The sequence below is a fragment of the Diadema setosum genome, chromosome 16, assembly GCF_964275005.1.
Source record: "Diadema setosum chromosome 16, eeDiaSeto1, whole genome shotgun sequence".
Taxonomy (NCBI): domain Eukaryota; kingdom Metazoa; phylum Echinodermata; class Echinoidea; order Diadematoida; family Diadematidae; genus Diadema; species Diadema setosum.
In genome coordinates this window covers 12,282,044-12,354,132 of record NC_092700.1, presented here as the reverse complement: position 1 = coordinate 12,354,132, position 72,089 = coordinate 12,282,044, and the positions used below count along the sequence as shown (strand labels likewise).

Sequence of the window (72,089 nt, the reverse complement as noted above, 5' to 3'; positions counted from 1 at the left end):
GTAAGGTCAAAGGTCAAAAGGTCAACGGTCGGGTGAAAATGTTACAATTTCACTTTTCTTGCAAATGGTTCAATGTATCTTCATGGAACTTGGTACATACTCATGTACTGACGGGCAGGGATTATCTTGGGAATTTAGGGGTCATGGGTCAATAGTTAGGGGTCAAATGTCAAGGTCAACTTTTCCCTCACATACAAGTATATGAATGCAATGCTTGCAGGATTATTTTTAAGACGTAATATATACATGTATTACCTAATGGAGATTCTCTGGGAAATTCCTGCCCAAAGGTCAAAGGTTAAGGGTCAAAGACCAGGATTAAATGCAAAAAAAAAATTATATTTTACACTGTAATTACACTCTTACTTCATACCGTGAAAATTACTCAATGCATAGACTTATAAAAGGGTCGGTCAAAAGTCAAGTGAAAATCCTCAATTCCCCAAATACATGTACCTGCACTCTTAGACTATTATAGCAAACCTAGTTCAAGGAAAGTGAACATTCAAGACATTTCTGACAAACCTGTCATTTCATTATTTTGCCAGTTATGTGAAACTGTCATCACACATTGTGAAGACATTGTACTATACACCTATTGGGAGAATCATGCATTATGGCGGAGGCATCAGTTGCCATAGCGACATTTCTAGTTATTTTTATTTTTTCTTCTTAAAGCTGAACAGAGAGTAATCATGCTGATAGGAAACAGTACTGCATGTTGGACAAAAGATACAGCTGTATCTCTAGATTTGGTTAAAACGAAGAAATTGAGAACAATCAAATGACATCTCTTCTGCATGGGATGGGGAAAAACCTCCACAAATTTGCACCTTTCTATTCAAGATTCTTGAAAATGCTTGTCATGTATACAGGTGTTTCCATGACACACCACACTGTATAGTTTATTTCTATGTATATTGTTGACCTAGTAATTATTTATTGTTTATATGTATTGTCATTAACTAGATGTGTAAATATAAGATAGTGCATATGATAAAGTGTTTCTGAAGTTATGAAAGAAAAGGATGAAGAGAGAGGGACATTGATAGTTCTTTTTGTGAGATGTCTTAAGATGAAATGGGGTTAAAATATTCATTCTAGGTCAAGAAATATCTTGTGTCCATATAGATGTGTCCTCAATGAGCTATTAAATATTTTCTTTTCCCGTTTTCCATCCCATTGATTTTCGTGTAGTCAAGGATTTCAAGAGGCTTTCATTTTTTTGTATGAACCAACATCATTATGAACTTCTGAAAATAAGATGGCAAAAGCACCAACATATCAGATCATGCTTGGTAGGCAACAGTGTTGGTATAAAGTATTAAATTTTCTGTTTTACATTTTGTGAAAAGTAGCGTAGATGGAATGTGAACCTTATAGAGTGTGATTTGTATAGAAAAAGAATTGTTTAGCTTAATATGATGTGAAAGCCAGTTCTAGAGTATTTCTGTCTTAAAGCAAATGAAATTATGTCAATTTATGGAAGTATTCATTTTGTTCTCTAGTATCAATCTCCAGTTGGATAGAGTAATGATATTATAAGAGAAGATGCATTGTAAATATGTTGATATGTAATATTAAAATACTGTGTGAGTCAGAGATTGAAAATAAATATATTCCATGTTTTCATGTCTTCTTTGTTTTGTTCACAACAAATCTAACCACATGTGTTAATTTTACAAGTGATAATTATGATGCCAATTGGAATAGAAATGTCAATGATGGAAAAAACACTAAAACACTAAAAATTCGACCATGATCAAGGGAGAGGTAAGCAAGGACTTTGTGAAGCTTACAGTGTGTTCATCACGTTTGAAAATTAAAGAATTTTAAAGTTTCATATACATGTATTTTCACAGAACAGTGAAATTAGTAACAACCTGACGTGCACATTACCTGAGGTAATGATGACCAAACACCCATTGAGGTACAGGCATTTTTTACTAAATTTCCTTTTGAACTGAAATGATAAAAACAAAAGATAAAAGAATGAAATACAGTACTGGGAACAAAAAAATCTTGTATCCTTCGCAGCAGCCGGTACTTACGTGTCACCACTATAACTTATTATTAATTAAAGGGTTGCAGTTGCAAAGTCATTGAGCAACAACATGAATTTTATATTTTTGTGCGCAAACTGGCGTTGTGTGAGTTGATACATCATTACCTCAGCTTATTTGCATATGGGTGGTTGCAACCAGCAATAGGGAGCTTAAAATTTGCAACGTGGACGTTGCGTTGACCGTTCTCTTTTCCCTGCGTCGTGTTGCAAAGTAGCTTTACATTTCGCAAAGACGCAGCCTATACAAAGTAAAGCAGTCTTTGGGTGCGTTTATCAACTCTCCTTTCTCGGCAGAAACAGGTTATCCAAACAGCTTTCAAGGAATTTTCACGAGTTGATAAACGCAAAGCTGTTTTGAAAGCCCTTTAGGAAAGCCTTTTCGAAAGCCCGAAATTTGTGACGATCCAAACAGGTTTCCTAAACAGGTTATCAGAAACCTGTTTGTAAAAGCCTTTCGAAGTTGATAAACGCAAAGCTGTTTTGAAAGCCCTTTAGATCGCCCTACTGCGGTTACGCAACCATGCGTTTCCAGTTTCTGAAAAGACGCGCGCGAGCACACGAGCACACGAGCACGTGTACACAGGTGTATACATACAGCTGTGTGTAATGCACGCATATTCTTGGAACAAGGAGGTGTTTCTTACCACCAACAAGGTTTGAGAAATAGAGTAACAACAGTCTCATTCCCTTTGATCCCATGTCTCATGCCGCCACTCAGAAATATTTGAAGTATGTGCTAAACTGGAGCTGCCTCACAGATAGGAAGACAATTGATTCATGCGCCATTGTATCATGACTCGTCACTCTCAAAGGAAGCTATGTCTTTATGATGGTAATTGCTCTTCGCCGTCCCTTCTGAGAAAACAAGCGGCACATTAATAGTACAGGCAGTCAGGGCTTTGGAAAGGGCTATGGAAAGGGCTTTGGAAAGGGCTATGGAAAGGGCTATGGAAAGGGCTATCGAAAGGGCTATCAAAAGTTGATAAACGCAGCCGACGAAAACAAGCAGCATATCATTAGTACAGGGAGTGGACAGGGCTTTCGAAAGGGCTATGGAAAGGGCTTTCGAAAGGGCTATGGAAATGGCTATCGAAAGGGCTATCGAAAGGGCTTTCGAAAGTCGTTTAAACTGGGGAAAGTTGATAAACGCAGCCTTTATGTCATAATGGCATCAAGTAGCTCTCTGCGTCGTAAATTTGATCAGACGCTAAAATGGTCCAGAACCGTCGTAAGAACTCAGACGCCGCGAGATCGATTTTGATAAGTGGTCTTGCCCATGCGCAGAATATGATTTGTTGTTTTTCCTCCAGATATAAAGCTATGTAGTGACAGCATGTGAAACATTTAAAATGATGCACTCTCGTACTGGTAATCCAATTGATGGAACTTCTACCGATTTATCCATTTGTCAGAACTGATTTAAACATTGTGTTTAATTACACACAATTATCGATATAAATGTCATTATCACGCGGCGTTAAGAAATACAACAATCACACACACACACACACACACACACACACAAAGTAATACAAAGTATTAAAAAAAAAAAACACGGTTTTCCCTGATGCGCTTCCCTGAGCCGCCGGGTGGAAAAAAAAATCATAATAACTATGGCCTTTGGGTCTTTCTAACCAGCTTTAACTATAACTACGTATTATAACTCTTTCTACGTCGCACACAGAGAGACACGGGCGTGGATACACAGACATAGACACACAAACACGTACACACAAACACACAAACCAAGGAGGTATGAAACGAGCACATAAACAGACATACAGGCGCACGTCACGAGTTCGACACCCACGAGTCATACAGTCCATAAGTTCGACACTAAGCAAATAAGGCCCATGAGTCTGACACTAAGCAGACAAGGCCCACGAGAAATATCAAACTCGTGGGCTGTATGACTCGTGGTCTGTATGACTCGTAGGCTGTATGATTCACGGGTGTTGACCTCGTGACGTGCAGCTGTATATTTGTGTATGTGCTTGTCTCATGCCTCCTTGGTGTGTATGCTTGTGTTTGTGCGTCTTTCTCTTTGTGTGCCCACGCCCATGTGATGACCCCAAACATACACCCCAAGGCAACGGAAACTTTCATTGCAATTTTTTAACTTGTCGCAAATAAAATGAACTCTGTGAATAATTCTTAAGCTGTAATGTATAGGGAAAAACAAATTCTCTTTGAACTGCCATTCCACTGAGGACAAATTTGAAAGGTTTGTCTGTTTGTTTGTTGTTTTTTTGCCTCTGTCATTATCTTCTGACTTCAGAAGACTTTATTGATAGGCATATGAATCTTCTCTTATGGCAAGAGCAATGCCAAGAAAACTTGATACAATGTACGAAGTTGAAAATGATCCAGAAGGTATGCAAAGTTTTTACAATGACGTTCACAGGGCGGAACTTACATACCGTTGACACGCACACAAAATTAGACGTTTGTAAAAAAACAAAACAAAACAAAACAAAAAACAAAAACAAAAACAAAAAAGCACCCAACAACATATGTATGCATATACATAATGGCAGGGCCATCTGGTAGAGCAGTTGCAACACTGAAGAGGCTACCCTGGGTATTATTATTATTATTATTATTATTATTATTATTATTATTATTATTATTATTATTATTATTATTATTATTTTTATCATCATCATTATTATTACACGTTTAAACAATGTTTTGATGACATTTTGGCCGTTTAGAGAGTGTTTTTATTTCATTCATATTAGTGTCAAAACTTTCTGAATGCGTTGTACGAACGAGTACTATTTTTCAAGGCATTAATTATGTTCATTAATTCAATATATTATTGAGGTGTAATTGAGTTAATATTAACTATTATCTCGGTAACAAGACAACAACACTGTACATTATTGAGGTGTCACTGAGTTAATATGAACTAATATCTCGGTAACAAAACAACAACACAGTACATGTATATCATTTGATATCAACATAACCATTCCTTGAAAATCACTTCCGTCAAAATTTAAACAAATGCTAGAACATTTGAATGAACAAGCAATGGAACATAATCTCAAGTATGAAAGGTGTTGCCTGTTCAATCGCTAACATCTGGTGTATATTAACACACTGTGTTACCATCAAAATACAAGTACAATTTCCAACAATCAACAAATGAACACCAATGTATGAAGAAATACGAATCAACTTTACGTAATATCCTTAGTGCGAGATACACGGGGAAGCTTGGAATAAGGGCAAACACAAAACAGGCTCAAAACTCGATTGAACACTCTAAAAACACAAATGTTGAATTAGCATTTAAAAGGGCCGAGGAGTGACAACATTTTCAAAGTGTTGGTTTTCCTGCTAGATTCAACATTTAAAATGTTATTTTAAAAGTTGGATGCAACACTTCAAAAAATGCTGTCACTCCTCGGCCCTTTTAAATGTTGATTCAACATTTGCGTTTTTAGAGTGAAAGAACAGTTTATTGAGAGTAAAATTGATTGTATGATCATAATTATGATCATACAGTGGTGACCAAAATCAATGCAACACCTAGAAATTTGTGATATTTTCGATGCAAGTCTAAAAAATGAATTTTGTTTTGTTTTTGTTTTTGTTTTTGTTTTTTTGCCAGTGCATTCATTTGAATGCTAATCAAAACATTGGGAAAATTGTATTTCTTTCTGCAGTTCTGAAGAAAAATAGATATTTGATGATTCATTAATAGAGTCCTTTAATATACAGTGACCCTTAACAGACATCATGGACGAATGCACACTTTTGAGTTCATTTATATTCTGTTCGAGTTGGCGTTAAGCCTGTTTGGTCTCGCCACTGCTGCGGTCATTTCCATTTTGTTCTGAAGCTTCAGGCTCTTGGGCCCATGACTGGACTTGGGCTGTCCCAAAGATGCTGAAGACGATGAGACCAAACATTGACACACCTGCTGTTGTCCAGAAGACTAACCGCCATCCGTGCACGTTTCCCTGGCAACGGAAAAGAGAAAGAATTAATCTGTGTGTGCAAAGCTGCTGGAGTTGCCGTAATAATGACTTTCACAAAGTAAATCGCGGAGATGAGTACATTTGACTGATCTTTTTTTCTCAACTTATCTTATACACGAACCGACAGACAAACAGACAAAACGACAGACAGACAGACAGACAGACAGACATAAGGAACCATAAACATAACCTCCGCCGACCTTAGGTTACACCCAGTGGCGGAGGTATTGAAGACTTTCGAATTTGTAGCAATATTCCAAAGAGCATTTTGACATTACTGTCGTTGGTAAGTTCAACATTACTGAAGCATTACAATACAATGTAACTGATACATCCCCACGCCAAGGTTACCAACCTCCTTGGTTGTCAATGCGCCTATGAGGAGCGGAACGAGGAAGCCTGTCGTGCCAGCGAAACAGTTGATAATGGCGCTGAGGAAGCCCGCGTATTTAGGAGCAATGTCAAAGCCACAGATAGACGTACCGCACAGACAGAAAGCACTGGTTCCAAGACCAAGAGTAAGCAACGCCACACCCAATGTGACGTCACAGCCGACGTAGCCAGCGGACACCAGGCAGATAGTGGATGGGACGAAACCTTGGCGGAAGACAATGTGTACAAAGAAAATGGTTGGCAGCATTTTACCGGTAGGCGGCATGTGGCGTGCTATCTTGTGTTTCGCCAGTACATTCTCACTATTAAACCTCCCACCGCCTCGTCAGATGATAATCACTATGAAAGCTTCCTTTGCAGAAATATTTGGGTGAAGCATTTCAGTATCCTAAAATTGATGCCATCATTTTTATTCATCATCACTACAGTAATGTATGTATATCTTACCCAAGACAGTGAGAAGTTTTCTCGCTCCGGTTCTGTTTAAGATTGAACGGCTGATGATAAAGTCGGCTATATATCCTCCGAGGATCATTATCAACCAGTAGAGGAGGAAAGGTAGGGCGGAGATGAACCCAGTCTGCAATCAAGAGAAGATAAAGAAGACGTTCTTCTTGAATATTTCGTCCACAGTGGTCGTCTTGAAGGGATCATCCCACGCGACTGAAACCAACGAGTCATACATCTCATACACGAGTTCGACGTTGAAAAATAAAAGGTCCACGAGTCATACAGCCCACGAGTCATATGGCTCACTAGGCAAAGGCTCATGAGTTCGGTACTATGGGTAAAATCAGCCCACGAGTTCAACATTCCAACACGGGGCTTAGGGTGGGATTTCACGGAGCACGCGAACGATTTGAGAAGGACGCGAATGACAAAATCCAACATTCGGAAAAGTTTTTCTCCGAATGTGTTCCGACAACGAAGCCGAAAACTATTCTTGCGCAATTTGTGCGAAGTTTCCACGACGTACGTGCGAATGTCGTGTATATCCAGGGAGGTGGCACCTCCCTGTTATATCATTGCTAAAGTACAGCATGTATTGTTACGTACACGAAGAACACGCGACGGAAATGCGAACAACGAAAAATTTTCAGTGATCATGGGAGAAAATGTACCCAAGGAGAGGTGGAAGCTGTCTTGAGTTGATTTTTTTTTTCTTTCCTTTATTTCTCCTTTCTTTTTCTCTCATTTCTCTATCATGTGCTTACCTACATTTTTTTTCCTAGGACCTATCTCCACTAGTAAAGCATTTTATTTTTATTTTTTTTTGCAGTTCCTCCAACACATAATCTCTATAGTTCAGATGAAATTTTACATACTTTAGATTAATTTTATGTGTATTCTGCGATTTTTTTTTTGTATATCAAACATTTCTTTCTCTTTGCTAGTCTTTAATTTCTTTTCCTTAGTTATTAATAATTGTTTGATGTTTAGATGTACGCTACGATTTTTATTTGTAGAAAACGTAAAGGTCATACATCCCCCAAAGTGCGCTAAACGTTCGCGAGAATGTCTCCGGAGGTACGCGACCAGTTTGCGATTACGTCGTAAAATGATCGGAAAAACTTCGCAGATTTCGCGTAACATACGCGAGACATTCTCCAAAGTTTCGGAGTCTGTTTGGGGTTTCACGAACATTTTGCGAACATCGCGCGTGTCTTGCGAAGGTCTCACGCATATGACGAGGCTTTAAAGACACTTTCGAGAACAATAAAAAACTATTCACGAGCAAATAGACCAAGTGTGCGGAAAAGGTTCGCAAAAAATTTCAAACTTTTTTGAAATTCTCGCCGAAGTAAAAACGACATTCGCGAACAATTGACGACGCTTCCGAACCCTCACGTTCGTTTGGCGATCTTTTGCAGACTAAAATACGAATGCTGGATTTTGCTATTCGCGTCCTTCGCAAAACGTTCGCGTGCTCCGTGAAATCCCACCCTAACGTATTAGATATTTCTTTCAAGAATATCATATCAACGGAGTTTCAAAGCTAAGAGATCGTAGCATCTTTCGTGTATAGTCTATACCTTTCTCTTTACCACTGCTACATACGCCCAGATATCTCTGAAGCAACATTGATCTATGTTTTTCAAGACATATAATAGTACATTGATTCACAATGAACATGATCTATATGTTCGGTTATATTGTATCTTCATAACGTTACGTTGGTTTGCAGTAATTTATGGCACATAATTATGTCAAGATGCCGTCGTTGACTACTGACATTGTGGAAGACGAAAGTTTTTTGTTTTTTATTCTAATATTATAGCTGAGGAGAAAATACAAAATTAATCGAGTGATTTGTGTATGCAGCGTATGTCGAAATTGCACATATGACAAGCCGTTCTATTCTGCCCAAAGTGTACAATCTATATAAATAAAACATTTCCATGTTTATTTGGCAACGGCTTAAGATACCTTAACATCTCACACACAACATTCCATCGGTTTATATCTCCTTAACCTACCTGATATATGTCAAACTGGAGCACGTCATTCAAGTAAATAGGAAGGTTTGTAGCAAACAGGTAAAGAATCCACAACACTGCGAAGTCTCCTATGCACACCGCGAGCAGCGGGACTGACGTCATGATAGACCGCCATGGCGTCACACTGGGTTGCTATGCAACAGAGAAAAGACAATCTGAATTTCTTTGTAGCGCTTTTGAACATAATACGGGAGTATATCTTACGTGGTAAAGACAAAATCATCGAAGAACACAATTAAGTCATCTAAATGATAGTGCTGAAAATTAAGAAAAAGAAAAGCAATTCCAAAACTGCAGATCAAACAAAGGCAATGACATGTCAATTTTAGAGAGAAAAGAAAGACAAAGGATGAAGTGATTAAGTTGCTAATAGTAATAATTATATAGTAAGCCAGAGAAATCAAAAGAAATGTTGCGAAAGCCAGAAAACAAGGGATACAGCAAAGAAGAGAGCTGTAGACATGATAATCGGATGGGTTGAGAGTACTGTGTCTGTAATGTTTTGAGCTGATTGCATGGAACGAGGCAAAGAAGGGGATGGAGGAGCAGGCGGTATGGGAAAGAGTCGGGGAGGAATCACGAAGGGAAAGGCTCTTACGGGGGTTCGAATATGCCTTACTGTTTGCTCAAGTCCGACAGATTTGGTGATATAATCACGTTCGGTGTCCGATATTCTTGGATGCGAGGAGGGCGAGTCGTACACTAGGCTTAGCCAACCTATACACCACATGATGCAGAGTGTACCTGCATGCAAGAGTGAAACATTGCAATTAACTCGTTGTAAATGTGCATGTTGGTTCAAGGACCTACGGATTCGTTTTCGAGAAACATGGGTATATCTCGAAGTTGCCACCAGCATTTTATGATAATGCTGCAAACGGAAGGAACAAAAGTGTTGTTGCGTGAAGTAATGTAGGGCCAAAGTAAATTGTTATGGCCACAGTAGTTATTCGTGCTTTGCCATGTATCACATTTATTTAATCAATTCCTATTACAGAATGATTGCAGATAAAGAAAAGGCGCATCACGACAACAATGCACATAACACAAAGACATGATAAAAAGCCACATACACGATTACAAACATACATAATTTTCTCGGATTAAGTCGCACATTGAATCTAGAAAAGATAAATCCGAACAAAATTAAGTGAGTATTCTTTATTCATTTTTCTTTTTTTAAAGCCAGGCCGTATTTTTATAACAGAAGAATGATGCAATGCTCTCTCGATTCAGGCTAAAGGAAGCAATCAGGGTGTTGGGTTGTTATAGTGAAGATTAGAAAACAGATTCGTTACAAATCAACGACTGCAAATAATCAGTTGAATTAAGTTTGTAAACTAAGCTACATTTCAGACAGAGTGCGACCGTTCAAATTACCATTTTGTAATGGACTGGTGGTACTCTTTGCATCCCCATGGCAATCTCATGGGGTCATCCCACTAGACTGACACCCACGAGTCAGACAGCCCACGAGTTCGACACTGAAAACAGGTCCATGAGTCCTAAAGCCCATGAGTTTGACAATAGGCAAATAAAGCACACGAGTTCGACACTATAGATAGGCAAAAACAGCCCACGAGTTCGATAGATACAACACGGGGCTTATTGTGTCGGTCTCATGGGCCGAACTAATGGGCTGTATGACTCGTGAGCTGTATAACTCATGGGCTGTATGACTCGTGAGCTGCATGACTCGTGAGCTGCATGACTCGTGAGCTGCATGACTCATGGGTGTCGGTCTCGTGACGTGCACCTCAATCTCACGACACCACGCGACGTGTCGTGAGATTGTTAATCTTTTACACAGCCTAACGGTTAGCAGGATAATAATGTTATGTTTGTACATAGGTCACTTTGTTTTATGTCTTGTGTCGATACAGCATATTTGTCTGTATGACCATTTATATTGTGTGGGAGAGTATGTCGTGTTTGGTTGATTCATCATCTTTCTAAGTGTGTGACGAAAATCCTTTGCATCGTATACCTGCATGGTGATTGTCTCTTGAAATATAATTCATCACATGTATAGTAAATTGTGGTGAGAAACACATACTTCGGTAATAATGAGAGAGAGAGAGAGAGAGAGAGAGGGAGGGAGATAGAGAGAAAAGCCAATATTCTTTGTAACTGCACTGGGTAAGTTAATGAAGTTTATCAAACAAAAGAAGATTTCGTCCTGAACCTGTGAAGTAAAAAGCGGAAGGCCAGCCGCCTGCTTCCTCTGAGCTTGCCCACAGCCCAGCGATAGGTAGGCCGATTATCTGCCCAAATGGGATTCCTGCAAAAAACAACAACCAAAAAAAAAAAAAAAAAATGAAGATCATCTATTCATTTTTTTTTTAATTCGTTTCCGTTAAGTTCAACATACTACTTCACGAACTCAACTGATTATAGATTCGGATATATTTACCACTGTCTACTATTTTTTTCGCAAGAAGACAAACTCAGAAATTTATGAAGTCAAATTTTAAACACACAATGTTCAAAATATGATGATTATGAAAGTGACTGTATAGAACCTAGCTCGTTATTTGACGGATCACACAGCATCAGAATGCTTGAGTAACAGACCTGAGAGTCCGATGGATATCAGACGACTTCTTTCTTCAGGAGGAGCCCATCTGGCCATGATGGCGTAATAGACCGGGTACCTGCAGCCCTTTGGAAGGAGGAATATAATAATCATACACTATAATATGGTGATATCCAGGATAAGATGGTATCTCCGTAGCCATGGATCGAGTCACAGCAAGACTATTGTGATTTACTACGTTTCAGTCAGTGAAGGCAAGTCTTACATTAATATCACAGATGAATAAATAAATTAAATGAAATTCATACTTTTTCATAACATTGTGTTTGCACCCTCTGACAAAGGACCAAGGCGCGAAACAGTTTAACGCAATTAGAGCGACATCCATTGATATTTTATTCATAACTCTACACTAAGATTCGACACTAACCTCTTTCTCTAGTGGTCCGTTCCCAGCCACTGAAATATTTATTTTGACATTTTTATGGTCCGAAATGAAAGGAAACTTAAATATCCATTGTGAATCTTAAATGCCCGATTGGGTCAACAAAATTATAACCTTTTTGGAAGTTTGATGAATAAATGGCAGTTCTGGTGGATAAACATCATTTTTTAGTGGCCCCTATATAGACACCGGACCATCGCTTACGTCGAGCCCTATACATAATATACATGCACACATACGTACACACACGCATACATACATACATACATACATACATACACACACAATATGTATGTACATACACACGTACACACACACACACACACACACATACAATACATGCACATGTATATATACGTACATACCTATAAACTGTAAAAATGAACCCAAAACTATATGAGGAAAATAGAATACCTCTACCAGACCAGAAATGACCTGGTCTATACATAGCCATGTCACGCCTGCATGGGCCGCTACTGGTACCAACACGTTACACACACCAGTCACGCCAAGACTTAGACCGAAGAACCAAACACTAGCTCTGCTGTATTTATTAGCAAGGTAGCCGACAGGGACTTGAAGTATCAGGAAGCCGTAGAAGAAGGAGGCCAGGATAAGTTCTTGTGTTTCTATCGTCCAAGAAAATGGACCATCCTGCTGGGAATGGACAAACAGGCAATCAAGCAAACAAACACAAAAATGGAAAATTGATAACATAGAAACAATGAACTTGTGTACTCAAGGTCTTTAAAGACAGAGCTGGGACAAGAAAATAGTGTTTTTCATAGGCCCGTGTTACAATCAAGTAAGGTAGCAACACAGAATGCCACAAACCTAACAGTTGGACCTTTGTATTACACTTGTATTTGATATTAATGCTAGATATAATAATAGATATTATCTATCCTCAATGTGATTAACTTTTAACCCTCGATGTAATATCGACCTTAAATACAATATTGGGTGATGTCCGTTATTCCGAACAGTCAATATTGGAAATGAAATAAGGCTCATTATTTGGAAACACGCAAATTCCAAGTTACAATGGATTGTAACAGGGGCCTATGAATAACACACTTTTCCTCGTTCCAGCATGTTCGTTAATCTGGAAATGAAAAAGGGGTTTGTTAACCTAAACATTAATTTTGTGGCATTATTTCGAAGGTTCGATTGTCTGAAAATGAAATAAAGTCAGTTATTTCAAAATTTTCTTGATCCATAAGTGAAATAAGGTTCGTTAATCCGAAAATGAAAGTTAATCCGAAAATGAAAAATTGCGTACAAAACATCCTTCGGAATTACAAACATTATTTTATCTATTTTCATTAATTTTTGTTGTTTTCGGATTATTGAACCTATAATGAATAGTGAATCTCATTTCACTTTCGAATTGACGAACGTTCGGGATAAACCTTCGGAAGAATGAACTGTAAACGTAATATCAGCCTTGATTGTAATAAAATCACTAAATGTCATTTCTTTTAACCTTAAATGCACTATCGATCCTAGATGTAATACCTTTTAACACGAAATGTTTATCAACTTTGATTGTAATAAGTGTAACCCTGAATGTAATATTGATCTACATGGCTTTTAACCCTAAATGTAATGTAATGTCGACCTTGAACGTCATAACTTTTAAACCTAAACATAACTAGAACTATCACTCAATGTGATTAATACCCCCACAAACTACTGAGGGAGTTACAATGTCGTTCAACCAGCAATTACTTTGTATGCTTTTTATTAAAAAATAGTTACCATGGCAATGTATTGTTCATCATCACCATCATTGTTCAACATTGAATGTTTATTTTGCTCACTGATAGTCACATGTGCCATAATATATCAAGTCAAGGGCTCAAAACCTGATGGAGCAAGATAAGAAAATCGGAAATTTCTATGATTTTCATTAAAAAATGTTGTTACCGTGGCAACACAATGTTTGACATGAAAAAAAATAAAGTTTGCAGAACTATATATCATAGCCTTCATATGTACCAAATTTCAAGTTAAAATACTGAAAAGCTGAGGGAGTTAGCTAAATTTGAATTATCGCATGATTTTCATTCAAAATATACTGTTACCATAGGAACACATTTTTCAACAATGACAAAAGATGAATTCTGCACATAGTGGTCACATTTGCCAAATTTGAAGCCAAATGCTCAAAAAACTGAGAGAGTTGCTGTAGATGAACCAAAACGTTTATAACATTTTCAGTCAAAATATACTGTTACCATGGCAACACATTGTGGTAACACACCATGGCAACACATTGTTCAATGACGAAAGATAAAGTTTGCACATCTTCGCTAAATTGCAAGCCAACTGTTCAAAGACTGAGGGAGTTAACTGAATCCACAGTATTTTTATGAGTCTTCATTCAAATTATGTTGTTACCATGACAATGCATTGTTCAACAATGATGGAATATTAAATTTGCACATCTTTGTAATCCACAATATTTTTGTATTCTTTTTGGTGAAAAAATGTTGTTTCCATGGCAACGCATTGTTCAACATCGACAGAAGATGTGTTCTGCACATCTATATACTGTAGTGGTCACATATGCTAAAATTCAAGTCAAATACAGTGCACTCCCGTTATAACGAACACGGTTATAACGAAATTCCGGTTACAACGAAATAAAATTTAGGGCCGCAACATTATCAACTCTATGTATTTTTATTGTTTATTCATTCGGTTATAACGAAATTTCGTTATAACGAAAGAAAACTGCCGGTCCCGACGACTTCGTTATAACGGGAGTCCACTGTACTCAAAAACTCAAGGAGTTAGGTCAATCCACATATTTTTGTATGATTGGTGTAAAAAACTGCTGTTGCCATGGCAACAGATTTCCATTCACAATTATAATACCAGGAATGAAGAATCTTCATGAATCTTCAGCCTATTGAAGGAGGCAGACTTAATCAGAAGAAGAAGGAGAAGAGTGCCCAAAATATTCACACACCATTAAACCGGATTTCAAAAACTCAATCCTCCATATTTTACCATGGCCCTATTCTTTGGAATACTCTTCCTCAAACAGTCAAGAGTTGTAAGACTTTCCGTCAATTTAAACATGTTAAAAGGCTTTGTAAAAAAATATATATTTTTGATGGAATGTATCTGAAACTATAAGTATAAGTATGCATTGTTTCCACCTCTGCAACTTTTCTTCTCTTTTCATTGTATCTGCCACCTTTGTTTTATTAATTGAATTTGTCTGATAATTGTTCAGTTGAAATGTATTAATAATTGTTTGTAGGGGATCATTTCCAACAAGCCTCTTGTGTGCTTTCTATGATCCCTCAATTCAAAATGTATAAATGTGTTTTGATATTTGTAAATGTTATGTTTTGATATAGAAATAACTCACAAACCAAAAAAGGCGTCCTGGTGTGCATAACTACACATTACATGGATTGTATATCCCAAATTTCAACTGAATTGCTATAACACCGAGAGAGTAGTTCGATCCACAACATTTTGTATGTGTTTTTTTAATTTGCCGTTGCCATGGCAACATATTATGCAATGCTAGCAAAAAGGTATCTTGCACATCTGCCTTTGAACTTTGCCGTTGCCATGGCAACACATTTTTTTTAATCCATGTTCCATATTCCACATTTCATACAAGTTTTATATTCCATTTGATTTTGAAAAAGAATTTTTTTTTTTAACACAATGGTCAGTTTGAAACAAAATTGCACAAATGTATAAGGACGTATAATTGACGTGTAATATGAGGAACCCACTAAAAAGCAAAGCTTGTAGGATGTGGGTTCCAAAAATATAACATAGGCTTTTAGTATACAAATAATGACTGCTATGAGGGGCACAGTTAAAATTATGGGCCCAAGGTGATGTGAAAACCATAACTATGCCCGAAGCGAAGCTTCGGGCATAAACCAATCAGATGTGAGGAATCTATATATGAGGTATACAATACAGTATATCAATGTCAAAAGTGACGTAACATTCAAAAATACAAGATGTCTAGAATATATCATAAGGTTTACGGAATGTAGAAAGTATTGTATGATGTTTATGATTAAACTTACGGTATCAATGCTAGGAAAAGTAGCAAGTTGGTCAAACTAATGAAGTCATCCGAGCGAGGCATCATTTGAGTATGCAGAAATTTTTCAAGCGATCACGGCAAAATAATTAAACGTAGGATTTTAGAAAATTGGCTTTAAGATTTTGCTTAAAGGAACTTAAATAACTTGATTTCAACCGAACCGAATCTAATTCATTCCAGAATGAAGGAGAGAAGAATACGCAATGATAATGAAAAAGGTGTCTTGCACATCATCATTTGATGACACTCACACATGCCAAATTTAGGTTAATTGCTCAAAAAATGAGAGAGTACTTCGATCCACATTTTTAAATGAAAATATGCCGTTGCCATGGCAATGCATTATGCGATACAAACGAAAAAGGTGTCTTGCACATCTACCTTTAATAGCGGTTTCACATGCCAAATTTGGGGTCAGTTGCTTAAAAAATGAGAGAGTAGTTCGATCCATAATATTTTGCAACGGACCGACCGACCGACCAACAAATCGATTTCTTTCAGCTTTTTATAGGCTTTTTCCTCAACTAATGACATAATTTCACGAATTGATAGGATCACCTAATATTTTATCTTGGCAAATTTCTGAATCTAGTTTTATTTAGGGTTGATATTACATTAAGGGTTAAAAGCTATTACATTTAGGGTTAAAAAGTTGTTAAAATTACGGGCGACATTACATTTAGAGTTAAACCTATTTGGGGTTGGCTCCATTATTGTATCAAGAATATTGCACATCTAGAGTTATATAAAGTTATTACACTCAAGGCCGATGTTGCACATAGCGTTGTTATAACATTTAGGCGTTATAAAAACTTTCTGTGTGTTAAAAAAAAAAGGCTAGTATAGGCTTTGAAACGGCTGGAGACGCAGGAGAGATTCTCACCTGTTTCACAGGAGATGAGCTGGAGTTGTACGCCGAGCAGAGTTGGGAAGATGCATTGGAATCCCAGTGGTGTAACTCTACATTAAGAGCACTGTCGTTAACCATTGCAGTCATGGCAATGCTCATGGTGACCCTTGACATGTAGCCGCAGGCAAACACACAGAAGGCCAGGTAGGCAATGATGTAACGTGTTGAGAACATCACTTTCAAGGCCACTGTAAAGGAATATAAGAACGCAGGGTCTGAAATCCGGTTAAAAATCCTCTTATACATGTATTACTATAATTGTACTATATTGTGTGTTATGATTATATTTAAACAAGTTAAAATTTCACGTATTGGCTCCACGTATTGGCGGTGAGTTGGCTCAGTCGGTAGCGCGTCTGCCTCACAATCCTAAGGACCCGGGTTCGAACCCGAGTCTGCACTGAGCAATGTTGTGTGTAATCATACCGTCCCCTCTAGAAAGAGGCAAAACACTCTGTCCCTCGGATAGAACATAAAATGAAGGTCCCGTGTGTGAGTGAGTCACAACCCATGCACGTAAAAGATCCCGCTTCATTCATTAATCGCAAGAGCAGGGTGTTTAACCTAGTGAAGTGGTCCCACCTCACATCCAACTGGACCCCATGGAAGACCAACTTAGCATAGCTGAATATGGGCTATCCAGCCATCTTCCCAGATGGAAATGAACAAACAAACAAACAAACGAATAAACCCATGCTTTATTGGCCAAAAATGCATTACCAATGTCTTTCTTTATACATATACACGAAAATCTGCAAAAAGGTCGAAAGCTTAGCAGCAATTAAAGGCAATAATTGAATTACTGCAATGTCCGCTACCAGCCTTCTTCCTTCGTCACGACTATTCATATTATTATATACAACAAGTATAATATATATATATATATATATATATATATATATATATATATATATATATATATATATATGTGTGTGTGTGTGTGTGTGTGTGTTATATACATATACATATATATATATATATATATATATATATATATATATATATATATATATATATATATATACATGTGTGTTGGATGTGTTGTGAGATGCTAGGGAAAGTGCCTGTAATCATGAACCTGGTCCAGTTGGGCGCCACTATATGCAATATAACAATGCTTTGCACCCAACTCATTACCATCCGTCGTCCATCCCGATACACCCGATCCGCTCCTCAAAGCGTATCACACTGAATCATCCAACTTTCAAGATGCTGGCCACACTTGGTGATAGAGCATTTTCATCTGCTGCTCCCAAACTGTGGAATCAACTATGCCAAACTCTCCACAACCAGCAATCTCTCATCATCTTTAAAAAAAAAACACACACAAAAAAAAAAAAAAACCCAAACAAACAAACATCTTAAAACTCACTTGTTTCATTAATGTAAAGGCTGTGTCACACCTTTCCGGGCAAGCTACGGGGGCTTGTTGAGAGTAGGGATTTTTCAGCACGCAGGAGAATTTTCTGCGGGCGGACAAGGATGTTGGCGAGTTCTGTACTTTCGTCTTACCTGTTAGAGGCGTGCTGTTTACCTGCTATTTGCGTGTATTTCGTGTGACCTGCGTGAGAGTTTTGAAACCGATCCGTTTTCTGTTACGAGTGACTTACGGGTACTGCGAAGTACCTGCGTTGGAGTTGCCTGCGAGGTGCTGCCGTTAAGGGTCTCCTTCTGGTGTTTTGCGTGTACCTCTGCGGGCAAACCCCCGCGAGTCACTTGGAACAAGTTTTGAGCATGCTCAACGCCTTGTCATACCGTATCTGGGGAAGTTTTGCGGGTTGACTTCCGGGGAAACAAATTTGTGCGCACGCAAGTCCGATTTACCCGCAGCCAAGTTTTGAGCATGACCAAAACTTTTTCCGGGTGAGTCGCGGGGATTGCCCGCAGAGGTCCACGCAGAACGCCAGTAGGAGGTGCTCAGCAGCAGCAGCACCTCACAGGCAACTCCCACGCAGGTAATTCGCAGTCCCCGTATGCGGCCAAGATAATGGCATTCTGTGGGACTGCTGCCATTCCATTAGAGGAATTCCTTCACTACGTCAGTTGTCAGCCCCCACGCGCCTGGCACGCAGGTCACACAGAGCACCCGCAAGTAGAACATAAGTAGGACGCGTCCAGCAAGTGAGACACATGCAAAACTCACCCAATCCTTGTCCGCCCTCAGAATCCGGTATGCTGGAAAATCCCCATACGCAACAAGCCCGCATGGCTTGCCCGGAAAAGTGTGATAGGGCCTAAACATGGTTGCGGGTTAAAAGGATTTGCGTGCGCACCTCCGGGCGACTATGGGTGAGATACGTGCTAGGTACTGTCATGTGCGGGTCATCTGCGGGGACCTCTGGGTATTTAAAATCGTTCTTCGCAAGTCGCGCGCAAGGCTTGCCCGGAAAGGTGTGACACGGCCTTTAATAATCCAATGGTAAAGCGCATTTAAACATGTACGTTACGGTAAAATGCGCCTCACAAAATGTTTAATGTATTATAATTGTCATTATTGTCATTATTGTCATTATTATTATTATTATTATCATTATTATTATTATCATTATTATTATTATTATTATTAGTAATATTATTGTTATTATTATCATTATTATTATCATCATTATTATAATTAAGTAACTTCATAAGATTATACACGAACTTACGTAACTTGCCGAATTTCCCCTTCCGACTCGGCGTCTCATCGCGATAGTTTGGGACTTCGATATCCACGGTACGTTTGATGTCTTCCATGCTGCTGCCCTGATGTCGAGGGGTGTCACTTGACCGCAGTGGTTTCTCTTTGTCGTTGTTGTTGTTTGTTGTCGTCATCTGCTTGACAAAAAGGGTAGCTCGATGTCATAGGCAAGTGAACACTGTATAAATTTACTCTCTTGATCACGTGACATCAATAACAAAAATACAGAATTTGCAGATAAGTATATGATATATATATATATATATATATATATATATATATATATATATATATATATATACATACATATATATATGGGTAATGGAGTAAAAGAAAGGTATGAGATTATTTGTGACAGTGCACCTCAAAACGAACATAAAGTCGCACACACTGATTTTGCGTGAGGACTGAAAATAAGTGAAATGGGTCAACCTAGCCGAACTTGACTTTTCCATATTTTCAGATAGAGCGCGTCTTCTTTTACATTATGCTAAAATTTGGTTTCATAAAACGGGCAGGAAAGTGTGTTTTTTTTAGCAGTTTATCTCGAACATTTTTGGTAGAATAATGTGATTAGGTGTGTCTTTAGATTCCCTTTTTCATTTCTGAAAAACCTTGTCCACACTCTTCACTTTCAACTCTAATAACTTTAGTGCTACTGCTTTGAAAGTTGGCATTAATATCATGGACAGAATGTGTTAACGAGGCATGCTTAATTTTAGTTTAATTTGATAATCCCTTCATTGTTGTTACTCTGGTGGTTTACTTCCTGTTTTTTGTCCCATTCATCGCACAGCCAGCACGGTTTAGTAAAGATTAAGCGCTTGAATAGACACTGTACTTCAGAGCCTCTTTTCTCAGTTCACACTTTTCCTGAGTTTGTGCTTTCTTTCCAATATTTAGATAGGTTAGGAGAGTCCATTTGATTTGAGTTATACATCATTTTAAAGCTTAAAGTCTGCTCTTTCAGAATATGGTCTTAACTAAAAAAAATCATGTCTGGCGACTTTTTGTTTGTTTTGAGGTGCAGGGTCACATTTGATAAAGATAGGAGGGGAAAGTAGGGAGAGAGAAGAGAGAGAGAGAGAGAGAGAGGGAGGGAGAGAAAGGTTAAAGAGAACGATTTATATCCAAAAAGGTAAAGAGATGAAAAAATGGAATGAGATAAAGTTGTATTATTATGATAGAAAGGTATGTTTTGAAATCAAATATTGCATATTTGAATTTGTTTGTGTATAAATGTATTTTTTTGACAATCTGTTTGTGACTATGAAACTGTACCTATTGAATGTGTTTCTTATTATGTAAGATGTATTTACATGTTTTTCTGTATTGTCCTTTGCCTTACCTTGTGCCTCCTGTTTAATCCAGGAGACAACCTAGGCTTTCATGTTACATTGTTTATTGATATAATAAAGAATGTTGAACACAGTACCGAGCAAACAGGAATTATTATAGGTTACCCTTTAAGGTCGACATTCTTGTTGTATTTCTAGAAAATGCTAAGTGTAACGTTCCAGTGGAATTTGTTGTTGTTGTTGTTGTGAAAGTTGTGAACCGAACATCCTAACCTGATATGAGCACTCCGAAGCCGAAAATGCAGTGCTTAAAGGGGATGCTAGTAACTGACCAGTAGGAATCACTGGGAATGCTGGGGGATAATTGTTCCAATTCTTGTGGGATTCATTTAAAAGTACGTTATATATCTATTGTTGTGTGAAAATTATTTGCTTCAGAATGGTCTCATATTCAAGTAATGTGCATTTTAATGTTTCCAGGCGAGCATGCCTGTACAGTGACGGGACATTTAACTACACATTACTTGAATATGAGACCGTTCTGAATAATTTTTACACATAATGGTACTCGTGAATCCTACAAGGATTGAAAGAAGCAGTCCCCAGCATTCCCAGTGATCAGTTACTAGCCATCCCCTTTAAGCGAAATTCAGGAATCTTGTCTTTGTAGTTTGCAGATAAGAAATTTGCTGCCGAATCACCCATTAATTGGCAATTTCAGAGACACATTTCTAGTGAACCTAAATGAAACTGAACTAAAAATATCCGTTGGGCAGCACGCAACGGAAGTGTATCCCTGGTCATTGGAAGTTAAGTCATAAGATGGACCTGCATACCGAAATGAAAAAGAAACAGTTAAAGAGTGACGCCAGTAGTCCATAGATTGTATACGAGTTAGCAATCTTAATATGACCTGGACTCTATACAAGACATCAAACTCCGAGAGCGGCATCATCGAAGTATAATAGGTAAGTCCATATATTGACAATGCATCATTCACCAGAATACAAATTTTTGAGCGATATTCGTCACGAAATGCCACCTGCATGCGTAACGCTTGTCAGACACCCACCAATATACAACCCCTTGACCTTACGGCAGGCGCAAAATGGGACCAGCATTACTGTAAACTATAGGGATTTGAATTTCACCATGATATATATAGGTGTAAAAGGCATGAAGTTTCAAAAGTGAATGAAAAGAAACAAAATTCGAAATACAACCCTCTAATGGGAGAAACATGCATGGGGACAGGAAAAAAAAAAACATAGTTCAGAAAAAGATGTAATATATGGTTCGGAAAATGAAAAGGAGCTCGTTAATCTAAACTATTTTGTGGCATATTATTCCCAAGGTTCGCTTTTCCGAAGGTTCAAATCCGAAAATAAAGAAGGTGCGAAGTAATGAACCTTTAGAATTATCATACGTATTTCGTGTTTGTTTGTTTTGGTTTTTTTTTTTGGAAATATGAAAATTCGGAATAATGAATTGCAACCGTAATATCAGCCCAAACTACATTCAGTTATCGCGGCCCAGTTATGAGTAAAAACAAAAAGATGATGATAATAATGTAAATCGGCCGGTGAAGTCTTACGAATTGTGACACACATATCGCAGGTTGTAATGAGCGTGCCACGAATATACCATCTCGCAGATAAGTAGAAGAGCGTCAACAATGTTGTGAGACATTATACCTTTTTCAATTCAATTCAATTCAATTCATTTATTTTCATACTTCTCATTTATGGACATTACAACAGAAACCAAACAAGTTCTTTTACCTTGTAAACAATGTGCAGAAAACAAACAATATACATGATGATAACACAATAGTTACATGTAGTGATAACTGGTCAAAATCGAAATTGAAATGGGGTTGATCAAAGAGAAGTATGACGGGACCTACATGAAAGCTAGCTTGTTTGGCTGTAAGCCCGGAGTAATCAGTGTTTGTGAAAAAGAAACGGAAAACGGATTGAAGATAAGACCAGATGATGTAATGGTGCCAAATAAGAAAAGCGGGGTATGCCTATGTGATAAAAAAGAAGAAAAAAATATACTAAAATGTGAACCATTACTATGACCGAGTTTTCATTGGTTTCCGGAGTACAACATGATTTGCGTAAAGCCTACTTTGGTATATACACTATAAACTGTTCTTGCATTAAAACTTTCGCCAGGATATGATCAGTAAGACACAAAAAGTAACATGTACAGCTATTAAGCCATTTGGTGCCTGCCGTCAAGGTCTGGATAGAAAGTTAGAGAGAGGCAGAGGGAAAGAGGAAGAGAGGGAAACAAAGTAGAATGTGGAATTGCTAATGATGAATTCGGAGAGCCTGACGGCAAGACCCAAAATGGCATCTGCAGCGTGTTGACAAGAATGTTTGATCGGACAATAACATACCACAATATTACATAAGACATTGCAATTATTCAGTTTCTGCAAGATATGCACTCAATAAAGACTCTTTTAATTTGCGTTTAAAGGAATATAAAGACAAGCAGCTTGTTATTTCAGGGGAGAGGTCATTCCAGTATCTAGGGCCCGTGTACGTTATCGTTTTTTGTTTTTTTTAAGCGAAAACTGTTCGAGTACGTGGAAGGTGAAATGCGTCACTTTGGCGGGTAGGGTAATTATGAATCAAATAGTTTTTCCTGAACATGCGAGTAAAAACATCCGGTAACTCCTTGACAGCAAATTTATACATAAATATGCCGACGTTGGAACTGAATAAATCTGATGTTTTCAGTATCTTATTTTTGAAAAATAAATCATTCGTGTGGGACAAATATCCAACATGGTTGATATTTCTGATGGCGCGTTTTTGAATACGGAACAGTATATCAAGAAGATTTCTAGGTGCATTCCCCCACACAAGAATACCATAATTAAGGTACGGAGTAATCAAAGTAGAATAAAGATTAAGCAAAATTTGACTTGGAAAAACACTCTTCAGTTTATTAAGAACACCCTTGTTTTTAGAAAGAATATTACTTATAACACTGACGTGGGATTTCCAGGTTAATCACTATCAATAAAAAGCCCTAGAAATGTTATGCTACTAACTTGATTTAATTCAATTTCATTAAACTTAATGTTAAAAGAAAGGGTTTTAAGACTGTTGCTAAAAAGCATACAATGAGTTTTGTCACTATTAAGTGACAATTTGTTGGCGTTTATCCAAGAAACCAGCTGAAGCGAAATATGAATTCAAAGAAGTTAGGATGACATTCATAAATAAATGAATTTTTAATTGAGTAACACGCGCTTAATGATATAATCACTTTTATATGTTTTTATTGAACTTTTTTGTTTCCTCCGTGTATTTATGCATGATGCACTTTTTTTTTTTTTAGGGCAGTTGTGGAAGCCCGGGCTTGCCGATAGGATGGGATCGGGAAGTTTTGTAGCGTGGTGCTTCTGTTTGTAGGCTGGTACTAGTATATTGGGGGGGGGGGGGGGTCTGGGAAGGCGGCTTTAATTTTATTCCTCTGATTTGTGGAGGGTTGGTGGTATTTTCTTGAAGATTGCTGATGAGTTTGCTGCTCATCATAATATGTATGTATACTTTTCTACTGTATATTATTATATCAACATGTATTTTGTTCTGTATATATCATATATGCATACGTAATGAATACAGTGCCTTTAAATAGATTATTGTCATACATGTGTAAGTCATATTATTACTAACAATATCGCTGGCAATGGCACACTATGTCATTTTGTGTCTTTGTTTACATCATGATGAAGGCCTATAGGGCCGAAAGCTTGAGAACTGATTAGAGGAAAGAGAAAGCAGAAGCTACGTCTGGAACATTACTATCTTACCCTTATATTATATGGGATGAAGTTGGTGCTTGCCCATGCCTTTTGGGAATTTGTGAGTAGTAATAGCTGAAAGAAGGTGATGAAGTGGCAGCCATTCTATTAGAATTTGTGCAGATTAGTGCGTTTTCCAGTTCGTACTCTAAAATGCAGATAGCCTCCACCATTTTCTAAGATCTGAATGGCATGACTAGACTATTATCACTGTTTTTTTCTAAGCCCTTAGCTACTGCGCTCCTCTTGTTACCGTTTTAACCGGTGTCAAACGAGTTTGCACCGACAATAACGAGGGAGGTGAGTGCAACAGCGCAAGGCTAATTTCCACTGTCCAATGAATTGACCAGGGTCTCGCATGATGAACTGCTCGCTTGCAATTGCATTGTCATACAGCTGCAGCAAAGAGACTGTCTCTAAAGCTATAGACCACTGGCGTGCATTGTATTTCGTTTCACGAGTATAGACTCAACCGAAGAATAAAAGAAGAGCACACAAGGATATCAAACTCTCTGCTCATTTCTCCGACCGTGTGGTGAACATACAGTACGTCGGTACTAACTTTTCACATTGCAAAATTAACATTTTGTTGGACATACAAACTTTTGATGGTATGGTGTCAAATGGCCGTTTTAGGAATAAAACAAAAACAAAACAAAACAAAACAAAGCAAAAATCCAACATGCGAAAAAGCGCTACTCTGTGTTCTTTTTTTTCTTTATTCCCTAAATGAGTAAAATAAAACTTTGTCTTTTCAGTGTTTGTCTTTTTGTCTGTCTGTTTGTCCCTGAAAGGGATTTTACTTTTACACGTGTTGTACTATCATTTCAGTTTCATAGCAGCGCACGAATATGCGCTGCTGTGTGACGTGAATGAGTTCATGCCAACCCTCCCTGTTGCCGATGGGAAGCAACCGAGCAACTAACACTGAAATAATTCCAGTCAAAATTGCCATTGGTCTCCCCTCGTCTCCTTAAGAGTCTTTTCTACATTATGTCTTCTCATGATGTGTCCAAAAAAATCGGAGCCTTTGGGTGACTATATCATAGGTCTATATAGGCCTACTCCCTTTACGTATGACTAGCCGGCCCTGGTGCCATTTTCTTTTGTACCAAATCATTTGTCTTGTGTGTTTTTCATGAGCTTTAGCATTATGCGGTAACACCACATTTCAAATGAATCCAACTTTTTGCAATCAGCCTGTTTCAATGCACTAAAAGTCTCACATCCATTATGTTGCAATGGGAAAAGTTGTGGCCAGTAAGATTCGTACCTAAGTGTTTGTGTGTGTGTGTGTGTGTGTGTGTGTGTGTGTGTGTGTGTGTGTTTATGCTTTGTCCTTCTCCAAATGGTTTACATTTTCTGCACTGTACTCCTTGCCATAGCTACTCTCCTCCTGATTTCAGTGCTGCTGAAGATCTCATTGTTTATCTGTGAACCTATAAAGAGATGAAGTCCCACACTTCAATATCGAAATCTTCTTCATCCACTGTATAGCTGTCATGCATTTATACCATAATCTCTGTTTCTCTAATGTTTGAGAGTATACTGTACTTCTTACTAATTTTCCCTGATTTTGTGCACAAACTTTGGTAATTCTGCTTTACTCCTACATGTGGGGGTTGTCATCAGTAAACCTGAAATTTAAACCATTCTCCATTTACAATAGTGTTATCGGAAACGTTCTCCAGTAGGCCTGTACCTCTCTCATTATGTGCTCAGAGTAAAATATTGTATAGGTCGGTGACATCACACAACTTGTCGCACTCCACGACCAATCTTGAACCAATCAGAATCTCCGTCTGAAGTTCTTACAGATGATTCTTCATCTTCATAGAGGCATCTGATCAGGTGAATGATGTGAACAGGTGCAGGAAATGTGGTTCCCTTAATTGTTACATCATTCACCTGATATACATATTATATGTATGAAATATACAAAGTTGGTAAAAAAACATGCAGTGATCGAAATGATGCGTTTTAGAACGTCCTCGTGTTTCATGTTCATGCCAAACTTAAGGCAGAACATGTTCACTTACCCTCACTTGTCACTCAATGGACGGCAGAGTACGTGTAAATCTGTTGCACAGGCAGTCGATTCTCCGTCTGTGAGAAGCTGTACGCGTTAACGTAGACCGCACTTTCTCATGTAATTGTCATCTGGTCAGACGGGAAAAATAATGGTTCAAACCAAATTCCACCTGTAGGTGATCCCAACTTGAAAATCTGGAAAATTTACAGCTGCTATATAATGGAAAGCTAAGTGCGCTTTTAGCAGATAATTCGACAACACCGACTGGCACACACGAAGAAAGTGTACGTGTAATCACGTGTAGAGGGAGTAGATCAACATGTTCGGACATCAGGCTTTGTTCTCCGAGGCAATCCACATTATAGGCCTATACACCACAATGGCCTACCTGGTAGAAGAATGCGAGTGTCTCCTCGTGAAGGCCAGCCGTCTACTACTTATCACTGGTTAGACAATGAGGTCGATGGCTCCTGTTTTTCTTCTTTTTTTTTCTGCTTACTTTCCTGATATGACGGTCTTGAAAGTGATGGCCTACAGCGACGGAAGCAGCTTTCCGGCTATCTCAATATTTAAAGCAATTTAAGACAAATTGAGAGCTATTTAGCCCAGCGATTATATTCGAAGTCGGGCCCAGGAAGCGCTTCGACTTTTGCCCTTCTGATTCTGTCCATGCAGAGAATCAGATAATATTTGATTTGAGGTAATTCATTCCAAAACTTAAGGAATTAAGAGTGATGTTCGTTACTTCGAGGGTTTGTTAATCCGAAAAATGAAATAAGATTAGTTTTTCGAAGGTTTGTTTTTCCGAAACACACGAATTCGATATACCTGAAAAAAAAAAAGGGTTCTTTAACAATGTTTAATCCGGAATGAAAAAGGGTTCGTTATTCTGAACATTATTTGTGGCAATATTCCGAAGGTTTAATGAAATAAACCTCGTTATTCCGAAGGTGCGTCAATCCGAAAATGAAAAGAAGGTGCATATAACGAACCGTCGGAATTACAAACATTAGGCCCTACAGTTTATCATCTCCGCCAGTAAGTGAAACCTAAGGCAGGCGGAGGTATTGTTTTCAGTTTCCGTATGTTTGTTTGCTATCTGTCTCTCTGTTTGTTTGTCTGTCTGTCTGTTTGTGCACAAGATAACTTGAGAACTTCGGCTGAATGAAGTTTCACCAAACTTGCAGGGTGTGTTCATAATGAGATAAGAAAGAAACGATGTGAATGTTGGGACGATGAGGTCAAAGGTCAAAGGGGGTCATAAAGGACATAAAGTAAGCTTAATTTCCGATAACTCAGCAATGAATGACCAGATTTTCACCAAGTATGTGTTTGCATTGAAGAAACTGCCCTACGAAATGTCGACATTTTGATCTTGATTTTGGTCTCTTGGAGAAGTTGGAATGCTCTTGTTTTCGGACTAACAAACCTTCGGAATGACGAACCATGCTTTAAATAAGCTAGCTGTGAAACGCGTTTTGTCAGCGTGCTTTTCAATGCGCGAGAAACTCAGGGTGCGTTTACGCTCAGTTTGCGAAGGCAGAATCAGCGTCTTGAAACGTAGATTTAGAACGATGATTCCAAACGGCGTTCACGGAAGTACCGTCCTCGCGTTCATCGAGCTTGTGGAAAGAGAGTTTGCGATTGCTGCGTTGACCTAAGCAGAGGGAAAATAATTGGGGCGTGCATTGTTCACGTTTCGACTGGATACGTGCTTAGTATGTCTAATACAGTATAATTATCATTTCGCGTATTTATAAGTACACATGTGGCCTGTAGACAGTAAAAAGAAATACGAGAATTTATTTCATCGACAAATAATTGTTGACAAAATCGTATTGTATTGTGACCTCTTCATGCATTAACGTGTCTGTGTTTACGCTCAGTATACAAAATACCAGCGACACCTGCAAATTGTACATTGCGCAGTAATCGCGACAGGGCGGCTGGCCTGGGGGTGTTTCATAAAGCTGTTCGTAAAGTTACGAACGACTTTTTTTCTTGTTCCAGCTTCCAAGAGGGCGGGAATTATATTAAGGTTTAGTTTCAAATTGTTTTTGAAAAAAAAATGAGGCAGATATGCATTCCGTGTTTGTATCTTATTTTGTCGTTGGCTAATCGGTACAGAATAATGCCACACAAAAAGAGGAAAAATGGAGATTAGAGGTTTCATCATCCCCACGATAAGTTCTTATAGTAAATCAAGTTAAATAGAAATCAAATCAGGTAGATATGAAATAAATTCAGATACATATCGTGTACCTTCTGAAAAACATGAATTTACAAATTTACAATTTATACAAAGTCATAATCATACGATTTGAATATTACAATTCCAACAGTTGCATTGGTCATAATTATGAATTGAAAAAAAAAAATAAACTATTGAATTGAGTTTTCCTGAAGCGTTGAACGAGTTGGGAGAGGATATACACTTCTTCCATGACGATGAGAGTGATTAAACGGCACCCACGAGTCAGCCCACGAGTTATACAACCCACTAGTCATACAGCCCATTAGTTTGACACTAAGCAACCAAGACCTAGGATCGAGACCGACACATTAAAGGGAAGACAAACCCAAAGAGCAATGTGGATTGAATAAAAGCAGTAACATTAGTAGAAGACATCAGTGAAAGTTTGAAGAAAATCGGACAATCGATGCAAAAGTTATGAATTTTTAAAGTTTTGGTGTTGGAACCGCTGGATGAGGAGACTACTAGAGGTTATGACGTATGAGAGGACCACAATATAAGGGAAATATAAAAGGAATTCCACAAAAATTCACTTTTCTAGCAAAATGAAAGACTTCTTGACTAACCGCTTTCAGAAAGCAGGGGAAATAAGTGCTACCCCTAACATATGTCAGTATCAAGTTGATGGAATATGTAATTTTCATGAAAATTGAATTTTCATTGAATTCCCTTTTTATTTTCTTTATATTGTAGTCCACTCATACGTCATAACCTCTAGTAGTCTCCTTGCCCAGCAGTTGGAACACCAAAACTTTAAAAATTCATAACTTTTGCATCGATTGCCCGATTTTCCTCAAATTTTCACTGATGTGCTCTATTAATATTACTGCTTTCACTCAATCCACTTTGCTCTTTGGGTTTACTTTCCCTTTAAAGGGTGTGTACAGTTCTGGTCGAGGTGAGGATTTAGCTTTTAACGTTTTGCGAGATATTACGAAACCACTCTATGAGATGTCAAAGAGCATGCAGTTCTAAGGGGTATCAAAAGTTTATTAGATGAAAATCGGTTTTGAAATGGCTGAGATATCAAAAAACAAGGTGAAACAAAGAGATCCTAAAAAAGTTGTGGCATGTCGCCTTTTATTATTAGCACTTTTTTGGATATCTCAGCCATTTGAAAACCAATTTTCATCAAATAAACGTTGCATCCGTCTTAAAATTACATGCTCTTTCATATTTCATAAAAGGCTTTTCAATGTTCAAAACATGAATCCCCACTTAAACCAGTACTGTACAGTCCCTTTAAGACCCGTGTTGCAATGTCGAACTCGTATACGGGCTGTTTTTACCTAGTGTCGAACTCATGGGCTGTATGACTTGCGGGCTGTGTGACTTGTGAACCTTTTCTCAATGTCGAACTTCTGGGCTGTATGACTCGTGGGTGTCTGTCTCATGGGATGACCCCGATTAAACATTATTATTCCAGTTCTAAAGATATTTTTTTTTTCTCATAGGTCACTCTTCGGAAGCGAAGTATTTTGCTTCCGGCCACTCACAGAAGTGTATCGGATCGCATTCTGATAAATGCGATTTGTGTTGGTGGACTATCAGTCAGTGTCAGATATGTAGAGTGTGATCAAATGAGGCAAGATCAAGCTAAGAGGTTAGTTCGCCATCGAACGCCATTTCCAGTTTAAGTCCAGTCAGTGTCGGATAAATGTCGAGTCAATCCGAAAGTTTTGTTGTTTTTTTGACATTTTTGGATTTGGGGGATCAGATGATCCTCCGATGGTTAGTGGAATGGAGACTTAAAACAATCACTGAGTGGATGGGTCTCACTGTATCTGTTATTAATTTCTTCAGTTTTGATAAAATACGTTTATCATACAGTGATTGTATCAGTGAGAGCTGTTAAAGTGGTCCAGTCGATCTGCAACTTAAAGGTTGAATATTTACGCCAAAATGGCTTGGGCATGGTTGTGATATTTCTGGTCTTAGTATTTGTATTTCGGGAAAGATGATCGGATTGTGAAAACAACTGACAAAGCCATCATCCTGGAATACATAGTCTTAAATACTCGTCTTGATATTTGAACAGCCAGCCCGATATTACGGTGTCATCAGCGTATTTTGTAAATACTGCATGATGGTTTTGTGACTGTTGGTAGGCCTATACAATGAAAACAAGATGGGTGATAAAACATAATCCTGCATGTTCCACCTATGTTGGTTACTATCGGTTTAGAATGATGATTTCCAGCTTCGACTGATTGAATCTTAGAGAACTAAGAAAACTTTGAATACAATGGAAAAGTCTAAGATTTACGGTCATGTCTATCAATACACGAACAAGGCGATGTCGTGCAATCGTATTGAATGCCCTCGAGAAGTCTACTAAAAGCAAGGAGGTTTAAGAAATGGAGTAACAACAGTCTCATTCCCATTGATCCCATGTTTCATGCCGCCACTAAGAAATATTTGAAGTATGTGCTAAACTGGAGCTGCCTCACAGATAGGAAGACAACTGATTCATGTGTCATTGCACCATGACTAGTCACTCTCAAAGGAAGATATGTCTTTATGACGGTAATTACTTTTCGCCGTCCCTTCTTACAAAACAAGGGGTAGTACATACAGACACGGGGATGTGCGAATGAAAATTGTTCAAAATTGATGAAATAAAAATAAAAATTACTCGACTTTACATGACCTTACACTAATCTAACATAGATATAAATCAAGAACTATATTTGAAAATTATACCATTTCAGTTTCATATGTCAGAAGTGATCGGAAAGATGATAAAATTGGCTTTGTAGTGAGGATACAGTTTCAAATATTTTCACGACATACAGCTCAGGTTTACACTTCTGCACATAATGCTGGACAGGATTCATTTTTGTTTTAAATTCTTTATCATTAAGTGAACATTCATTCTATTTAACAAATAAGCAAGCAGAATATAGCCGATATTATGTTGGAGTTTAAAATGAATCTTCAGAGTGCTAAAAAAGACGGCGGCATGGAACCCTGATCATCAAAGTGTACCTGTGGAGTTCTTTTGTGCATCAATAGAAAAATGACAGCTGTTTGAATAATTATAGCCAGTTGGAACTCCATCTCTTAAACGTCCTTGGTCTTACATCGGTCACTTTTAGCAAGGAGGTTTAAGAGATGGAGTTCCAACTGGCTGTAATTATTCAAACAGTTGTCACTTTTCTATTGATGTACAAAAGAATTCCACAGGTGCATCTGTGCCTTTGGTGGCGGGGTTTGATGCCGCCGTCTTGCTGAGAAATCTGAAGATTCATTTTGAACGTTAACTTAATGTTGGCTATATTTTGCTTGTTTATCTATTAAATGAAACGAAATCTCACTTAATTATAAAGCTCATTAAACAAAGGTCAATCCCTTCAAGAAATATGTGCAAAAGTGTAAATCAGAGCTGTCATGTGAAAGTGTTTAAAACTGTACCCTCCTGGAAAGCCGGTTTTATCGCTTTTCCACTTGATTCCTCCAAATGAAACTGATATGGAATAATCTTCGAGTATAATTATATATTAATAGATATATCAGATTAGTGGCCGGGCACGGCCAGTCGAGTAATTTTCATTTTCATTTCATCATTTTTTGCGCAATTTCTATTCGCGCATCCCCGTGTCTTTACCAGTATATACCAACTATCTTTTATAAGTAGGGATGGCGAAAAGTAATTACCATCACAAAGACATTATTTTCGTTAGAAAGTGGCTGATGATTATGCAATGAGACATGAGTCAATTGTCTTCCTATCTGCGCGGCAGATCCAGTTTGCCACATGCTTCAAATACTTTCGAGTGGCGGCATCAAACGTGACTTCAAAGGAAATACGACAGTTGTGATTCCATTCTCTTGAACCTCCTTGGTTTTGCTTTGCTTCATTTCCATCTGAGAAGATGGCTGGATAGCCCATCGTTATTCAGCTGCAATAGCTGGTATTCCATGGGGTCCAGTTGGATGTAAGGCGGGACCTGTTCACCCTTCTATTTTACGATGAATAAGTGAAGAGAGATCTTTTTACGTGCATGAGGTGTGAATCTCTCACACACGGGATCGACCTCCATTTTATGTCCTTTCCGAGGGACAGCGTATTTTGCCACTTACTATAGAAAGGACGGTATCATTACACACAACATTCCTCATTGGGACCCGGAAATCGAACCGGGGCCCTTTGGATCGTGAGGCAGACGCGCTGCCGACTGAGCTAACTCACCGTCCTTAAACCTTAATATCCTCCGTCATGACGTTTCAGATCATTCACCAGTTTCTGCTATCATTGATACAGTGTGTGTCGAGTATTGATATTCAGTTAAAATGTTGGACCTACATGAGGGGGAACCCTAGAAAACATTACTTGATTCAAGATCTATTAGAAAATATTGTACAATGTTTTCAATCACGAGGTTTCTATTAAAGCTTCTTTATTACTCCGATAAGTTTATGCAATTTGTACTCAACTCTAATTGTATCGGGGAAGATATAAAAAACAGTTCTCAGAATATTAACAGGTACAAAAAATACATAAAAAACTAACCACTTTCATCTGATTTCTCTTATGCATTGTTTTGTCCAACAAATGACATTCTATCAAAATGACAGGGGTGCCTGAATCAGCTCTAGTGGAAGATTTGGCGTAATCTACAGTGCACTCCCGTTATAACGAACACAGTTATAACAAAATACCGGTTACAACGAAGTTAAAATTCAAGCCGGAACATTATCCACTCTATGTATTTTTATTGTTTATTTGTTCGGTTATAACGAAATTTCGATGTAACGAAAGAAAACTGCCGGTCCCGAAGACTTCGTTATTTCGGGAGTCTACTGTATTTCTAATTGATGTATGGCTTCCCAATTTTATCCTTATGTAGGTCATCTCTTTCTCTCGTGCGTTTTTATTATGAGTGTATCGGGGGGGGGGATTTGATTTTCTCATTAAAGCTAGCAACTTTCACTGATGAATCTATCAATTTAAAGGATCAATGAATTAGTATAAATTAGTATATGGAAAGCAATTTAAGAACTGAATAAAAAATGCAAAATAAGGAAAATCGAAAGTTATAATGTTACTGATACAAATCCTGCAAAAGTTGTTTATCGGTATCTCAGAAGCTCATAATAACTCTGAAAACAGTGTCATTGACTTACCGTATATCATACGGTTCCTCTGTGAACTGCATATAGAAAATATACACACACCCACACACACACGCACATGCACACACATAGGAAAGACACAGACATAATTATGCACCATACACAAACACTCACATGTATTATCATACACAAAAATTAAGCCACATTCATATACGCAAGCACATACCCGAGCACACACCCGACAGAACACACTTGTTTCCGTACGCTAACACATAGGACCTACCATCTAAAATGCGCTTTGAGTACTTCTGCACTATCTTTTTCATTTCATTTCCTTACTCTCACTTATTTACGAAAAGCCCACATATTTTTTTTTCCCCCGATCAGGCCGCCATCGCATTCAATGAGGTGCTTATGATGGCGGTCTCCTGTCTTGTCTCGTTATTCTAGGTATCATATCCATGAGATTAAATGGACGACTTCACAGAAATAGTATATTTGTTATTTGTAAGACATTTAATTATGATACTGGTTTATTATTTCGTTCAAGTACACTATAGTATACATTGCACCCTTTATTCAGATGAGTAGTTTTGTAAGTATGATGTGATATACAGTTTTTGCGTGTTTGAAAAATGCTTGAAATAATTGTTGATTATCTAAACAGTAATGGTAATACGGTAAGGTCGTATTAATATTTCAATCCGAGAAATTACAGAGAATGATGTAGATAGGTGTGTTGTATTGTCCAACTGTTGCATTGAACGTAATAATGCAATTGAGTCTGGAATGAACAATTGCCTGAAGCGTGCACGAGTTGGGAGAGGACAGAACCTTATTTCAGTTATCGAAAGGAAACAATCACCGAGTGCATGCATGGGTAATGTCTGTTTTGAATACAAATAAAAACATGTCATATTATTATAGGGATGGCAACCGATTCATAAATCCCCCCCCCCCCCCCGCATCGACATACAGTGTAGATATGCACTGAATTGATCTGTGTATTTTATAGCCATAACAAAAGAAATCATAGGCATACACACGGGCAGGATTCGAACCTACGACCATCTTATCCACTAGACCACCTGACAGGCGTCTTATCCACAAGACCACCAAACTTCTAACCGACAGCCAGTGCGATATGATAGTGAAAGCCTTATATTCGCTGTTATTATTAGAACAATTACAAATTAATATATTTACGATACAAGTCTACAAAATAATGACAGATTCTATATCAGTGTATACATCTGAATGCATGTCAAACCATAAGAAAAAAAATCCTCTCTGCATAATCTCTATAGATATAGATGTATTAGGTGCTTCAATGATAGAGTCCCTACATAAAGTGGCCCTTAACAAACATTGTCCAATGACCCATGTCACTAAATTGATAATATTCTAATATAAAACAAGAAAATAAAAAGCATTTGGAGAAAGCGGGCACAAGGAACTTCAATTCCTATGGCATGTATGGCTAGATATTTAAGGTTCAAATTTGTCGTAGATAGGACCTACCTGTCGCTTTCAAAGTGATGCACAAATTAATGAAACGTGTACAAGTTACTATTATTTTCACTTTTGTGGCTGCAGTCTTTTTTTTAAATATGTCACAGAATGTTGTTGTTGTTTTTATTGCTGTTGCTGTTTCATTTTTTCCATCTAAGAAGATGGCTGGATAGCTCATATTCAGCTGCAATAGCTGGTTTTCCATGGGGTCCAGTTACTTAATAGAAATGATTAAAAAAGTTTCACGACGATACCAAGAAGTGACAGCTATCTGTATTTGATGCCGCGAGATGAAACGTTTTTAGCACTGCCTAATGGACGACTGGCAAATATTTTTTAGCAATAATTTCATTCATTCAGTCATTTATTTCATTTCAAATAAAATGCAATCAATCAAAGACTAACATTTTGTGTACATAGCTAAATGTACCGAATGCAATATTTTGTGTCATTAATCAGCTTTTTCTTCATTCACTTTCTTCTTCTTCATTTTCATCCTTTCTTTCTCCTTCTCCTCTTGTATGACGGAAAATTGTCATTATTATCATGATAATTTACTATCATAATTGTTGTGATCATAGAGAGAGAGAGAGAGAGAGAGAGAGAGAAAAAAAAGAGAGAGCTGGCATGCTCCCAACGCCAACTTTCGGGAAAACCAGGGACTTCGGACGAATGTAGAGATGCCAGTCAACGTGACGCAAACACTCCCAAAGCACATTTTTCATTTTCTATCATTTGTTCGAGTTCATATGAATCCTGTTTGTCTTTGCCATTGCTGTAGTCATCTCGGTTTGGATCTGAGGTTTTAGGCTCTTTGGCCCATGACTGGACTTCGGCTGTCCCAAAGATGCTGAACACGATGAGACCAAACATTGACACACCTGCTGTTGACCAGAAGACTAAGCGCCATCCGTGCACGTTTCCCTGGCAACGGAAAAGAGAATGAATTAATCTCTGTGTGATGACAAGTTGCATGAATTGGATTAATGACATTCAGTGTATTTGCCTGGACTTTTTGTCATAAATGTGATCAGCTTCTCAATAATACGAATGCCTGGTTACTCAGTAAGAGATGCCTTGTTACTCAATAAAAGAGATACCCAACTTGCATGCGAATTGGAACTTGTGTTAACGAGTTAACAATTGGTGCAACTCGAGCAATAAGGCAGAGCAACTTGTCGATGATGAGATATTTTCCAGCTGTGATCATACCGCTATTAAAAACAACTCACCATCAGTATAACCTTACATTATCATTGTACCACTTTATAATTGTCAAAATGATAATTCGTATCAGTATCATGATTTGCAAATCACATAAAATCAAATCAGATCCAAGCATTAAGGGTGAGCAACCAAATACCTGACATATACAGGAAATAGTTCAAACCTAAAACTAAATAACAACACATGTGATATTTGTTTCATGATGGTAATGTAACAGAGTAAACTGCCGTGAGTGTCAGTATATGAACGTTCATTTTCATTTGAATGCAGTTAGGATCACGTGAAGCATGTTGTGTCCATAAAATATGTGGGTGATACTAGTATATAGTCACCATAGAAGGCAAATCCATGACAAACACTTCCTTTTTTCGAAGACAGTTTCAGCTAATATTGTTTGCATGCATTGTTTGAATCTGAGGGACAGGTCGGACAAACTTGCATATGGGATTATTTCGTCAGGGTCAAGATTCAAAACAATGTATAAAAAGGACTTCCGAATTTGAAATACATAGTAACGTTTTGACACTACAAACTGCCGTTGACCATGAAGCTACGCCCAGTATCCCCACACCAAAGTTACCAACCTCCTTGGTTGTCAATGCGCCGATGAGGAGCGGAACGAGAAAGCCTGCCGTGCCAGCGAAACAGTTGATAATGGCGAGGAGGAAGCCCGCGTGTTTAGGAGCAATGTCAAAGCCACAGATAGACGCACCGCACAGACAGAAAGCACTGCTTCCAAGACCAAGCGTGAGCAGCGCTACAACCAATGTGACGTCACATCCAACGTAGCCAACGGACACTAGGCAGATAGTGGATGGGACGAAACCTTGCGGAAGAGAATGTATAGAGTAGTATTTTGAATAATTAAGACAGACTTGAAACATATGACGTTATATGTCTTATATCATCTTCCATTTTTTCTTTCAAAAATCTGCACTATAGTCACAAAATAAGTATTAAAGGAGAACTTATTTTCTGACTTTTAGATTAATATTTTAACAACTATTAATTTGTTATACAGAACAGAGTTTCAGAATTTATCGTGTTTGGGATAAGGAATAAGAATCTTTTCAACAAACTGAACATAGATAATGACATAGCAGCTTCACCATAAGAATGCATGAGCGTGGACTCAAGGAATCAGAACAAAAGAAGAAAACAAGCATATATTATTCACAGGTGACTTTGTTTAGCAAAGCGGTATTATAATGAAATTACATTGCTGCATTTCTGAAATATGTGAGCTTTCTACTCATGCATTCTTATGGTAAAGCTGCTATGTCATCATCCTTGTTCAGTGTAATTTGTTTTGGGGTTTTCAGAGTATTGGTTCTCTGCTCAAGAGCCACAAAAAAAAAATCTAAATATGGAGCTGTAGACTTATGTACTACATGATGTGAAATGAAAAAAAAATTCCTGGACTTTACCTTTAAATACTCCAATAACTAATCTAGTTTGCGTCTTGTAACAATATGAAGCAAAGGTATATATTCTATTCTCAGTGGATTCTTTTAAATTTTTAAGAATTTTAAATCATTTAGCATATGATTAGTCAATGATTCAATTTCTGAATCTCTCTTTTATGCTGTGTGAAAGATTTTATTATGCACTTTAAGCACTCGAACTGAATGGTAACAGGAATTATAACTAACCCCCATTATTATTATTATTATTATTATTATTATTATTATTATTATTATTCTCATTATTATCATTATTCTAAGGTTATACCTCACCACTTACAAATGCTCTTGCATTTTAGATACATTGTATTGTTGATTCAGACTCTTCTTAAAATTGATTTCCTATAATTATCGTAACATCTAATTACAAACATTTCCTTTTACAAAGACCTAAAGCTTCAAAGGTGAGATAATAACTTGGATGACTGCTTGTTTCTACAATCTGTAAATTAAAAAAAAAAATATGAATGGTATAATTATTCATAAATCATCTTCAACAAATGAATCTGCACATAATCATATAGAATAAATACTGTATGGTATACTTCCTGATGCTAGGAGAAAATATTGTACTTTTTTTTTGTAATGCAGAAATAACATGACATCAACCTGGATACTTAACTACATGTTGAATATAGAGCAAAATGATGGCGTTGACAGGTTCATGAATCGTAATAACGAAGTAACTGAATAAAGTCATATTAATGTTAATTCTTTCAGTAATCTCTTTGCAAATGTGGGTTTCACTCTTATAGGTATCACAGACGAATATGAACATTGTTTCATACCTTGGATCATCATAATTCCACAACATATAGTACATAAATCGACAGCTCCATGTTTAGATTTGTGGAATTAATTGTGGTCCTTGAGCAGAGAAACCAATACTATGAAAATCCAAAACCCTAGTCCCTGTCTCTGATTTGTATCTTCATGTATCATAACTTCGTATAATAGCGCATATTTTATTCATTGGAATTAGGGCTCGGTCGCCACAAGTTGTTTTTTTTTTCTCTTTTTTTTTTCCTAGAGATGTGCCTCATCATGTTTAAGTTGATGCCATTGTTATCTGTACGTTGTTTGCTGAAAATAAATGTCGTTGAACTGCACTGAACTGGACTGAACTAAATTAGAAAGGGAATGTTTGAGAGCATTTTACTGACGGATGCCGACATGAAGCGGACTATCGCCCCGCCTGATCTTGCGATTCGTTAATCCATTCTCACTATCACTCTCAACACCACCCCACGACCTAGCCAGAAGATCGTCACTTTAAATGCTTCCTATACAGTAATATAGAAATAATTTTGTGAAGTATCTTTGTTATCATGAACTTTATGTCATTATCTTTTATCAATGGTCACATTAATAAAGTCATCTTCATAGGCACAATTTTTACATACATTACACACACACATACGCATATATATATATATATATATATATATATATATCCCTAGTTGGCACCTTAGGGAGACATATTGGGGGGAAGTGTCTTCATTAGGGAGACAACTGGTCATTAAGGAGACAATTTTCGTGTCTCCATTGCGTAAACTGCCATTGAACATGTAATAATAAATTTGCATATAAAACAAATGGAACTGTCTTCCAAATGACCCATCTAGGAGTATATATATAAGTCTAAGACATTTCAATTTTTATTCAACATTTTGAATTCAACCAAAGAACATATATATAAATGCATATATGTATATATGTATATATATATATAATTTATATTTAGGGCAATATTATCATATGACTGTATATATATATATATATATATATATATATATATATATATATATATATATATATATATATATATATATATATATGCGTGAGCGCGCGTGTCTGTGCATGTCTTATTTTACCTAAGACAGTGAGAAGTTTTCTTGTTGCTGTTCTGTCTAATATTGAACGGCTGATGATGAAGTCCGCCAAATATCCCCCAAGGATCATTAGCAACCAGTAGAAAAAGAAAGGTAGGGCGGAGATGAACCCCGTCTGCAATCAGGAGAAGACAAAGAAGATTTTCTTCTTGAACATTTCGTTCGAGGTGGTCGTCTTGAGTACACATCGTATCTCTTTTTCTCAGCACGGTAGTCTTGTGCTTCGCCAACAGACCGTTTCTCTCATGAATTACGATGATTCAAGGATGTTTCTGTACTACAGCCTAATTACAAACCATTTCATTCACGGTAAGACACGCAAGCGAGATAATGGCAACCAATCGAGTTAAAGGTATGGGAGGGGTTATACCCCTTGTAATACGAGAGAGCTTTTGCATTGTAGATTAAAAATTTTACAATATATGGCACGCACTTTTTATAGAATATTTGCAACATTTGTGATGAAAAAAAATAGAAAAATTAATATTCTGTTACGGATTAAAATCAATAGTGGTATCTGTAACCTCATGATCCACTAGTACGCTTTAACTGTGTTCTTAGTTTTTTATGGAAATGGACCGGAGTGGTGAAGGTTTGAGAGCTTAATTTTGCGTTTTCAGAAATGAAATTCAACGATTTGGTGCATACTTTTGGTGAAATATCTGGAAAATCTTAAATAAAAAAAAAAGACTTCACTTCATCCACTTCATGCTTTCTTTGAATATCGCAGCAACCTAAGGTTTTTTTTTTTTTTTTTTTTTTGTAAGTTACTTAGGATAATGCCTGATGAAAGTGACAAATAGCGAACTGTAACTTTTGAAATTGAACATATAGCAAACATAATAAGTATTACGACAAACTATTTCATCAATGCGAATCAATGAAAATAAGAATAATTCATGATGATAAGCCTTTAATTCTGCCCAAGTCTATTCCATTCTAATCTCTCTCTCTCTCTCTGTTCAAATAATATCACCTATTTTGCCTCTTTACCTGAAGATGGAAAAACTCCAGATTCATACGAAGATATACAGGTGTTGATGAATTCCCTACAAATTATTGACAATAACAGTGGAGTATGAGGGATAATAGGAGCATATTAAAGGGGCATTCCAGACGATTTTCATTATTTCACACCATGTAGTACATAAATCCACAGTTACACGTATAGATTTGGGGAATTTATTGTGGTCCTTGAACGGAGAACAAATTGTACTATGAAAAACCTAGAACAAATTACACTGAACAATGATAATGACATAGGAGGCTCACTCATATCAGATATATCGCAAAGTAATTCCATTACAATACGACTTGCTCAACAAGTGCTCCTGTGTAAAATTATGCATTTTTTGCTTTTGTTCTGCTTCCTTGAGCCCCCACTCATGCATTCGTATGGTGAGGCTGCCATGTCATCACCCTCGTTCATTGTTATTCCTTCTGAATTTTGAAAACATTCTTTTGCATGCTCATGCATTGCTTACTCATGCATTCGTATGGTGAGGCTGCCATGTCATCATCCTCGTTCACTGTTATTCTTTCTGAATTTTGAAAACATTCTTTTTCCTCATCCCAATCACAATAAATTCTGAAAACCTAAACCCAGTATAACCAATTTATTGTTATTCAAGTGTAAAAGCCTGAGAATCATCCGGAGGTCTCCTTTAAATTTCGCCCCAACAATTATGAAGCATTTGCATGCTTAATTCACAACGGCATCCAATAAGCCAGTTCGTAATTAGCTCATGTACACATTGATACAAATGACCTTTCTTTTTTCTCAGTTGGTTAGGCACTTCACTTTTCAAAGCGGCATAATGCATAAGCTTGCCCGACGTAACAATTTATGGAATTCATATTCAAACAAAGAATGGCCAATTGACATTTCAGGAGGCATCCATTTCATTGTTTTGTATTGAATTCATTAACATTTTCTTTTGATATTGCCAAATACCAGGCTTGCTGTCAGGTGGATGTGCTGGCAAGCACCATCTATATCAATATAGGGATACATGAATAATCATCACATCACAGATGCTTATCTCAGTGAATTAACAAATCAAAATGCCTGTTGGTACAAATGACCTTTTTCTGCTCATGCGCAAAGTGAAACTACGAACTGGTCTATAACCTCAGCATACCTCACATACATCATCCTAATGATTTGTGTATCCTATAACCGACCTGATATATGTCAAAGTTGAGCACGTCAGCCAGGTAAATAGGAAGGTTTGTAGTGAATAGGAAGAGGATCCAAAGCACCGCGAAATCTGCTATGCACACCGCGAGCAGTGGGACTGACGTCATGATAGACCGCCATGGCGTCACACTGGGTTGCTAAGCAACAGAGAAAAGAGTACGGGAATTCACTTGTAGCACCTTACCAATGATAATGAAGTACACTTGTACTTATCCTAGAATCACAAAACCATAAAAAAATCATAAAATTTCCTTTGGTATGCCTCCGCCATAATTCATGGTTCTCCTCATAGGTCAATGTGTGATGACAGTTTCACATAATTGGCAAAATATTAAAATGACAGGTTTGTCACAAATGTGCTGAATGTTCAACTTCCTTGAACTAGGTTCAATTGGATAAATGACTAATAAGTTGTCAGAGTGCAGGTATTTGGGAATTTGAGGATTTTTACTTGACTTCTGACCCTTTTATAACATTATGCATTGAGTAATCTACAAGGTATGGAGAAAAAGTGTAATTTCAATATAAAATGGTAAAATATTAGTATTTAAACCTGGCCTTTGACCCTTGACCTTTGACCTTAAAGTTCCAAAGAGAATCACTGTGAGGTAGAACATGCATAAGTATGTAATAAGTTTCATGATGATACCTTGAGTTCTTTTCGAGATATGGAGGAAAAAGTAAAATTTAGCACTTGCACTTGACCTTTGACCTTTTGGCAAGAAACTTCTCACAGAATATCTATTGGGTAATACATGTATATTTCAAGTTTCAAGAAAAATCCTGCAGGCATTGCATAAATATGAGGGAAGTAGTGATTTTTTGAGGAGTTGACCCTGACCGTTGACCCCCTGACCTTTGACCCGTGACCTCAAATTCCCGAGGTAATCACTGCCAGTCAGTACATGCATATATACTAAGTTCCACAAAGATACCTTGAACCATTTGCGAGATATGGAGAAAAACGTTCAATTTCAACATTTTGACTTGACCTTTGGCCCTTGACCTTTGACCTCATGATCCGAAACTCTCTCTGGAGAATCTTTATTTGGTAGTTCATATATACACTAAGTTTCAAAAAAAATATCTTGAGGCATTGGACAGATACGGGGGAAAAAGTGAAATTTTGAGCATTTGATCTTGACCTTTGGACCTTTAACCTTGAGCATGTGCACCAACAAGTTGATAGGCACAACTTCACCCACTCATACATATACATGCCAAGTTTCATTAGGATACCTCGAAAGGTTTTTTAGTTACGCTGTCCACAATATTGATTACGGACAGACGGACGGACGGACGGAAGGACAGATGGACGGACGGAAGGACGGACGGAAGGACGGACGGAAGGACGGACGGACGGACGGACGGACGGACGGACGAACAACCCGAAAACATTATGCCTCCGGCACCACTTCGTGGTGGAGGCACAAAAACAGGAACCCAAACATGCAAATCAAACAAAATGCAAGAAGACGGTAATTTCACGAAGAAAAGAAATGAACAAGCAATAAAGACAAATGACGGAAAGATTAAGTTGTTATAATACGAAAAAATGAGTCAAACAGCATGTATTGAAGGACAAAAAAACAGAATGATATTCCGTGGAAGGGAGCTAATGGGAAGACATAAAAAATGATGATGATGAGTTGAGTGCACTGTGTCCGTCGAATGTTTCGAGCTGGTTGCAAGTTAAATTCTTAATTAAAGAGCAGCTACAGGGAAGAGGGAACGAAGAGAAGAGGGGTGGGTGAAATAGGGAAAAACACTAATTAAAATGCTCTGATGGCGGTACGAATACACCTTACTGTTTGCTGAAGTCCCACAGCTTTGGTGATGTAGTCACGTTCGGTGTCCGATATTCTTGGATGCGAGGAGGGCGAGTCGTACACAAGGCTTAGCCAACCTACACACCACACGATGCTGAGTAAACCTGCGAGATTTAATTATCGCAATTAACTTGTTAATATGTGCAAGCTGGATGACAGAATTGATTCCGAGAAACAGGAATATTGTTCAAAATTGGCAGGCTTGCAGTATGCATATTTGATATGATAATTCTAGAATCGGAGGGAGCAGAATATTGTTATCACGGAACGTACAAGAACCAAAATTGTCATGACCACGGTATTGATGTTTTGCTATCCACTAGAAAATTTCAATTTCATTTATTAACCTGCGGTTGAAGAAAAAAAAAGAAAACGTATCGCAAAGCAATGACGATAAAAATAACACAAAAGAGACGCACGTGCATGCGACATCATTTACTCGGATTAGGATTTTTTTTTAGGTTAGTTTCTTACGGTTCTAACAAAAGATCGTTCTTACTTTGGCTTTTGATCTGCTTTTAACCAAGTTTTGGGCTGACTTCCTGCGAAATTGAGAATTCTATTTTTGTATTGCCATCTTGTGTCACCTTCGCGACAGTGTGATGTCGGCATTTGCGATTGCAAGCACGAAATAAGACACTTTTTTTTCTGTCAGAGTGTGACTGTTCATGTTGACCATTTGCGATGGATCGGTGCTTCTGTTTGTTTTCTACAAGCACGGAGAGCTATGGCTTTCGCCGTGAAGTTGTACAGTCTCGTGATGGTGAATCTATATCATTTACGCAATATGAATGTTAGTAGGATAACTTGTGTGTTCATGTGTCACTTTGCTTTTGACGCGTATGTAGACACGCATGCATGCCTCTGTGAGCACAAAATTGGACGATAAACCCTGTTTGGTGGGTTTATGATATGTGCGAATGTCTGATCTGTAACTTTTGCATCTTACCAGAATTAAGGCGAATTATTTTAGACCCTATCATAACATACATAACTAGAAATGTCGCTTTGGCGACTGGTATGCCTCCGCCATAATGCATGATTTTCCCAATAGGTGTAGATAGTACATGTGGACACTGTGTGATTACATTTTCACAAAATTGGCAAAATATTGGAATGACATGCACAAGTTTGTCACAAATGTGTTGAATGTTCACCTTCCTTGACGTAGGTTTAATTGGATGAATAGGAGAGCATGTATCTAGGGATTTAAGGACTTTAACTTGACTTTGACCCATTCATACATTTAGACATTGAGTAATTTTCAAGGTACAGGTGTGGAGAAAAAGTGCAATTTCTGAATTGAATAGTAAATTGTTACCATTTTCATCTAGCCCTTGACCCTAAAATTCATAAGATAATTACTTTCAGGTAGAACATGCATAATATGTACTAAGTTTCAAGGTAACTTGAGCCACTTCCGAGATATGGAGGAAAAAGTTAGTTTTGACCTTTTGACCTTTGAGGCAAAAAGAGAGAAAAAAAAAATTTCCAGAGAATTTCTATTAGGTTACACACGCATACACCAAGTGTAAAAAAATAACCCTGCTGGCATTGCATAAATATGAGGGTAATAGTAAAATTTTGAAGTCTTGCACTTGACCTTTCACCCCTGACCATTGACCCCATGAACCCTACATTCTTTAGATAATCACTTCCAGTCAGTATTATGTATATACTATGTTCCATGAAGATACCTTGAACAATTTTCCAAGGTACAGAGAAAAAAAAGAAGTTTCAATATTTTTACTTGACCTTTTGACCTTTGACCTTTGACCTCATGACCCAAACTTTCACCAGAGAATCTTAATTGGGTAATACATGTATACACTAAGTTTCAAGAAAATCTCTTCAGGCATTCAATAGATATGGTGGAAATAGTGAAATTTTATGTATTTGACCCTGACCTTTTGACCTTTGACCTTTGACCTCATGACTCAAACTTTCACCAGAGAATCTTAATTGGGTAAAACATGTATACACTAAGTTTCAAGAAAATATCTTCAGGCATTCAATAGATATGGTGGAAATAGTGACATTTTATGTATTTGACCTTGACCTTTTGACCTTTGACCTTGAGCATGTGCACTCAAAAGTTGATAGGCACAACTTCACCCCCTAATACACACACATGCCAAGTTTCATTAGGATACCTCAACAGGTTTCGATAGTTACCTTGTCCACAAAATTCATTACAGACGGACGGAAGGACGGACGGACGGACGGACGGACGGAAGGACGGACGGACGGACGGACGGACGGACGGAAGGACGGACGGACGGACAACCCGAAAACATAATGCCTCCGGCACCACTTCGTGGCGGAGGCATAATTATGTTCTACCTAAAACCCCTTTTACACTTTCAAGGATCGGATCACGGATGACCATGGATCGTCGATCCGGGATCATCCGTACTGTTTCCGGAATGACCGTGTTGAATCCGTGAAGTCATCCGGCATGTCCGCGAAAAAAGTGGTCGCCTGAGAAGCTTAATTGACCCATACACATCTCCTTGCTGTTGTTTTTTTTTTCTTGTGTGTTTTGATTTGTTTTGTTTATCTTTGTTTATGTCATGATGATCCCGCAAAATGAGTTTGCAACAAAGAGATTTGCCTTTATGATGTCGACAGGCAGAGGCGTATGTAGGCTGCTGTAGATTTTCTGGTGTGCTTATTATATAGCTCTGGGCTCGGCATGTCGCCCGAGAACACACACGAGAATGATAAAGTATCAAAAGCAATTTAAGCAAATGTCATCTGTCATCATTTTTGGGATATCCGTGTAAGGACCGCGAAGGGACCCAGTTGCATCCGTGCTCTTCTCTGATGTCCGCGTTAGCTTAGTATCGTTTCCGCTGTAGTCAGCGTTCATTCCTTGTCTGTCCTTGTAGGCACCGTGCTTGTCCGTGTATATAGCCCCCGTACTTGTCCGTGTAGAGCACGCAGTTGGGATCATAACCATTATTCACGTCGGCATTGAGAAGAAAATCGATATTTTGCATGCCGGAACACCATGGATGACGATCCGTGGTCATCCGTGAGCAATCCGTGAAAATGTTAAAGAGGCTTAAAGGTAGGGGATACCTTTTACAGACCTCCCAAAATGCAGCAAAACATTAAATATGAACCTCAGGGGACTTGTTTATGCCACTGCTGAGAAATTTGGAAGTCAACAGTTATCTACAATTTGAATAATGCACAAAACTCAACTACTCAGTAGTTCTGTGTGTCAGCCACACTTAAGCCTTTTTGTTGCAGTCTTCTGTATTTTTTTAATCTATAAACACAAATCTAAAAGTATAAGAGCTGATGTAATAACATATAGAGTGTGTGGCAAGAATGTATATAGAAATGTTCGTAAGTTTTGACGAACTTTCTTCACAAAATATACATGATGGACACACATGCAGTGCATGGGTCTGCAAAGGTAGCCTAGTAATGTACTGGAATTTACAGTGAGCCCCGAAAAAAATTCAATTCAAAATCTAACGTCAATAAAAATGTACTAAATGTTACCTTCCACTTTCAATACTTTATGGGAGTTTCTAAAAGGATACTCTCTTCAACATACCACTGTATTTATACAACTCTTCATTTAAGGCATGCAAATGGGATTCCCTACCTTTAAGGACAGATTACACGACGAGAAAAGAAGACATACACTTATGTATATGAAAATGATTAGAAAACAGTGTGCTTGCAACTGCACTGGGTAAGAAACCTGAAGAATTAAATATTACGAAGAATTAAGCAACGTTTACACTTTGGCGAGTTGGAGTCGCGAGTCGTGCGCGAGCTGTGCGAGCTCCAACTCGCGTTAACTCGCACAAACTCGCGCGAAATGTAATTTTTTTTCCTGGAATTTGCATGAGTGATATAAGACTCAACGCCGAGTTCACTACGCTCTCTGTACGAGTGAACCGAGCTCGAAACGAGACATACCGAGCTTAGTATGAGTTGCAGTGACCTTTATACGACTTAAAGCGAGCTTTAAACGAGTTGTCAAGATTTTATTACGAGTAATAAGAGTTTCATACGATCGAGGAGCGGGAAATGCAAATTTTTGGCGCTCAAAGATGGATGCCAGAAGCATTTTCGCTCTGCTTGAAGAAGAAGAGACCCTGATCTTCTGCACGATTGGTGCGACCCTGTTGTCAGGGAGGCGCCGCAGAAAAAGAGATGCTCAAGAGAGGACCAAAATGCTTCAAAGGAGGTTTTGGACAAGACCCTGGTTGTTGAGGAGGCCAAAGTACGGACACTATGAGACGCTGATGGCGGAGTTAGCTGGTGAAGACCTGGACGGTCTTGCGGGGGGATATGACAAGGCGAAAGAAGACCTTCGTAGATCTCTGACCTCATCTGCTCGCTGCAGGAGCTACAACATAATAAAAGGATACCAGTCACTTCAATACTCATAAGGATACATCGTTTATATTTCACCATGTTACACAAAACTAGTAAGTTATTGAGCAGTTAACCAGGAATTATACGGTATCACGAAATTATCTCGAGAGTACTGAAACAAAACAAAAAAATCCCAGTTAACCAAAATATTCTGCACACGTAATAAAACATATTTTGAGATCTTGAGATTAATGACAGTAATGTAACACTTTACTGTTCCTTTTCTTCAATACAGAACAATGTTCATTATCATAATGTTTAATCACCTATTAATGTATCCTAGAAAAACCCCAAGAACTGAATAATTTTAGTAATAATTTTGTGCGTTACTTTAATTCATGTTAGTGTAAGGGACAATGCCTGATCAAAATTTTTGTTCACTGCAACACTTAGTGTTCAAAGCTTGTTTTAATATCGAGTGTTAAAATGTACTTGCGAATCTTTGTTCCTTAACATCTGCCATATCAATTCAAACATAATTATGTAGGTGAATATATACAAAACTGCAATATCAGCGAAATTGAGAACAGTTTGAAATTCACATGTTAAAAGTAAGTAACTCCTTTATAACATTGAGATTAAATATTTCCAATTACTCGGATACAACTGGTTGACAAAAATGTAAATTTAAAGAAATGCCTATCGTGAAAGCATGCATATAATTTTACTTTGACGAAGTTAACTCAAACAAATAAGGTTTCTGTGTGGTCAATCGCAATTTACGTGTTTAATCTCTTGTTTTGATGTTAGAGGTAATACATGTATTTAACATTATGTTCAGTTAAAAAAAATGAGCTGCATGTCAAAGTGCTTTCAAAATATATGTTTGGATGTAAAAGTTACATTAAACATAATTATGCTTCACAGTAAGCATTCTGTCCTTCCAGAGTGAAAACCTAAAACTTCACCTCATGGACAACTGTACTGGAATTATTATTCTAGCAGATGATAATTACAATTTTCATTAAAATTTCATGTCCTTACATGTTTTCAGAATATATGTTGGGATGTAAAAGTTAACCTTTGAAAAAATTATGCTTCACAGGAATCATTTAGTGCTTCAAAAGGTGAAAACCTAAAACTTCACCCCACTGTTCTGGAATTACTACTGTAGCAGATAATAATAAAAAAGATTATAAACATCTTGGTAGTGAATGTGTGTCGTTCGTTATTTTCATATTCTTGGTTGTTTTAATCAATCTGAACATAATTAGACAGGCCATGTAGCTCATTTTAAGAATATTTTTAAAAATCGACCAACCACAATGTTGCAGTGGCCTTAATGGATATACGTGTTGAGTATCCTTTTCACCGGTTTTATATCATGGCGTTATCATGATAAACACACGAACGGAGTTTTACCCTCTAACAATATGGTGGATTAGTCATTTTTGTTATTCGTACATGTACTTGTATTAAAGAATAAATGTTCATAAAATACATGTATTACTCGATCCGTACTCTCTTTTCTTTACAACAATTCACCCCACATTCACCTTTTCCGGCAGTTTTCTGTCCTTGGCTTCTTCAGAGGCCACCTTGGGGGTTGTACACCTCCCTTTCATTTTGCCCTTGCCCTTGCCAACAATTGATAAGTCGGTGTAAGAGGAACCAGCTTCATGCTCTGCTGGGGGTCATCAGCTTCTTGGGTGGTCTGGTCATTCTCACTGCTGTCATCATGCCCATCAGTCTCAGTATCCCGGTCGGAGGAAGAGTATTTAATTCGTCTTCTCTTGGTTGGGATGCTACTTGTCCTTTAGAGGTCTGCAAAAAATAAGTAAATCACTCGATCAACATCTTTTACAAGAAAGACACACGATGGCGATTTCTATATTTTGTTTAAATGTAGCTTATTACAGATCTTAATAAAATCAAATGCATATTTACCCTTCCCAATGTTCTCCCTTTCATCCTCACAATATGACCCTCCAGGACGCGGAATGTATTGAGAATCCACTGATCTCTCTCACTGTAAGGTGTGTCTCTGGTCCCCTTTCCAGACTTTGGGTTCGTCAGACGGCTGTACTGTGTCCTCATAGACTTGAGGAAATTGTTCAGCTGTTAAACTGGAAACAAAAATCGAACACTGGGAATTTAGATCACATAAATTAATGGAAAGAAACAAATAACTTTATTAAATTCTTGTTTCTCATACATTAAAGTATAGCTAACGGGATAAACGAAATGTGGGGGTCAAAATTTTCAGGACTAAATATTATGCATGTCATGTTGTCAGTTGTTTACAGGATTTTCGATAATTATGGCAATCATAATCATAGTAGTAATCATGGTAATGAATTCAACAAAATATATTTAGCGAAACTCCGTTTTGCCGCCAGAGCCCCCCCCCCCCCCTAAATAATAGATATTAATATTCATCTTCACTTACCGGAGCACACCGGATCGTACTCCTTGGCCTTCTCTTCGATTAGCGTTGTCTTCTTTGCAGTATCCTTGTATGACTTTAGTCGCCTGTTATACAGACAATCGTGATCTCTGTACCACTCTGCTCATTCTACTTCTTGCTCTTCAGTGAATGTGTATGCAGTGAGGTGTTTTTCGTCTCTTCGGGGTGGACTTCTTAGGGGTGGACTTCTTGTTTGGGGTGGGCTTCTTTGTTCTTTTTTTTTTCCGTCTTCCCTGGCGTGCCAGACGGAGAACCTTGCGAGTGGAGAAAAATGGGTTCATTTTCCTCCCCAACCAGTTCGACAGGCGAGGCCTGATGCTCAGTTAGTTTGAGCTTGGACCTGGTCTAGTTTGGTGTCTTGTTCTTTTACCTGTCTCTGCTCGTCATTGATCTCCTCTTCCGTCTCCATTCTCTCTTCCTGCACTTCTTCTACTTCTACCCTTGTTTGAATGACATTATTCTTTCGGTGTTTAACTACCTGAATGGCCACAACTCTTGGATCTCTTGGGTCGGGGCATATTCCTCTCCTATTTTTGCTAGTTGTCATAATACAGTGACAATGTCCGTTTTAAAAGTACGTGTACATGCGTGGGTCGATTAAAATGTGCTCTCATTTTGAAATATATATGGAAAAATATAGAACACTGGATATTTATTATTCATCTGGCATGTCAATGTGCATTTGCAACGCAATCTGACTAAACTCATGCGAAACTCGCTGTAACTCGGGGTGCTCGATCTGAACTCGCGCTAATCTCGCGGGCACCTCTCCTTCACTCGTAATACGATCGCAGTGCTCGTATCTCGCTCTAGTAAACTCGGAATGCACTCGCGTATACTCAAATATGGCGAGTTATTACGAGTTATTACGAGTTTAACTCGAGCTTCTTTCGAGTTATTGCGAGTACCGCGAGTATATAACGAGTCTAGCTGAGTTCAGCACGAGTTACAGCGAGTTAGCAAAAATTTTGAACATGTTCAAAAATTTTGGGACTGCTCACGACTTCAAGGAGAGTTGTCCCGAGCTTGAACGAGCTCCGCCGAGTCATGCCGAGTTGTCGCGAGTTATCCCGAGTTACATGGTGAGCTTCACGCGAGTTATCGCGAGTGCCTCATTTTGGCAACTCGCCTTAACTCGCCATAGCTCGCCATGTCAACTCGCCAAAGTGTAAACGCTGCTTTAGGCCTGAACCTGTGAAGTAAAAAGCAGAAGACCAGCCGCCTGCTTCCCTCGAACTTGTCCACAGCCCAGCGACAGGAAGACCGATTATCTGCCCAAATGAGGTTCCTGTAAAAACACAGAAAGTCATTCAGTTGTCATTTTCCCAAATGCAGGCGTCACACTGTCCCGAAGTTGAATAAAGATGGACACACAATAAAGGAAATGTTCAAATACTGCTATGAATGCTCCAATGCTGCTCTAACATCGGATAATACGTTGGGCACCTGGAAAGCCATGCCATATAACCGTCAGGGGAGTTTCTGAGATTGCGAACAGAATGTCGCACTTTGACTATTGATCAGCTTTGTACCGGGTTCGGCACCTACCTCATGCAAATCAACAATTTCATATTCGTATGGCCATCCTGTGCCAATTTCCGGACAGTGTGAAGCCAGGCTTACAGGAGACTTAATGATGATTTTCAGATTTTTTACAAATGAACACCACGTGTATGAATAACACGTATAAATTGGTTATACTAGGCATATTAGGTACAGAGTAACAGAATTCAAAGTGTTTGGGATAAGGATAAAAATGTTTTCAAAATTCATAACAAATTAGAATGAACGAGGATGATGACATAGCAACTTCACTTAAGCATACAAGATGGGACGCTCAAGGAAGCAGAACAGAGGAAGAAAGCATGAATAGATTCTTCCAGAGTGGACTTATCGACCAAGTGGTATTGTGATGGAATTACATTGCTGCATTACTGGAATATATGAGTCTTCTACATGCTATTACCTTGTTCAGTGTGCTATGTTTAGAGTATTTGTTTGTCTGTTTAGGGAACGAAATAAATTCCACAAATATACACATGGTACTATTACGTGATGGTAAATAAGTATTGTCAGAAATGTCCCTTAAGTCCAGCATGATACTTGGTAAACTCAACTAATTATATGTTCGGCTAAGAACTATTTACTATACTGTCTACTTTCCGCAACAAGGCAAACTCTGAAATAAATGGAGTGTCGCATAATAGTTTAGATCACAGAAGATGTGAGGGAACAACATTTGAAATTACACCTCTTATGAAAATGAAAGTAAATTCGTTTATGTAAACTACATCAAAAATAGATAACTCGTTGTTACATTGATCACACAGCATCAGAATGCTTGAGTAACAGACCTGAGAGTCCGATGGATATCAGACGACTTCTTTCTTCAGGAGGAGCCCATCTGGCCATGATGGCGTAATAGACCGGGTACCTGCAGCCCTAGCAAAGTGTATGCATGATAAGGTTGTTATTTGTTATCTATTGTCTAGTGAGCAGAAAATTAGTAATATATATATGTATGTATTATATATATGTATATATATATATATATATATATATATATATATATATACATATACATAAAATCTTTATACATCTTGGAACTTTCCACGTGTTGGACTTCGAATGTTGTAATTATAAGAAGAACGAGTCTCAAATACGCAATGGATCCAACAAGAAGGTGTTTTGTTTTGTTTTTTTTTTTACAAAATTTTCAGCCTGCCTCAGGCCTTCGTCAGTGTAATGTACTCGTATACTAAAATAAAAGAGCACTCACTATCGGCTTCTTAGCTACTTTGATGATTCCCAAGATCTGCTTGCTAACAGAACGCTGACCGGGCTTTTAATAAGAGTCCCATTCAATTAACCACAACGAGTTTTTTATATTTTTTTTTATATTTTTTTGTTTTATTGTCTTAGTATACGAGTACACTACACTGACGAAGGCCCGAGGCAGGCTGAAAATTTTGTAATAAAAAAAAACAAACCTTCTTGTTGGATCCATGGCGTATTTGAGACTCGTTCTTCTTATAATTATATATACATGTATATACATATATATATATATATATATATATATATATATATATATATATAATTAAAGATTTATTGAAAATAAATACATGTAATGAGACAAATAATATTGTATTCATGGGGAACATGTTGTGGATTAACATTGGATTGAAAGAGAGTTTAGTGTTATGTTCAGTGATTTTGGAAAATTATATCGTGGTAATAATGGAAAGACTGGTAAAATTCAGCTACGAGAAGAGTGTTTGAATTGTTTTTCGTGCTCGATCTTTTCTTTCTTTTGATAGAAAATATGTGTACTTTTTTAAAGGATTTGAGGGATCTCGGCAGTAAGAAATCCTTCGGGCTAAATAAACTTCTTCCCAGCTTATCAAATAAGCACTCACTTGATAGGCTCACCTTTATCGCATATATCTAGGCAGAGGATCATTCCCTCGTTTTTCAAAGCTTGGGGATAAAACCTTACATGTGTACCTAAAAACAAAGTCTCGCGTGACGTAAGTACTTATCGTCACATCTCACTTTTATCCACTGTAGCCAAAAGTTTCGAAAGAGCACTCACTAGGATCGGCTTCTTAGCTACTTTGATGATTCACAAGATCTGCTTGCTAACAGAACGCTGATCGGGTTTTTGATAAGAGTCCCATTCAATTAACCACAGCGAGTTTTTTGTTTTTTTGTTTTTGTATTTTTTTTAATTGAGATTTGTGTGGAAATCTTGCAAAGGTAATATGGTTTGGGGAGTCATTATGAGACTGAAAGAAAGAGACTTTCGATGTCATGCCCCATGACTGCTTTTGTTGAAATTATATAGGTTATTGTAGCTGTTGCTGTTTTTTTTTTACTCTGATGTCCAATTCCAATTCCTATGGGTTAACTAAAAGTAGCTGTGCATTTGCTCAAAGTAAATGTTCTGTGGAAACAAAAGGAAACTAATATATTATGAATGAGAGGACAATAAGATGGATGTAGAATATGATAGAATAGCTGGCATGAAAAGGCCAAAAAAAAAATAGGAATGACTAAAACTCTACCACAGACATGGAAACAAAAACACATACGAAATCAGATTAATATGTGCGACGGAAGCCGACAAGGCTTTTCATGATAACAAAATTAGTGTCTAAAGAAGTCTCACTGCTTTCTTTTCGATTCACGAGTAATAAATCGTTAGACATGTTGATGGCGCGTTTTAATGTCATTTTAGGTTTTCATCACATATGGAATACGTATAGGATCTGTTACTTACAATATTCCATATATATATATATATATATATATATATATATATATATATATTTATAGTGAAAACTTTGAGCAAAGAAAACGGGTTTTCATCGGGATTCGAACCCGAGACCTCCGGATTACTAGACCGGTCAGACCGGTGCTCTACCGACTGAGCTATTGAAAGCCCTAGTTCGGTGTTCGTCCCATTTATTCTCTTTGCTCTTACGGTCAGAAGCTATAGTGTGTGTATGTGTGAAATACCTCTACCAGACCAGAAATGACCTGGTCTATGCATAGCCACGTCACGCCTGCATGGGCCGCTACTGGTACCAACACGTTACACACACCAGTCACGCCAAGACCAAGACCGAAGAACCAAACACTAGCTCTGCTGTATTTATTAGCAAGGTAGCCGACTGGGAGTTGAAGTATCAGGAAGCCGTAGAAGTAGGACGCCAGGATAAACTCTTGTGTTTCTATGGTCCAAGAAAATGGACCGTCCTGCGGAAATGGACGGACAAACAAACAAATGAACACACACACATAACATACAATGGCAAATTTATATCAAAGAACCTTTGAAAATGAACCTTTATACACAAGCACTTTGAAACGTTCCTTAAAAAGCTCTTTAAAAAAAGAAGGCAAGGAGAAGAAAAGAGCTTGTTATTATTGTAGACCTCAATTAAAAGTGGTAAGTGAGAACAAGCAATGCTGGGTGCAACGGTAACCACATCAACGGAAATCCAAAGGCCTATGAGGTGAAAGTTGTGTGCACGTAGTTAAAAGGGCCATATACTGTAGGCTTTGGGGCGGCCGGGGACAAGGAAGAACTACTAGCTCTCACCTCTTTCAAACGGGATGCATTGGAATTGTACGCCGAGCAGAATTGGGAAGATGCATTGGAGTCCCTGTGGTGTAACTCTACATTAAGAGCACTGTCGTTAACCATTGCAGTCATGGCAATGCTCATGGTGACCCTTGACATGTAGCCGCAGGCAAACACACAGAAGGCCAGGTAGGCAATGATGTAACGTGTTGAGAAAATCATTTTCAAGGCCGCTGTAAAGGAATAGAACGCGTAGCTCTTTACTCAAACATATCATGCGCAAAAGTAAATGCAAGCACGTCTTTATGTAGGTGAAAGAAGTGTCGTTCATACCTTAAAGCGGAAGAGGCACGTGCTGCCGCGACTTGGCACTGTATTTGCACACAGTGTTGTCGACTTGTGCACTTCGACGTGCTCTTACATCTTGACACTTATACGGAGTTGGCGTCAGTGATGATCAACACACTCATTTTAAGATGGAAAGACATTGCGGTTTTGTGATCACTTGATATTCTATGATCTTTGAACTTTTTTTCTCTTTAATCTATGACGGGGACAATTGGAATAGCATTTGCCACGCAAATGTGTTGAACCAGGCATGCACGTTTCCGTTTGAACGGGAAAAACAGGTGAAACTTGAAGACATCAAATTGGTGGCCGAATTTTCCGCTACGTTTCCTGTGCACATCTCTGATCGTCTTCCCACATAGAACCAGGATTGAGGGAGGTTCAAACACAGTCATACAGTTAAATCCCGTTATATTGAGGTTCTCCTTATAACCGTATTCATAAAAGGGACATAAGCGTGAAGTCATGTACCAATGATATTAATCAAATCTAGAGCAGCCTTTTTCCATTGTTACAGTATCGTACAAGAGTATATACATTGGCAGTGAAATAGATGGATCATGGGTGAATAGTTTGATACAACATATAGAAAAAAAGACAGGCCTTGAAGAAGCGTTCTTCGTTTTTCTTTAAAAAAAAAAAACAACTCATCGCATGTTGTATATTTCTTTTTGTTTTTTTCAAAAGTACACGCGTAGGGTTGAATTCCTTGCAACAAAGGGGTACATCCAACCAGCTTCTTGTTTTACGATGTACTTACATAACTCCCTGGATTTTCTCTCTTGTCCCGACGTCTCATCATGATAGTTCAGAACTTTCACACCGTCCGTTAGTTTGCTATCTTCCATGCTCCTGCTCTGATGTCGATGTATCTTGACCACTTGACTCTCTTTGTTTTCTGTTGTCATTGCTTGAGATAAGGAACAGTCATATTTTAATAAACACCGTATACACTCGCTCTCTTATTCACATCACAAATTATAACTACACTTTGGGGCATTTGAAGTGTCGCATGGGACCATTGCAAACAACGTACTTTTATAACATGTATAAGCTATACTGAGTGCGCGTTAGCTTATGTGTAAGAGTGTGTATACTAAGGGGCGGATCCAGGAATTCCGTAAAGGGGAGGCGCCTTTGCAGAATTAAAGGAGGCGCACGCACCCCCCTCCATTTTTTACTTTTTATTTCTTTTGTTTTTACCAAAAATTAAGAGAGGGTGCGTGTATGTGTGTTGTGTGGTACGAACTCAAATTTACTTCTCTTGCTGTTCACTGATTCGAAGTCCATCATGGAGCTTTTGTTGTAGCACCACAGTGTAAAAACATCGGTGTTAGATTTAACACAATGGGTGTTAAATCTAACACCGATCAAGCTTCAATAAAGGACCACACCCACAGGTGTAGAAATGTATTGTGACGGTGTTAAAAAGTGTTCACCTGGCACTTCGTGGTGTTAATTTGACACTGTGGCTGGTGTTATTTTTGACACTGCGCTAGAGTTAATTCATTAATGACACCGCATGGTGCTGATTTGATATTGGTGGTGTTAATTTCAATGGTATAACACCCGTCCAGCTTCAATAGGAGACCACACCAACTGGTGTTACTGTGGTGTAAATGTGTTTACACTTTTTTCAAAAAATCAAGTACTTTATCGGAAAATTCTTTATCGTCTTGCTCAGAATTAACAAGAAATTCAGTCCATAAGAAACTACTAGTATTCAACAAAAAAAAAAAAAAATCATATTTTGAAATGACACCCGGAGGTGTTAATCTAACACCATGAATGAGCACCGGAAATTTAACACCAGCTCGGCGTTTCATATTTAACACCGGACTTTTTGCAGTGTGATTACTCTCTCCACACTCGTTTTCCAAACCCTCGGAAACCTCGTCACAGAATTACATTCTGAAAGTCAGGCGCCGTGTTTTAGTGGGGAGGGGTGGTTAAGGGTGAATTGTACCCACTTGCTTTGACAGTTTCAATTTCAGTTTCAGTAAGTTTTATTTCTCCACTTGTACATAACAGAAAATAAGTCTAACAATATCAAACATATTTTTTTCACAAGTCATGAAAATATAAACAAGATTTACCATTTCGAGTATATTTTTCGTGTGGAATAATATATGAATTTCATTGTACAGATCTTTAAGTGTACAGGTGAGGGAGACCGTTATCAATAAGCAAATCGCTTGACTTGGACAAGGGCCTCTGAACATTATGCCTTGTAACTTTTTTTTTTAACTTAAGTAACGGAACACAAACACGTGGAACAACTAATGTAAATTTTAAAGTACTTTAAATGTCATTTGACCACTCCCTAGGGCAACAGAAGGTGGAATGTATAAAGACGAAGAAAAAAAAAAGAAGAAAGAATAAGGGACCCGAATAGGAAGAGAAAGAAATCTCCGGGGGGTAACCTTTGATGGGAGAGTCATGGGTTTGTGTGTGTTTATGTGTTTGTTTGTGTGTGTGTGTGTGTGTGTTTGCGTGCGTGTGTGTATTCTGTTTTCTACAGCACATCATCAAAACGATCTCCCAATACCCCAACAATAAGCCCCCATTCTACGCTATCACGATCTACAGTATGGGGGCGTTTCATGAAGGAACTTGTCGGATAAAATATCTGACAAGTCAATTATATCCAACAAGTTTTGAGAAATTCTTTAGTCTGATTGGTTGATTTCTCTGAACTTGTCGGATAAAATTGACTTGTCGGACATTTTATCCGACAAGTTCCTTCATGAAATGCCCCCTTGGACTCCGATCTTTTCCAATCTATCAGATCGGCGGAGAGTAGTATGTAAGAGCGTACAAGGATCGGTTTCAAATCGTAAGCATCGTAGCAGCAGCGCTTGGAGGACGGGGTCGAAGCGGGCATTTCTCAGATTGGCAAGAATCTTTTAAAATTTCTTCCCGATATTCCCAGTCAAACTAGCCCCTGTTCCACTATGCCACTCTCGCCACGATTTGGCAATTTGCTAAGATCGGAAGGATCGGGTAAAAATGAGCCGATCTGGACACAGTACGATGTTAGAACGCTCTAAGAATGCTATATTTACGACCAACACGTGCTTGCTATGCTCTTACTACGATGATCAGACATTCTCTACCGCTGAAGTTACGCTTGAGAACGATGTAATTACGCTGTCAGTGCAATATTGCCGATGTTATCCGATCTATGCACGCTGTCAGGAAGAACCATGTAGCACACAGTGTAAACACCGCGGGATGAGCGTGATAATAAAGTCTTTCTGAGCGTTGTAACATCGGCACAAGAACGGGAAGTAAACTAAACTAAACCAGGCGTGAAGCAGGTAGGATGAAATATCAACAAATTACCCTCGGGGGATACGACAAGACAAGCAGTATCCACGTGAATTTTAATTTACAGGGGTGTGCTACTGAAAAAAACGAATGTCATAAGTGACTCTTTGGAAAAACACTCTGATTGCTACAGTATCAAAAATGTAACTTGAAGGTCCTGTTTACCTTTGGGAGCAGTGATTTTAGAACTTTTCAAGATATTACATTTGATGCATTTGTGTAGGTCTGTTGTATCACGAAACATCCTATCAATATACCATATTGTTGTTGTTGTTTTTTTTTTGCAATAAAGCCTAGAATATAAGGAGATATCAGTATTCATTTCTCAATAAACCATAACTGTAGACGGTTTAGTCTGGAAACATCTTTATTAAACCTATTGTTCACATTTTGAGTATTTAACAATACTTAACATCGATTATACGGATTCAAATTTTACAGTGGTTGTTTCTATCCCTAACTCTCATTTTAGAACAATTTTAAAGCACTAATGCTGGGGTTTGGTGATATGCCTTTGATAACCGATTGCATATTCCTCCTCTGCATCACTAATTATACATCATCGATAACAACTCGCTGTCATGCGCAGCACAGATTAAACCGTGAGCCTAAATATGCACAGTTGGTGAATATAATGAAATATATAATAGAACACAAAATAACTCATCTAAAATGATTAAAGTCCTTAGCTACGCCTGTGACTACGATATCAAGGAGATAATGGTCCCCGAATACTCCACTCAATAATGATCAAAATAATGATATACAGTACCTGGAGAACAACTTTAGATGTGCATATTCTTTCATGGAGTATATTAAGTAACAAATACGCGTAACAAAGTACTATTCTTACAGTCCGAGTCTTTCGAACTGAGAATACCGAAAACAGCCCTCACATTGATAACATTCTTTGTTGTCAACCAATACTAAATATAATTATGTTTTACGGCACATGGAGAAAGTAAATTTTAGAAATTTTGGAGAGAGTGCAAAACTTACAATTCTCTGCATGTAGAAAGCTGCACGTCTCCCGCATTCGGAGCAGGTGGAGGGTTTTAGGAGAGGCTGCTGCTCCTGGTATTAAGTGCAGTATGTGGAACGACTGCTTAGATGAGGGGGACAATTAAGCTACTGTAGTTTCACGTAGAAAGCTGCACGTCTCCCGCAGTCGGAGCAGGTGGAGGGTTTTAGGAGAGGCTGCTTCTCCTGGTATACTGTAGTTTCACGTAGGACCTCATACAGGTCAATGAAGCAAGCTGGTCTTTGCTTCACCAATAGGGTCCAGGCCTAAGACGTAAAAAAACAAAAACAAAAACAAAAACAAAAAAAAACTCAGTGCAGGAGTATCTTGGTCGGAGGAAGAGGTCGTGGTAAGTTCCCCCGACCGGATAAAGTTATCACGACCTTGTTAAGACGGGCACTACTCCGACCTTTCCTCCGACCCTCCCTCCGAAGTTACTCCAACCAAAACTGCCTTCGTCTGAACGCAGCTAATATACAAGTCAATCCTGTGTGATGTAGGATTTATTGTTCCCTCTTCCTGTCTTGACTCTTTTATTACTTCCTGCTTGCCTCTGTGCCCCAGTCCATTACAGTATAGATAAATATGCTGCAGTAACAAGATATATTCTCACAACTCTGCAGAAGACATTAGTAGAGTAATTTGGGCAATGTGTGAATTCAACACACACTCATATTATATATATATATATATATATATATATATATATATATATATATATATATTTTTTTTTTTTTTTTTACTTACATTATGGGTACATGCATGCTTAAATGAAACCAAAACCCAAAGAGAAATGTGGATTGAGTGAAAGCAGTAATACTAGCACGTTATCAGTGAAAGTTTAAAGAAAATCGGACAATCGATGCAAAAGTTATGAATTTTAAAATTTTAGTGTTGGAACCACTGGATAAGGAGACTACTTGAGCTTATGACATCATGCATAGATAACAATACAAAGAAAATATAAAAGAGAATTCAACATGCTTTCACTTTTCTAGCGTAAAGAATTAAAAGCCCACTTGACTAACCGCTTTTAGAAAGCAGGGGGAATAATTACTACCCTTAACATGCGTCAATATCAAGTTGATGGAACATGTAAATTTCATGAAAAATGAATTTTTATGGAATTCTCTTTACATTTTCCATATATTGTTGTCCAAAGGTGACGTAATGAATTCTAGTAGATTTCTTATCCAGTCATTACAACACCAAAACTTTGAAAATCAATAACTTTTGCTTCGATTGTCCGATTTTCCTCAAACTTTCACTGATGACGTGATGTGTTCTACTAAAGTTGCTATCTCACTCAATCCAAATTGCTCTTTGGGATTTGGTTTCCTTTAATCAATAATCAAGATTACCAGGTAAAACAAAATGATTGGGTGAGGGATGAGAATGATTAGGTGAGGGATTAGAAGTTGTGTACAATATTGTCCGCTCACAATTCGAATAAAATTGAGGCCTGTTCCTTTAACGTTCTCCGTATGCTGCGTTCCCGCTTCTATTATGTTTTCGCTTAAGCTATACGCTGTTCCTATACGCTTTCCCAGACTTTATTAAGGCACGTCTTCCGCTCTCGCCGCTGTAAACATGGTAAAATGGACACAGCCGACACGCTGGAAAGTTCGCTGCCAAAATATCTGCCAGAAGAAGATCAAAGAGATCGAGAGACAAAACTGTTGAGGAGGGATCCCGGAGGATGTTGTCGCTACACCTGCCGAGATAGAAAATGAAGAAGAATAAGAAGCCCAAATTCTCGAAGAAGAAGAAGAAGAAGAGGATGAAGAGGAGGAGGATGAAGAGGAATGAAGAGAAAGAAGAGAAGAGAGCAGCGACCAAAGAAGGCAAAGAAAGAGAGACTGCACGTGATGCTAATGGAGGAGGAAGAAGAGAATAATTATAGTACTTGTTTTTAAGGAATAAATGAGATCATCTACAACAGGAAGAAGACGGACAGTAAAAGCAAAGACATCAAGAAAAAGCCTTGCAAAGATCAGCACATCTTCGATTAATAATGAATTGCTACAGGAGAGTTTAATAAGGAGCCTCTCCAAGGTCAATCACTCATTATCTCTTTGGTTCTGCTAATGAGTTGACTTATGATCGGCATTTGAGTCGGGTATTTATAGGCGCATCGGGCTCTTTTCAGCTCTCTGGAAGGGAAATAACGTGATAATATGATGGTATTGAACGTTGGAGTAAACAAAGATCGGATAATTGCGTAATTGCGACGTCCGAAATTGTAATGTCTCATAGTCATGGCCGATCATCGCAGTAAGAGCGTGTCAAGCACGTGTTGGTCGTGAATACAGCTTTCTTAGAGCATTGTAACATCGTAACAGGGAGGCTCTTCCCACCTCCCTGATCGTACTGTGTCCAGATCGGCTTACATTTTACAGACATGTGTATTTTTCTTTTCATTGCACGTTATAATGTTACGTTATAGTGGAGATACTTGTTGAAGTACAGGAGTGTTGTTGGGCTATGGTTTTGGCATCAGCACCTTTTCTGATTTGCCCCAGTGGTTGCTACTGCTATCAAAGTTTCATAAAGGTACTTGAAACATGGAACTACGTTTGGTTTTACAATATCTAGCAGAGCCAACTTGAACATGGAATACTATAACATGAGCAATGACAAAAAAAAAAAAAAACAAACAAACAAAAAACAAAAAACGGCCTCGGGGTTTAAGTTTGAGCGCAAACAGCATCATGCGTGTGTCTGGCGCCTACTGTTTCTGCTGATATCGACTTCCTACATTGTAATGACTACGATAATGAGCTATGATGATGAAGACAACAATCAGATGTACAGGGAAGGAGAAAAGAATAAATGAGGGTGTTCACAGATACATGGAATGATGACTAATAGTACAGACGACTCATGTCAAAACGAAGTCCTTGGGGCCGGCAGTTTTCTTTGTCATAAATATTTTAAAAAAAAAATGTTATAGCCGAACAATACAGTATAATAAGATATGTAACAATGGAATGATTTTGAGACCTAAATTTTTCCTTCGTTGAACGAGATGTCGCTATATTTGTGTTCACTATAACAGGAATGCACAGAGTCGTAGTCTGGTTCTAGGGTGATTGTGTCACGTTGTCAGGGTGTACTCAATACGTCAAAAGACTCGAGACCACGCAAGAAGAAGTAGGGGTGAAAGAATTAATTTCGCACTGCGAAAGTCAGTACCCAACGTAGGAAATATGGAACAAGGTAAAACAGAAACCAAAACAAAACCCTGCAAAATACAAAGTGAGAGCAGAGAGAACAATTATAAGTACAACTGCATTCTGTACTCCAACCCAACAGCATAATAAAGTCATTAAATATCATGTATAATAACTGTGCATTATGCAACATAGAATTCCGACATCAGGTTTTAGTGAAGCTAATCACCAACGCGGTTGTCTAACACAAAGACTGACTCCTCACACAACATGTTCAATTATTATCACTCAATCTACAATTTGCACATGGAACGTCCATAAATAACCCGAGTCTTTTCGTGAGACAAAACCGTATGTTTCGACCTCAATTTTGACATTACATTAACTCTTATTCACACCTTTCCATGTTAACTCCAATCTAATTATTCAATAAATGAATAACACAATACAAAGTATGAGAGTTACATCTCACAACAAAAACAGTGTAATACCTCAGCAATACCTAGAGTATGATAACTCTAATTTGAAACATCAAACATCATTTGGTACTCCCAGCGAGCTCAGCCATCCTGGCTAACTCACCCTACTCAGCAGAGCCAGGCGATACCTCATTCTCTCCAAAAATCAAATCTCCAGGCTGCCCGCAGTGCAAACTACAAGTGCCAGGTAAGCCGGTCTGCTTCCTCACGTGGCTCGATCCACCAACACTTGTGGCCGACACCCACGTTCTCGTGCGGTTCACCTCAGAACCCTTCCGATTACAAAATGGTTGACAGTATCTATAGTATCCACTTCAATATATATACAATAAATATATACAGCCTACATTACACAATTTACTGGTGGTCTATCTCATCATATTATTCAGTGAATACAATCCTTCAGTAGACTATAGAGATCTATGGAGACTATAGAGACTATAGAGAGACTACTAGTATATGGGTGAGTGAGACTATAGAGACTATAGAGAGATTATATGGGTGAGTGCCCTTGTTTGAGAGGCGTACAGTGTGTTACACGAATTTGTAATAGCAGGACGCTGAACTCGATAGTCTGTCTTTCAAACAGGTATTTTTTTCTATCCTGTTTTTTCTTTCAACATAGTAATTCTTTTCTCCTCTTTTTCTATTCACTACATCACAACTGGACCTTTTCGCGCGCTCAAAGCGCAATAGCTTTACATTACGGGAGCCAGTCAAAAACTATTAGCATGTCGTTCCTAATGTCCGCTCGGATTTCTGTGTTGTACATTCCCTATTGTCATCGTCTCGGAAGCCCTCGGAGACAATCAATTTGTCCTCTTTTGCATGTTATGTGTGTTCCATGTTTCTCTTCGTTGTCACTGAACTTTATCGTCTACCTTGTACTGCTCTCTTTTCTTCCCTGTTCGTCTTCTTCGCAGCGATCCTCTGTCCATCATGATTTTGACAAAATTCATGTTCTTTGGCTTCTCCAGTGTCCTACCTGACTCTGTTGGTTGATTATTTTCTTGCAATACGCACTCGTTCCTGTAATTGCGGCTTGTTTGACAACGCAAACTCTCATAGTTATGTCCCACATTTACAATGGCTAATTTCCTGAATGCACCGTTTAGTTCTTTATCAAATGATGACTTTTTTGAGCTTTTCAGGCAAATAAGGTTAGAATCAGATTCAGTTGGTGGAGTATCTAATTCACGAACAACGTTTTATGACAATTTTGTCGCTGACAACTTTAAATTCTTCCATAAATGAATTGCCCTCTGATTTCAGTGAAGAGTTAACCGAAAATATGTCGTGTAATTATATTACTGTGAATCAATGCAAAGATATGTGTAATAGCTTTTCTAAAGATACATTTTCTTTGTTGCATTTAAATATTCGGAGTTTGAACAAACACTTTGATGAGTTCAAATTATTTTTAGAGACTGATGCTGATCAGTCATTCTCTTTTATTGGTTTAAGTGAAACCTGGTTAAATTCCAACTCTTAATTTTTTTTTTTCGATTGACGGTTATAAAATGTTTGTCAATAACAGGCCCGATAAGAGTGGTGGAGGTGTTGCACTGTATATATCGCATACTTTTGAATGTATTGTTTATGATAATATTTCAAGAATGGCTAATATTGTTGAATCCCTTTTTTCTTTTTTAAATAGAAATTTAAATAAAAATTAGAAATATTGTGGTAGGCATTATGTACAGACCTCCCAACTCCAATATCAAGGATTTTTTTTAAACTTACCTTTCTGATTTGGTTAAATCCCCTGTTTTCAAAAACAAGGATTGTTTCTTCCTCGGCGACTTTAATATTGACTTACTTAAGTCGGAAAATGATACTGTCGCACACGAGTTTCTTGAGACATTTTTGTCCTCCTCTTTTCTTCCGCTTATTTCGAAACCTACGCGTGTCACAGATCACTCTGCTACCCTTATTGATAACTTGTTTTGTAACGCCCTACCCCTTACTGATTCTTATATAATTCTTTCAGATATGACTGATCATTATCCAATTATGACTCATTTTGCTCTTAAAACCTCTGTTAATAATGTTAATTCTTTTAAATCTCCTTTATTAAGTCGTAGAGTTTCGTCTGAAAAGTTAGCTAGTCTTGATGCGGTTCTCGAAAATGCTGACTGGTCAATAGTATTTGAAAGTGATGACATCAATTCGTCTTTTGATTATTTCATGGAAACATTTAATTTTCATTTGGATAATGTAATTCCAAAGCAAAAAAAGAAAAAAGAAAAAAAGAAACCAGACTATAAAAAAACACCTAGGTTACCGTGGATTTCAAAATCAATTCTTCGGTCGATTAACAGGAAAAATCGATTATATTATAGATACAAATTGGAAAAAAATGAGCGATCAAAACATAAATACACTTCATATAAAAATACTTTAACTATGATTTTGCGTTCCGAAAAGGAAAAATATTATTTTAAGCAATTGCAAAGATATAAGTTTGATATGAAAAACACTTGGAATGTTCTAAAGCAAGCTATGAATATTTCGAGTAAACATTCAGCTGTTGATAATATCAAGTTGAATGATGAAATCGTCAGTGACCCTGTTCACATTGCAAATGTTTTCAATTCTTATTTTTCAAAGATAGGTGAAAATTACGCTCAAAATTTTCCTGTGTCAGAGCATCATTTTACTGAATATTTAGGTCAGTGCAATCCCAATTCTGTTTATTTTACTCCAACTAATAGGCATGAGGTTATGGATATTGTATCTTCCTTTAAGAACAAGAGGAGTTCTGGTTATGATGATATAGATAATTGTATTCTTAAAGGTGTTATATCTTCAGTTGCGGATCCACTTGTTCATATTTTCAATTTATCAATTTCTAATGGTGTGTTTCCTGATAAGATGAAACTGGCCAAAGTAATTCCATTATTTAAGAAGGGTGACAAATCTGAAGTCAGTAATTATCGTCCAATTTCATTATTATCATCGTTGTCCAAAGTCTTAGAGAAACTCATTTATAAGAGAACTATTATTTTTTTTGAAGTTGCATAATATTTTGACTAATTCTCAATTTGGTTTTCCAGAGAAGCATAATACAACTCATGCTCTTTTATATTTGTTGATAAAGTAGCTCAAGCAATTGATAATCACTCTCATTTAATTACGATTTTCTTGGACTTCTCCACGGCCTTCGACACAGTTGATCATGATATTCTACTCCATAAGAGTATTATCACATTACGGAATACGTGGGAAGGCCTTGGAGTGGTTCAAGAGTTATTTAGGAAATAGAAGACAATTTGTTTCAATTAAAGATAATTATTTAGTAATAAGAGAAGTGAATTTTGGTGTTCCACAAGGAAGCTTATTAGGGCCACTATTATTTATTGCTTATATTAATGATTTTTGTAATGTCCTTTATCCATTTTGCTGACGATACCAGTGTATTTTTTGCCCACAATGATGTTAATTTTCTTGTTCAAAAAGTCAATACTGAATTACAAAAAGTGAATAATTGGGTAAGAGCCAATAAATTATCGTTGAATGCCAAAAAAAAAAAACCAAACAAACAAACACCCGAAATATATGATTTTTAGTAATACTGTTGACACTTTGAGTACAGCTATAGTTTTGAATGATTTTCATTTAGAACGAGTTTCACATTTTAAATTCCTTGGAATTATTGTTGACGACAAACTTTCCTGGAAGTTACATATTAATTATAATTTTTTATATCCAACACAATCTCACGTAATATAGGTGTTATGAATAGAATGACATTGTATATTCCACAAAAATCATTACTTATGTTATATTCGTCATTGATATTGCCTTATCTTAATTATGTGTTTTAGTTTGGGGCAACACTCACCAGAACCTACTGGATAGAGTGTTCCTTCTTCAAAAGAAAGCTCTCCGTGTCATTAGTTATCCTTTCATACCCTCCCACTCAAATATGTTATTTGCCGCTAATAAGCTGCTAAAAATTAAAGATTTGTTCTTATTTAATTTGGGTATACGTACAGCAACAATTCACTCCCCTCCATTTTCGATTCTATGTTTCAAAGAAATTAATCATTCCGTCACTCGACGTTCCAATGAATTTCACTTACCTCTTTTACGAACAATAACCTTGCTAAGAACACACTTATCTATACTGGCCAAACTTATTGGAATTTTCTGAATAATGACATAAAAATGGCACCCTCTATATATTCATTTAAGAGGAGATTAAAGTCTTTCTTATTGCAATGTTATGTTCCTACAGAATTGAATCAGCCTGTTGGCTCATTTTAATTTCTTTTCGAAGAATTTTGATTACCAATGATATACTGTCACATATTTTCTCGTCCCTGTTGTCCTGAGACACAGAGTAGATTCGATTCTACTTGTATTACTTCCGCATCTATTTCTCTCTATTTTTCCATATTTCCGTATCCTTTCCACGCATCCCATTATTTTTTCGATATAGTTCTGTCGAAGATCGCTGGATCTGTTTTGCCTTTCTGTCCATTGTATTGTCTTCCTATTATGACAGTCTTGTCTCGTTCTGTCTTGTATTTAAGTCCCCCTTTATAAGTTTTGTCGTCCCAGTCTCGTTTAATGTTCATTCGCCTGTGTATGTGTATCTGTCTGTTACTCTGTCTTCTTATTGGCCTTCCAGACTTTTTTTTTAATCTGACTTTATTCCCGATTTTTTTCCCTTTTTGCATCAGTTCATTTTCTATTGACGTTCTGTACCTGAGGGGCCCACATTCTACAAGCATTGCCTTTTTAGTGGGTCCCTCCATTTTTCGATATTTTGTGTAATGTTATATCTTCTATATCACTTCAGTCAATTTTCATTTCAACATTATTTGTTACCCCAAGGCTCCACAATTATGTTTTCTCAATTTACTTTGTTTTGATATTATGTAACCTTATTCTCTGTTACCAAAAAAAGTGAAATGTTTATGTTCTTTTCGAAAAAGAAATAAAGTTTGAATTGAATTGAACTGAATTGATCTTCTGAGGGATCATCCTACTCATTCTAGCATTCATCTTAACACATATAATATACAAGGAGTAAGCAGCCTCCCATATGGCTGTCATCATCTGCAATGCATGTTTATATTACAAACCTGCCATTGTTCACACTATTGACAGTATGAACTTCAGTATGCATTCATGATTTGGGCTTGCCCTCTGCACATACCATTCACAACACAAATAATCTTTGCTGTCTTGAACCAAATGCTACAACATTCAATATGTTTTTGACACTGATTGTGCACCTAATCATCCCCCAAATATTCTCACATAATACAGTAACATAACAAATATGATCCACAATAATATTAGTGGTATATGATTTGGTATCTCGTTCATCTTGCTAATATCGCGTCTACAGTGTATTCAAAATGTCACAACTTGGTATAAAAATCACTCACCCTGAAACAATTATAGTAATTGTCTCCTACGATAAACTACATGCCTTCAGCAATGCAATATTCATTTATCCTTAATAAAACATGATCAATCCATATACTCATGAAAAGAATCAGGGTAACATACCTCTTCCGAGGAAACAGGATAGCTTAGCTTGCAACTTATCGGATGCATGCAGCCCACTGATTGTCTGTCCACCTCTCTCAAAGGTCAGCACAGCAATGAGGCACATGGTCAAGTGCAAGCTTTTAACAACGGGAGTGTGCTCTGCCCCCTCACACTGACCACTATGTCATATTCCTCCTCACGACCCAAATACAGTTAAAGTGTACTCTTTTATACATGTTCACATAAAATATAATAAGGCCATGTTTGCCCATATCTTTATATTTTACTCTCTAAACAGGCAATTTAATTGAAGGAACTACACACCACTCTTGTAGACCAGTACCTGTAACATTTGTTTGCAGTAGTTTGCCCAACTTCCTACCAGTTCCTTTGTCTCCAATGTGCATGGTCAAGGTCTTTGTCTCCCCTTCCTCGTACACGAGTCATACTCTGCGGCTGCTGCTATAGGGCCTATTCATAACTCTTGTACCCCTACACATTGTATGTGTACTACACAGCACCATGGTGATGAGAAGCGCATGATTATTTTGTACATGTACCAATACAGCGTAGAGCTTACTCTAAAATGCCTAAACGTATATCTCTTTTCCAATATACCACAACTGTATGACATTATGCGAATGGGAAGGGCTCTTGGAGAACATGACTGTTGTATAACGGCTGACAAGCTGTCGTGGTGGTCGTGAGTATAGCCATCGTACAACAGAACTCAATACACCGTTCCAATTTTCCATGATAGTCCACCTGCTCATCCACAATGTCTCTCCCACTTCAACTTATTCTCTACGATATCAGAAAGATCCCAAATAATATAATGAGCTTTTTATTCATATCTGCACAACATTTCTGAAATCGACATTCAACGTCACAGTCCACTGACCAGACGGCATTCACGAAAAATGAATCAGAACAATTGAGAAAGAGGAAAAGCCATTTATAAATGGCTTATTGTTCAAATATGGGATAACAATGCAGCAGCTCGAAGGCTGATAAGGTTGCTTGACATCATACAACTCACGAAATTCATAAGTAAATTTACAATAATATTGAATATAAGATTGAGTGCCTAAAAACAGCAACCAGCCCACCGAAAGATAACGGAACAATGTAGACGTATAATTATTATTATATTATTGTTGAATGGGAATACAGTGTGTCCTGAGGTTAAAGGTACTTCCCATAACATATATAGACAAATCTGATGAATGAGGTGACACGGAATATGACAAATAAACGGATAATGCTTACTGGGTCATATGGTACATTGTGTATACGGCAAGAATGACTTTAAATAGAGGATCAAAGGATTAATTCGTAAAATTTGTTATCAAGATACAAGATTATCGTAGTAGAGTTTGTAGCTATGTTAAATAATGTATGTTTTGGTATAATCATGAAACAGTATGTTATATAAGGCGCATAGAAACTTTGTATTAAACGCGGTAGAAATGTTATCAGTATTATTATAATTATTATTATTATTATTATTATTATTATTATTATTATTATTATTATTATCATTATCATCATCATCATCATCATGAGGCCACCCTATGAATAAAAGGGTGGCACTCTTTGCGAAATATATGTAAGCATCCGATCAATTCAGTCTTGTACACTCTGGCATGTTATGTGGTGTCCCCTTCGGCCTATTGTTTGTAATATACAGTTAGTGACATCAGTATGATAATTCATTCCCTCTTACTCGCCGATGTTTGTATTTTGTTTTTATTCCCGTATAAAAAGAGTTATGATTCAATACATAATAATTGATATTCTTAGTCGTGTCAGTAATGAATTAAATTTAGTTTTAGATAATTCGGTAATGAAATATCATTAAATATTAAACAGAACATGCTTGTTTCAATTTCCACACCCTTCAATCTTATTCTGCACTTCCAGAAAATCTGTAGCAAAATTAATTTTTGTGATAGCAGAAAAACAATTGACCAATTAAGCATTGAGGAGTAACCCTGGACTCCAGACTGACCATATCCAAAACATAACAATTCTAGTATTCTTTATATTCGTTTTTTTTTTACTTTTTTTCCATGAGCAATGCCTATCTTAAATATGGAGTCATATACCTGTTGT

The 72,089-nt window shown here is 37.6% G+C and overlaps 2 protein-coding genes across 3 annotated transcripts; both read right to left on the bottom strand.

Annotated features, from left to right (window-relative positions):
* Positions 1-5,571: 5,571 nt before the first annotated feature.
* Positions 5,572-19,664, bottom strand: LOC140240045 (sialin-like). 2 transcript variants are annotated; one of them, XM_072319856.1, is made up of 10 exons: positions 19,575-19,664; positions 16,900-17,114; positions 12,341-12,583; positions 11,520-11,607; positions 11,131-11,226; positions 9,565-9,689; positions 8,925-9,077; positions 6,895-7,027; positions 6,410-6,651; positions 5,572-6,036 (listed from the first exon to the last, which is right to left on the bottom strand). In XM_072319856.1, the coding sequence occupies exons 1-10, from the start codon at positions 19,660-19,662 to the stop codon at positions 5,863-5,865; spliced, it is 1,557 nt and encodes a 518-aa protein (XP_072175957.1). In that variant the 5' UTR covers positions 19,663-19,664; the 3' UTR covers positions 5,572-5,862. The 2 variants fall into 2 exon arrangements, with proteins under 2 accessions (XP_072175957.1, XP_072175958.1); XM_072319857.1 differs by having other exon boundaries at positions 12,341-12,580.
* A 16,544-nt stretch (positions 19,665-36,208) lies between these two features.
* Positions 36,209-57,311, bottom strand: LOC140239585 (sialin-like). The gene is made up of 10 exons (XM_072319416.1): positions 57,224-57,311; positions 56,134-56,348; positions 55,548-55,787; positions 53,381-53,468; positions 52,219-52,314; positions 44,195-44,319; positions 42,371-42,523; positions 40,169-40,301; positions 37,416-37,657; positions 36,209-36,528 (listed from the first exon to the last, which is right to left on the bottom strand). The coding sequence occupies exons 1-10, from the start codon at positions 57,309-57,311 to the stop codon at positions 36,292-36,294; spliced, it is 1,617 nt and encodes a 538-aa protein (XP_072175517.1). The 3' UTR covers positions 36,209-36,291.
* Between the last annotated feature and the right edge of the window lie 14,778 nt (positions 57,312-72,089).

Excerpts from the sequence above, each read along its gene's own strand:
- LOC140240045 (XM_072319856.1), bottom strand. The coding sequence starts at position 19,662 with ATGGAAGACATCAAACGTACCGTGGATATCGAAGTCCCAAACTATCGC. Across the intron at positions 11,227-11,519 it reads GATATCCATCGGACTCTCAG|GAATCCCATTTGGGCAGATA; the intron begins GTCTGTTACTCA and ends TGTTTTTTGCAG. Across the intron at positions 6,652-6,894 it reads AAAACTTCTCACTGTCTTGG|GTTTCGTCCCATCCACTATC; the intron begins GTAAGATATACA and ends TCTTCCGCCAAG.
- LOC140239585 (XM_072319416.1), bottom strand. The coding sequence starts at position 57,311 with ATGGAAGATAGCAAACTAACGGACGGTGTGAAAGTTCTGAACTATCAT. Across the intron at positions 56,349-57,223 it reads GAGAAAATCCAGGGAGTTAT|CGGCCTTGAAAATGATTTTC; the intron begins GTAAGTACATCG and ends ATTCCTTTACAG. Across the intron at positions 44,320-52,218 it reads TTCTGCTTTTTACTTCACAG|GTTTACTCAGCATCGTGTGG; the intron begins GTTCAGGCCTAA and ends TAAATCTCGCAG.